The sequence below is a fragment of the Lissotriton vulgaris genome, unplaced genomic scaffold (genome assembly GCF_964263255.1).
Source record: "Lissotriton vulgaris unplaced genomic scaffold, aLisVul1.2 SCAFFOLD_1314, whole genome shotgun sequence".
In the NCBI taxonomy this organism is placed as follows: Eukaryota; Metazoa; Chordata; class Amphibia; order Caudata; family Salamandridae; genus Lissotriton; species Lissotriton vulgaris.
The window spans coordinates 13,057-85,145 of record NW_028243448.1 but is presented as its reverse complement, the minus strand read 5'-3'; positions in this window follow the sequence as shown (position 1 = coordinate 85,145).

Sequence of the window (72,089 nt, the reverse complement as noted above, 5' to 3'; positions counted from 1 at the left end):
ATGTGATTATGAAACAGGCAGGGTGTTCACATTTTCCCGCAAATTTGATACAGTCAAATGAAAGGCCATGACACCACAAACAACAATACCTCCAAGAGGTAACAATGACAATATTGATGGTTCCCACACTGCTCTCAGCTCAATTCCAAGCAGCTCAGATTCTGAAGAGAGTGGTCAAGCCAGTAGACAGACAAATGTACCAACCAATTATACACCTTCAGAAGAGCTAGGTTTTTTAGTAGAAGACTCCCGCCTGACATTGCTGCCAAGAGCAGTGCAGACAAAACCAAAGCAAGGAGAAACCAACGGCACAGGGAAAGGCGAACACTCAGGAGGCAACAAGAGAGGCAGAAGGGGCAAAACCTTCTACAAGAAAAAAAAAGTGGTACTTTAACACCACAGGTTGCGGATAATACTGTCATCAATTCATCAGAAATCAATCTAGACAAGGCGGAACTTCAACTATTATCATTGGGTCTCTCATACTGCCCGAGCAACAACTTCAAATATGGCCAAACGAGTACTGATGTTTTTAAGTGTATCCACAAATTAAAATGAATGAAACATTTCAAGTTGAACAATGCTGCGGACACTGCTGCAAGAATTGATACTGCCAATCAGCCTAATACTATATTTCAAGTATCGGATATTCCCATCTTAAGAACTGTACATTCGCTGAGTTCTGAATCAGAAGAAACCATCCAAGACACACAAACGGATCTCCAACAGATGGCATCTCATGCACTGGAGTCATAAGTAGTCCATTTCTACCATCATCTACCTTTGTCCCACTTATGCTGAAAGATTGCATTGACACCTTTCATGATGTCGTAACCAATGAATTTAAAATTCTCAACAGGAATATCTTGAGTAAAAATAAACAGAAAAAATATTCGGAAATGCGCTATTTCAACCTAATGCGCAAACTCAAGCATGCAGATAACGTCTTCATAAACAAAGCGGACAAGGAAGGAAATATTGTCTTATGCCCCAGAGGTATGTATATGGCGGAAGCGGAGATTCACCTTTCAGATGGCACTTGTTACACCAAAGTAACTCAGCAAACCATCATCAAAACTAAAGAATTAGTACACAGCTGTTTATCACAGTGGAAACGTGAAGGATTGCTCAGCAAAAATGACCACAAGTTTTTGAAAAATGACCATCCCATTATCCCGGTGTTCTACCTCATTCCCAAAATCCACAAAAATGAGATTCCAGTATCAGGATGCCCTATTGTCTCTGCCCAAAACAGCTTACTAGAGGTGAACTCAAAATATGTAGATTTCTTTTTGCAGTTACCATCTTATATTAAGAACACCAGTCATTTTCTCACGAAGTTGAAAATTGTGACTCGGAAAAAGAATTACTTGTTAATTGTGATGGACATTTGTTCACTTTATTCCAGCATCCTACACCATGATGGTTTATCAGCTGTTAAATATTTTCTTGATTCTAAAGGTGTACAATATTACAAACATAACGCCATGCTACTCAAAATGATTGAGTTATGTTTAGAGAACAATATTTTTCTCTTCAATAAGGAGGTGTACCACCAGCGGCGGGGTGGCTGTGGGGCATGCTTCTCCCCCAGCTACGCATGTTTACATGTGGGCTGGTGGGAAGAACATCTCCTCAGGCGCACTCACGGGTAGCAGTTTGGAGCACAAATTAATGAATGGTGGAGATTCATTGACGATATCTGTGTCACATGGGATGGTAATTTTCAGTCTGCTGAGCACTTTGTGAATGCGATTAACACAAATGAGTCTAAACTACAGTTCACAGCCCATATTAGCGACCATAAGGTGCCATTTTTAGATGTGGAAATTTACATTAAAGATGATACAATTCAAACTAAGTTACATTGAAAGGCTACTGCAGGTAATTCTACCCTTCATGCCCACAGTGCTCACCCACAACATCTCATTAGGAGCATTCCCTATGGGGAATTTCTTAGGATCAATAGAATATGCAACACTATATCTGACAGACAAACTTGCCAGACAGAGACCTTTGACAGATTTTTACTCCGTGGCTACAATAAAAAAGAATTAGAGGCATCATTGATGAAGGCTAAATCCAATTTGAGATCAGGGACTTTGAATACCATGTAGAGACAGAAACTACAAAGGAGAATTTAGCCGATTCCAATACTGTAAGACTTATAACTACTTATAGTAATCAGCAGCATAAAGTGAGAAATATTATCCTCAAGAATTGGCATATTGTTAAAACAGATTTGACTCTCTGTCAGATACTCCCTGAATCCCCCTCAATCACGTTCACAAGGGCTCCTTCAATGCGAGACAGTCTGGTGAGAACCTGCCCGGAAGTTATGAAGGTTCCCACTTCCTGGCTTTCCCCTAGAAATGGTTTCTACAAATGCAACAGTTGCAGGGCTTACACATTTGGTATAAATAAAACTTAATATACCAATGCATTTGATTCTACACCTATCCAGCTTAAGGGTTGTTACTCATACCGCACTGATTGTGCGGTCTACATACTAGAATGTACTTGCCATCTCAAGTATGTAGGTAGTACGAAGCTCCAGGTATTCAACTGCATCTTACAACATTTGCGTGCCATAGTAAACACAGATCATAACTATCCAGTGACTCCCCATTTCAATTTAGTTCACGAAAACAAACTGAAAGATCTGACGTATTTCGTAATAGATGCGGTTCCTAAACGTCTGAGAGGGGGCAATAGAGATAAACAGCTACAACAACTAGAGTCTGAATACATCTTGACTCTAGATATAAAAATGCTGAACGGATTGAATACAGGTGAAGATTTGCATAATTTCCTGTAACTGTATTCTTTTCAATAGCAAGTTGCCCTGTATTATTATCTATGTTGCATTCTTAATCAGTAGCCAGTATGATTTCTTTCTGTTATAATGGTGCAGGATGTACAGTATTGTTGGGTTTTATCTCACTGTTAAAATGTACAGATAATTTATGTAGTTTTTCTAAGGATTTTCTATTATTCCATATTTATGACCCTGTTTTCTATCCCCATATTTACACAGTTTCAGCCAATATGGGTTGGTTTTTAATTGCAGTAAAGGGTGTATTTTAGAGAAATTGGGTTTCTACGTGGCATTTTAGATATTCGGTCCAAGTAACTACTTGATGAACTAATACATTTGAACTCAGATTAGTTTCATTCGGATTATGTGTAATTTGATTGTCGATCAGAGATATACACACAATAATTCCCGGACAGATTTTTCTATCCACCATAGACAGCAACAGGTTTTAATCACATTAATCATTTCTGTTACCATGGTTCTGGTACTCTTATGTTGGCGAGATTGGACATGTTTTGAACACAGTGGATTTTTCCACTTCTAACTATTTGCTGCTTATAAATTGTTTACATTAGTTTATGAATCGTGACAGATATGATTTTCTGAACACTTGTTCTATTACAATGTCTCCTATTGTGTAAGGGACCTTTTGCATTGTTTACACATATTGGACAGTATAACAGACATCCAATGGCACTGGAATATATTTCACTATATTTCACTATATACACATGTATCTGACTTGGCTTAGTGAGGTACACTTTGTGGATTTCTGATTAAGAAAAATTCCATTGCTGTTTTGTATATAGACATATATTGGTTTGCTGATTTGCACATATTTATATCCTGCGGCTGCAGACATCTTTTATTATTGGGTATTTGCACCCAGAGACAATTTTGGTTCAAGCACTATATATCCCCTAAAATCCCTGTTGTATAGATTTATTATATGTGTCACGTAATTCACTCTTTTATTTTGCAGTTGCACTTTTTGGCATTTCTTACCTCCAAAGTACATTAACTACAAAAGGATTTCATCATTTGGGTACAGGGGCATTTTTTTTCATATATACAGCTTTTAACTTTCAACCTCATTATTTGGCCACTAGGCTGAACTATATTGTCATATTGTACATGACTAGTTCCATTGTGTATTGGGTGATGTTTGAAAGTTTTTTAACATGCTGAGTATTACTCCCCCTTTTTTTCTGTAGTGGGCTTATGCTGATAGTATGTTGTTTATGTTTACTTGACTGGTAGGAGTGGCACTTTGTAAATCACTATTTATTGACATGCCTGTTTTTAGCATGTCATGTGATCAAGACCGGGGAGACCCGGTCAAAACGCGTCATGCTGTGTTGGTGATTCTGGAAATAAACGCACCTTATTCTACAAAGCTACTGTGGTCCGTATCTGTTTATTCCCATGCCCCCGGTGGGCTATTGGAGGGCGTCGACAGGAGTTGCTTTATTTATTTTTTATATATATATATATATATATTACCTACTGGCGGTCGCCAGTAGGTAGTTATAGTTAGGACCTAGTTTCCATAGGAAATGCTCAACATTCTATTTGGAATAACTTTGGCCCCGGTTGAAGAATCAAAGAAGATGGCTCAGTCCGCTGCGCTCCTTCCCTAAAAGTTTGGGGGGGGATTGGTCAAGTGGGGGCTGAGATAAAAGGGGGGTCCCAAAACGTGTTTTCTCCATGTTATTTTCCATAGGACCTTTAGACTCGGCTACAGGTCGAACGGGTGAATGGATTTATAAGAAATTTGGCAAAACTGTACAGTCCGGCACGCAGATTACGCTTTTTTTGGAATGGTGTAAATCCGTTTAGTAGTTGTTGAGAAAATTAAAGTTAAAGTCAATTATATATCTATAGGCGCGCATGCGTACGCGCACCCAAGTGGCTGCGCGTGAGTGGAATTTTTTTTTGCTGCGTGACGTCTGTTAACGTTCGATTCGAAGGAAATCAGGAAGTGTTGACCGCCATTTTGTCACTGCGAGTAAATATATTGTCATTTCAAAGCGTTGGAACATGGAAAGGGGAGAAGGTAGAGATTGTTTTGCTGCGTAGGTTTTCTCAGGGTGTGCAGTAAGGTCCTTAAAAGCGAAAATATATATATTTTTTTCTCGAAAAAGTTGCGTGGTGCGCGCACTCGGGCGCGCACACCTATTTACAAAAGTGTGAAAATGGAGATAAATCAGAAGTTTGAGTGCTTTGATATAAGGTGGCTCTGAAAAGAGCCCTTGTGTTAATTGAGTTGTTTCTGCATTTATAAGTAAGTACCGATGCAGAGTTTGATATAATATTGTTGGCAGCATTTTGAAAGGAAAGACAGGGGCCCATTTTCTGGTTAACAGGTGACCAGGCCAACTTTTCACGCCAGGCCCATTCCTGCAAAGTCGACCGCCATTTTTAGGAGATCTGCAACCACCGGCAGTCACTGAGTTGCAGGAGCAGATGGACTCAAGCCTGTCGGGCGAAGCATCGTTGCACCGCCACAGTGGACGAGACCCTGCTGGGTGAGTGGAGCGTCGCTGTACCGCAACAGTGGGCGAGTCCTTTGCTGGGCTCGTGGAGCGTCCCTATACCGCCACAGTATGCAAACGCTTTGCTGGGCTCGTGGAGTGTCCCTATATCGCCACAGAGTACGAACCCTTTGCCGGGTGCATGGATCGTTGGGGGTGCAGCTGAGGGGCCTCCATCTGGGGAGGCTCGTCATCGCCGCCTCTCCCTCCCAGTGGACCCCACGGCGTCTTGCTGACATTTGTTATGGCCGGACCAGGCGATGAAGAGAGGGGGAGGTCGGATATATATGAGTTATACTATTAGGTATGTCACATCCCCCCTGTGGCCTGCAAGGCACCGAAAAAAGAAGAGAATGGGAAGACAACTACATCTCGGGTCGGGCCCATGCCTTCTCTGGCCGATGGCGGCCGGCTGCTCTTTGCCACGGCCCCAGGAACGGATCCCTTGGTTCATCCTGGGGACAGGCCTTGGCGTGTGGTGTCTCCTCCGGACTATTCGCGTAATGGTTCTCCACCCCAGGCCGTTGCCGACGGCTTTTGTAGACTTTCTGACGCTCAAAAACCCTACTAGAAAGCAGCCCAAAAGTAGCCCAACATTGCTACTTTGGGGAAGGAGGGGCTGCGCGCGAGCAGAATTTTTTTTTGCTGCGTGACGTCTGTTAACGTTCGATTCGAAGGAAATCAGGAAGTGTTGACCGCCATTTTGTCACTGCGAGTAAATATATTGTCATTTCAAAGCGTTGGAACAAGGAAAGGGGAGAAGGTAGAGATTGTTTTGCTGCGTAGGTTTTCTCAGGGTGTGCAGTAAGGTCCTTAAAAGCGAAAATATATATATTTTTTTCTCGAAAAAGTTGCGTGGTGTGCGCACTCGGGCGCGCACACCTATTTACAAAAGTGTGAAAATGGAGATAAATCAGAAGTTTGAGTGCTTTGATATAAGGTGGCTCTGAAAAGAGCCGTTGTGTTAATTGAGTTGTTTCTGCATTTATAAGTAAGTACCGATGCAGAGTTTGATATAATATTGTTGGCAGCATTTTGAAAGGAAAGACAGGGGCCCATTTTCTGGTTAACAGGTGACCAGGCCAACTTTTCACGCCAGGCCCATTCCTGCAAAGTCGACCGCCATTTTTAGGAGATCTGCAACCACCGGCAGTCACTGGGTTGCAGGAGCAGATGGACTCAAGCATGTCGGGCGAAGCATTGTTGCACCGCCACAGTGGACGAGACCCTGCTGGGTGAGTGGAGCGTCGCTGTACCGCAACAGTGGGAGAGTCCTTTGCTGGGCTCGTGGAGCGTCCCTATACCGCCAGAGTATGCGAACGCTTTGCTGGGCTCGTGGAGTGTCCCTATATCGCCACAGAGTACGAACCCTTTGCCGGGTGCATGGATCGTTGGGGGTGCAGCTGAGGGGCCTCCATCTGGGGAGGCTCGTCCGCGCCGCCTCTACCTCCCAGTGGACCCCACGGCGTCTTGCTGACATTTGTTATGGCCGGACCAGGCGATGAAGAGAGGGGGAGGTCGGATATATATGAGTTATACTATTAGGTATGTCACATCCCCCTTGTGGCCTGCAAGGCACCGAAAAAAGAAGAGAATGGGAAGACAACTACATCTCGGGTCGGGCCCATGCCTTCTCTGGCCGATGGCGGCCGGCCGCTCTTAGCCACGGCCCCAGGAACGGATCCCTTGGTTCATCCTGGGGACAGGCCTTGGCGTGTGGTGTCTCCTCCGGACTATTCGCGTAATGGTTCTCCACCCCAGGCCGTTGCCGACGGCTTTTGTAGACTTTCTGACGCTCAAAAACCCTACTAGAAAGCAGCCCAAAAGTAGCCCAACATTGCTACTTTGGGGAAGGAGGGGCTGCGCACGAGCGGAATTTTTTTTTGCTGCGTGACGTCTGTTAACGTTCGATTCGAAGGAAATCAGGAAGTGTTGACCATCATTTTGTCACTGCGAGTAAATGGTGCTCCACATTGTAAATGCGGCACACCATGGGTGGCAGAGAAGCGGTGCACATTAACTGGTGCATCTCTGGGGATGCGCCAGTTAACATAAATCTGCTCCTTTACATTTAAGTATGAGCAGGGGACACAGAGTTGGTGAAGCTTATCGAAGGTTAAAAAGAGATGAGTCCTGTTCACTGAAAACTTGGACATAGGACTCACCTCCTCAGCATCGCTGGACATGGCTAAATAATAGCTGCAAAATGTTACTGTTGTTAAACAATTTTACTATTATAGTGTCTGAGATTTGTCTCTTACTCTGCAACATCTCATTGTTGTTCTCTCTCTTTAAAGATAAGGACATTAACCATGAGTGATAATGAGCAATCCGTTGGTCTCGATCTTATTGTTGAACATGTCATTGAAACGTCAGTGGAAGTGGAACCCTTAGATGATTTAAATCCTGAGGATGATGAAGAACATGATGAGGATGCCGATTTGTCAGAATTGTATGACATAGGGTGGGAAGATGACGTGCTTCAGCATATGGAACTATAAACATTTATTTTTCAAATTTACTGGAAATAAAAAGTGAAAATGTAAACCGTTTCATTTAAAATTAAACATAACTTGAAAAACAGGTTATGTGTAGTGTCTTTAATAAAATAGTCAAATATGCTCATAAAAATATTTCTAAACCAATGAAAAGCCTTAACAAGTCACATGACCTGTTATGCTTACGTTACGCGCTCCGCGCCGCGCCCCGGATTGTTGGTCATTCAAACTGAGGCTGGCGTCAGCATGAGAGCGCCAACGTCTCGTGGCTACGCCATTCAGAAAATATTGTTGGTAGCATTTTGAAAGGAAAGATCTGCAACCACCGGCAGTCACTGGGTTGCAGGAGCTGATGGACTCAAGCCTGTCGGGCGAAGCATCGTTGCACCGCCACAGTGGACGAGTCCTTTGCCAGGTGCATGGAGCGTCGCTGCACCGCAAGAGTGGAAGAGTCCTTTGAGGGGTGCGTGGAGCGTTGGGGGTGCAGGTGAGGGGCCTGCACGTGGGGAGGCGGGAGAGGCTCGTCCGCGCCGCCTGTCCCTCCCAGTGCACCCCACGGCGTCTTGCTGACATTTGTTATGGCCGGACAAGGCGATGAAGAGAGGGGGGCGGTCGGAGGCATATGCAAGACATCCCCCCTCGTGGCCTGCGAGGCGCCGAAAGATTATCGTCCGCGCCGTCCCTCCCTCCCAGTGTACCCCACGGCGTTTTGCTGACATTTGTTATGGCCGGACCAGGCGATGAAGAGAGGGGGGGGGGGGTCGGAGGCATATGCAAGACATCCCCCCCTCGTGGCCTGCAAGGCGCCGAAAGAGGAAGAGAATGGGAAGACAACTACATCTCGGGTCGGGCCCATGCCTTCTCTGGCCGATGGCGACCGGCTGCTCTTTGCCACGGTCCCAAGAACGGATTCCTTGGTTCATCCTGGGGACAGGCCTTGGCGCATGGTGTCGCCTCCGGACTATTCGCATAATGGTTCTCCATAGTTGTTTTAATATATTTTTGTTCAAGCATAAAAACGTTTTAATCTGTTATTTTGCTGTCGTGTGGTATATTTCTAATATTTGTCGCTCTGATGTCGTTTCCCCTCCCAAATGGAACATGTGATTGTAATCTACAGCCGGACATTCCGACAGGACATGAGAGCAAAAGGGAGGGGGTCAGATCTGAAGTTGGGCAGGCGATAAGATCACGTTTTGCTATGTAGGGCTATCTATGTTCGTGATGGGGCCTAAAAGGGGGCAAGATGGCGTCGAGCTCGGTTTCTCTCACTAGTTTCACTAGTTTCATATTTCTGATGAGGGGTTGTTCCTAATGTTTCTATTTTAGCAAGGTCAAAAAGAGATCCTATCAGTGGCCTATTGATTTTGTTCGATTCCTTTTGTTTTCTCTAACGAGTTTTAAGTTAAAGTTTGCTAGTACGATACAGCGGCTAGTGCGCATTTTATATATATGTCTTTTTTATTAGGGGTGTTTTCCGGTGGAGTCGGACGATCTACCTCTAATAAACGGTAAGTGTTCCTCTGAAGGAATGCGTCTTGAAAGTGGCTGACTGTAATGTATGATATTCCACTCAGTGACTTTCAGGCCCATGCTGTTTCAAAACTGTGCATGTGTTTGAAGCAGGCGTAGGTATTGACGCAGCATAGAAACTACTAGGAACCAATTGGAAGTGTTGTTTTCAAGTCACATGACTTCACATGCGCGTCTCAGGACGTGTACGCGGTGATAGTATCTGGTTGGAAGTAGCGGTCCAATTTCAAAACGTGAAAAGGAGTAAATCGAAACATATCCGGATTTAATATATCTTCTGAGTAGTATAAGTTCTATGGTGGGTGTATGAAGAAATTTAATAAGTTGCAATCGCGAACTTTTCCCGAAATATATATATAGGCGGTTGCGCGCACACGGTCGCGCATGATCGAAAGCCGATAAACGCCCTTTATAATATGCTCCTGGAGCTGTTTTTGGAAAGTTCAAATTGCAAAGTTTTCACGAAATATATAGGCAGGTGCGCGCACTCGGTCGCGCACGAAAGCCTGGAAATGCGATATCCATTTTATTGACAACTGTTGCCGAGAGTGCGCACACCGGGTCGCGCACGAAAGTTTAGTAAGGCTATTTTTATTTACAGACAAATTTTAATGTGTTTAAAAAAAGGCAAGGTACAGACTTTCAAATTCTGTATCGCTTTACAAGGAGTCTCTATGCAACTTGAACAGTGAAGAAAACGGCTTGTTTTCGAAAAAAATATTGCCAGAACTTTATTGCCAAAAGTATAGGTTGCATACACGACATTTTTCTGAATTAGCATTTTAAAAACCAATGAAATTCACAGAAAAAACCATAGGTTTTACACACGTTATAGTTAGGAAGTAGCATTTAAAAAACCTATGAAATTCACTGAAATAACCATAGGTTTGACACATGTTATAGTTAGCTGGAAATTTTACTGACATAAAACCAATGAAATTCCACGTTATAGTTAGTTGGACTCACTATAACTTGCACGTGCAATGCACTGCTGATGACGTCACATATTACATCACTCATGACATGGTCAGTGACATCACTCATGACATCACTGATGACACCATCCAGTGAATATGTGTCTTTCTGAAAAATAAATATTAGTGAGTTATGTTTAAATATTTAAATATATATATTAGTGTTTCACTTTGTGTATAAGTGGCTACATGTGTTGGTAAGTAGCTACATGCGTATGTATATGGGTTATTAGATATTTTTATTAGTATCAGTATGAGTGTCTATATGGTTTGGTGGGGGTATTACTTAGCACATAGATGCATGAGTGACTGACTCTCTGTTTGTATGTGTTTTGAAGACAGCATATGTACAGGACTGTATGGGTGGATGAGTGTCTATATGTGTTTGTTAGTGAGTGAATGACTGTCTCACTAGTGTCTTTATCAGTAACTACATATGTTTTAATCTAGTATATATGAATATTGATGTATATAAGTGAGTATATGTGAGAGTAAGAGATTGTAAGAGTTCCTGTTTAAATAAGTATGTGTTTCTATAAGTGATTGTTTAAGAGAATAAATATGTGTAATTTTCAATAGAAGTAAGGTGGAAGTGTGTGTATAACTCTATATTCAAATAAATGGATGTTCAATAGTTTATTTGCACGTGTGAATATGTGTGTGAGTAACTTTTGGATGACTGTCGGTGTGTAACAGGATGTATAGGTGTATCACTTCATATGATGAGTGAGTATATGTATGAGTGACTATATAGAACTGTTGGTGAATGAGTGGATGTGTATATAGATAGTGGAATTACTGAATTGCTTGTTGTAACTGATATAGGTATCTCCATTTTTTTTTAAATTTCAGTTTCTATTTTTGAATATGTGTCTCAAGGGTTACATTACAGTGAAAGGAGGTCTGTCACTATGTCACAAGGATGGTGTCATCAGTGATGTCACTGACCATGTCATGAGTGATGTAATATGTGACGTCATCAGCAGTGCATTGCACGCGCAAGTTATAGTGAGTCCAACTAACTATAACGTGGAATTTCATTGGTTTTATGTCAGTAAAATTTCCAGCTAACTATAACATGTGTCAAACCTATGGTTTTTTCAGTGAATATATATATAGATATATATATAACATCGTCATGTGATCAAGGCAGGGATCTGCCGAAACGCGTCGTGAGGATCTTGGTGGCGTTTAAGAAATAAAATCAAAGCACCTAACTGGGTCTGTCTTGTTTTCTATGTGAATCCGGCTGGAAGTTGCAATTGGAGTCTTGTCGAAATATATATATATATATATATATATATATATATATATATATATATATATATATATATATATATATATATATATATATATATATATATATATATATATATATATATATATATATATCCATCACACAAGGTTTGCCTGGAATGAGGGAGCCACAAACAGGAAAATTCGATTTTGCCTTTTAATGATGATGCAAACAGCGCAGAAACAGCTTGCTGCCTCACAAGAATAATGTCCAGCCCTGACGCGTTTCGTGCTCTCTGCCGCACTTCTTCAAAGGGTTGAAGACTTACTGTGAATGAAACCAGTCTTTTAATGCCTGCACCAGTCTTTGATAATCCCCACCTCAGTGGGTGTGGCCATAACCATGGCCTGATGGTTCTTGTAGTGCAGAAGTTTTTGCGTGTTTCATTCACGGTGCAAAATTGAAATAAAATCCCCCAGTGGGTTGTGGGGTCAGTGTCACAGTTCAAACACCCCATTAATCACATCACCGGCTTTTCCCTGCTCCTCTCACTGACTCATCGCTTGATGCTTCAGCTCGGACTGCAGACTGCAGCTGGGTTCACCTCGTGGCTCAGGCAACAAGCTACCTTAAATCCATCACACAAGGTTTGCCTGGAATGAGGGAGCCACATACAGGAAAATTTGATTTTGCCTTTTAATGATGATGCAAACAGCGCAGGAACAGCTTGCTGCCTCACAAGAATAATGTCCAGCCCTGACGCGTATATATATATATATACACATATATAAATATACACACACGCACACACACATGTATACTCACTAAAAAAAACAAAGGTTGCAGGGACATTATGGTGAGGATTTAGCATTTAAAAATCCTTAGAAATTCACTGACAATAACAAAGGTTACAGAGGTGTTATAGTTAAGAAATAGAATTAAAACAACCTTAGAAATTCAGTGAAAAAAACAAAGGTTACAGTGACGGTATAGTTAGGCTGATATAACTCGTGCTCCCACAATTCAATGCTTGTAAACTCACATATTACATCACTCATTACATGGTCAGTGACATTACTGATGACATCACTAATGACATATATATATATATATATATATATATATATATATATATATATATTACCTACTGGCGTTCGCCAGTAGGTATATATAGTTAGGATAAATTCCCTATGGGACTTTTGAAAATTCTATGTCTAATAACTTTGGCGTTTGTGGATGGAATCGGCTGAAATTTTCAGGAAAATGGCACATTTTGTTTCTGAGCAGCTCCTGAAAATTTGGTGGGGTTTCGTCAAGGGGGGGCTGAGAAAAAAGGGGGGTCCCAAAACGCGTTTTTTGCATTGAGTTTTCCATAGGGCGGTTGGACTCACTTTTAGCTCGAACGGCTGAATGGATTTGCACGAAACTTGGCAAAATTGTAGGGACTGTTAGCCCGATGTGCCTTTGCTAGGTCTCAATATATGTGCTCCAGTAGTTTTTGAGAAATTAACGTTCAAACCAAGATATATATCTGTAACAGCGCTCTGGGCAGCGATCCGGTCCGCTTACTTTTCGCTTATCGGAACTTTGCGCGCAGAAAGCTGATTGGCTCTCCGGTGTCTGTCAACATTCTAAACAGTCCGGAGCGGACGCCATCTTGTCTCTCGGTAGGATCGAGAGAGAAGAAGAGGTGGAAAACGAAGGGGGAATTTAATGAAAGGGGGCAAGGTATCCCCCTCTTGACCTCCTAGGAATGTTGTTGGGGTTATTAAAGGGTCCCGTGGGGAAAATAAAAAAAAAATGATTTTTCACGGTAGAAGCGCGGCCGCGAACTGGTAGCGAAACGGGAATTCGCCATTTTGTGCTTCGTAAATTAAATTACTAGTTATAAGTGGGTACGGGAGACGTATCCTAATCCCCTATGTTTCCTGAGGGTGGGTGAGGAGGCTGATATATGTTGATACATCTCTTCCAGCGGCTGTGCGTGAGCTTTTTTTTTTTTTTTGCTGCGTGACAGTCCGGAGCGGCCGCCATCTTGTCTCTCGGTAGGATCGAGAGAGAAGAAAAGGTGAAAAACTAAGGGGGAATTTAATGAAAGGGGGCAAGGTATCCCCCTCTTGACCCCCTAGGAATGTTGTTGGGGTTATTAAAGGGTCCCGTGGGGAAAATAAAAAAAAAATGATTTTTCACGGTAGAAGCGCTTCACGGGCCGCGAACTGGGCCGCAAACTGGTAGCGAAACGGGAATTCGCCATTTTGTGCTTCGTTAATTAAAGTACTAGGTATAAGGGGGTGCGGGAGACATATCCTAATCCCCTATGTTTCCTGAGGGTGGCTGAGGAGGCTGATATATGTTGATATATCTCTTCCAGCGGCTGCGCCATCTTGCCTTTTTTCGAATGCCACAATTTTGTCGTGCACGGCAGCCATTTTAGATGCCAGGCTGGTCCCAGGCTATCACCTACCCCTGCGGATGTAGTTTATGGCCCCAGCTGTAGAGAATTCAGACATGCCAATTCTCCTGATTCAGGCGTGTAAGTACTGATTTCAGTGCTAGTCTCCCGCCTCCCGATTTCTGCCAGCAAAAACCCGGGGGCATATTACTAACAACTAGCGATAATTTTTGTCTATAACTTGTTTAGAGACAAAAATTATCGCCGCACATCGGCGATTTTTATCGCAGATAAACCTTGCTATTATCGCAGAAAAGTCAGCGATATTCATGTATTATCGACCTAATGCTCTTAGCCATGTTATCCACCTCCCATTGGATAACATGGCTAAGACCTGCTCAGGGCAGGTGTTAGCTTTTGGAGATATTCGCGCTTAGTGCGAATATCTCCAAAAGTTGGTAATAGAAGGTAGCGATGTTAGGGACTGTTTCCAGTCGCTAACATCTTGGCACGCCACTTTGCATGTCATTAGTGATAAGTATCACTGACATGCAAAGCCGGGCCCAAGATGGTCGCTATCTCCTTTTAGGTGTCACTAACTGGTGTTAGCGACAGCTTGATAATAGGGAAATAATTTTATCTCCGCTTTCATGGTTTTTAAAGCCAAAAAAGCGGAGATAAACCCCCTTGCTAATATGCCCCACGATTCCTTGGGGGTTTCAGCTGATAGGGCTTGGTATTGTGTTACATGGTAATTTTTCCATGAAACGTCAGAGGGTCGATGTAGGGGTTCTAGAAGAGGTGATAAACCATTTAAGCCTCATGAACAAGCGCATGGTCTTTTAAAGATTTCTGAAGTACTCGGGGCGGCGGTGTGTGTGTGCCCTCTTTCAGGAGCGGGCGGGGGGGCACTGCCAGCAACTTGCCAGGTCAGGTAGTGTTCAACACGTGCATCACCCTTTCTCTGCTTGCTATTGCGCTCCATGCTTCGGAAAGGTAAGAAAAAGAACGTGCATTTGAGTTTGAAATGTCCGATCCTGCAGCAGCACACTTCCAAAGCCCACACATGACAATAACCCGATTCAAGGCCCCATTCACCCGTTTTTCAAAAAATAGATAACAGTCCAACAAAGTAAGGTTATAAAACTTTATTAACTTTTAACGATAATGAACAGAACAAAAACTAAAAACATTTAAACATTTATTAACACAAAAAGCAACAATGGTTAGAAGCTGTCTTTTGTGCGAATAGTCCCAAGGCAGCACAACGTGCAGAGTTCTGGACGGCACCCAGGTGATGTCGCCTGGGTGCCGCACTGGTTTAGGGATCCTACAATGCTGCTCCGAAAATTGGCGTGGGGCGTCCCGGGTGGGGCGGGGGGAGGCCTCGTCAGTAGCGGTCTGCTGTGCGAATAGTCCCAAGGCAGCACAACGTGCAGAGTTCTGGACGGCACCCAGGTGATGTCGCCTGGGTGCCGCACTGGTTTAGGGATCCTACAATGCAGCACAGAAAAACAGCGTGGGGCGTCCCGGGTGGTGCGGGGGGAGGCCTCGTCAGTAGCGGTCTGTGTCCAGTGTCACATGGCTGACACAACATGTACGACAGGCACCCAGGTGATGTCCAGTAAACTGCCGCACTGGTTTTGGTATCCTACAATGCTGCTCCGAAAATTGGCGTGCGGCGGCCCGGGGGGGGGGGGGGGGAGGCGGCGTGAACGGGCCTCCCCAGGTGGCGGCCATCTAGCTGAGTTGCGTCTCGCTCACCATGTTGTGGAGTTGCTCCCACTCTTGCAGTGCAGCGATAGGCGGCTGCCACATGGCTGTCAAAATGGCGGACGGCTCTTCGGTTTTGGGCCTGGTCCACTGAAATGGCCCTGGGACACCTTGGAAGTCGGACGCTTGCCTGCTAGGGCTTGGGCTCCATTCTCGAAAAGCGTCCCCTCAGCCGTGAAGATTGTATAAAAGTCTTGGGGGCCCCCGACTCCCGCAGGCTTCCGGTGGGGAGCGGCTGCCATGATTGCTCGCGGAATGACCACGACGGAGCCACGAGATGGTGGTGCTCTCATGCTGACGCCAGCTTCAGTCTGAATGATCCAGAAACAAGGTGGGGCTTTCATCGGTTGGGAAAAAAAATGTTCTAAACCAATGAAAAGTGTTATTTTTAGGTCATATGACCAAGCCTTCCATCTTTAGGAAACCAAAAGTAAAATGAACCAATGAAAAGTTTTATAAACAAGTCACATGACCTGTTCTGCGGCATAGGGCTACAAAAAGCGTAGAAAATCCGTTGGCACGTGAGGCGGCGTCAGTAGCGGACCGATGTGCGAATAGGCCGAAGGCAGCACAACGCGTCGAGATCCGGATGGCACCGAGGTGGTGTCCAGCAAATTGCCGCACTGGTGTGGCCATCCTACAATGCTGCGCCGAAAGACGGCGTGTCCAGCAGAATTGCGGTCACTGTTGCGGTACAGTGACTCGAACGCGCCGAGATCCGGATGGCGCCGAGGTGGTGTCCAGCAAATTGCCGTACTGGTGTGGCCATCCTACAATGCTGCGCCGAAAGACGGCGTGTTCAGCTGAGTTCCGGTTAGTCTTCCGGCACAGTGACTCGAACGCGCTGAGATCCGGATGGCACCGAGGTGGTGTCCAGCAAGTGGCTGCACTGGTGTGGCCATCCTACAATGCTGCGCCGAAAGATGGCGTGGGGTGCCCCGTTGGCTTATGAGGTGATGTCAGTAGTGGACTGATGTGTGAATAGGTCGGAACCAGCACAAGGCGCCAAGATCCGAATGGCAAGTCCTGGATGTTGAGTGCCTCAGTTGAGATTTCTGAGCAGTGCTTGTAGAACTGTCTGAAGCTTATTTGCACCTGCTGCAGCTTCACTAGGTCCGGCGGAACTTGTTGCCTTTTCCTTTGTGCTTCTTTTCCTACAATGCGTTTCTTCTGAAGACACGACCAGGTCCCTGAATGTGTGCAGGGGGACGCTATTGAATGAATGAACGCGCCGAGATCTGGATGGTCAAGTTTCATCTGGCAGTTTTTCTCCATCCCTCCTGGATCAAAGAAGGTGAATGCTAAATATGCCACCTGCCTCATCTGAACATATGAAGTTAACTTGTATACACTGTGGTGCTATGCTGTCCTATGGCAACATGAGCATCAACCTGATGAATACGGCATTCGAAAATCATAAATGCCCTAATGCACCCAAGAAGTAATTTTTTTTTTCTCCAGTTGAGCCGTTTTCAATGTCTGTTTTTTGTTCTTTCCCCTCCATCAAAAACAAAACAAAAATACAAGGCGCTAAGATCCGAATGGCAAGTCCTGGATGTTGAGTGCCTCAGTTGAGAGTTCTGAGCAGTGCTTGTAAGACTGTCTGAAGCTTATTTGCACCTGCTGCAGCTTCACTAGGTCCGGCGGAACTTTTTTCCTTTTCCTTTCTGCTTCTTTTCCTACAATGCGTTTCATCTAAAGACACGACCAGGTCCCTGAATGTGTGCAGGGGGACGCTATTGATTGAATGAAAATGGCGGCTTGACACAAAGCTGACTCAAGCGTTACTGTTGGTGCTATACAGACAAAAATTGGTTTTCAGTTTGTACATTCTTCAGGTTTTTTTTTCCATCCAAGTCTGATTGAGAGTTTGTAGAAAAATGGCTTCAGATTTTCCACATACTACTCTTCAACATTCTTCCTAAATGTAACAATGTGAAATTCACTAGGAGAACGGCTGTTTCTGTTTCCTTTCAAAATGCTGCCACCAATATTTTCTGAATGGAAGACACCATCTTGTAGCATAAAGGGCCGAAAGGGGTTCTGGTCTGGCCGATGGTTGGTGGAGACATTTTGACTATATCTTGGACCTGCCCGGCCTCGCCCAAAATGGCGCCGGTATAAATGGGACTCGTAACTCTTTGCCCGCAAATGTATATCTAGAAAATGTTATTGTAAGTGGCCCTGTCGTATTTTAATTACAAAATGTACGTCCACCGATTCCGCAACTGTTAGACACCTTTGTTCTTGTCACCTAATGGCCCGCTCGTTACGTTCTTCTACAGTGTAAATGTCTCCTCATCATATACGATTTGAGTTTGCTCCGTGGCCGGCCCACGTGGTTATAGGCCCGTATTTGTATACTGACATTTTCACAATAAAGGTTTTTAAAACAAAACACGGTAGTAGTATTTTCATTTGTAAAGTTTTTACTTTTAGTGACTGTTTTCGAATCAGTAAAAGGCAAGTGAAATAAAGCAGTCCAATTACATGACGGATAAAAGGTATAATATGTAGGAACGCAGTAAAGATAAATGGTCAAGGGCAGTTGTGTTTTTCATGTCTGCAACATAAAGTGATCGATAAGAATCTGATAATCAGGCGTATCGGCGACTAAGACAGCAGGCCAAATCTCTTTTACTCAACGGCTCCGTCATGGAAGGAAGAAACGCCCTTTTTCTCGAAAAAGGAATATATTTTACTTGCCAGACAGTTGTAAATTTTCCGGGAAAGTACATTAGCTTGGAATATTATAACATATGTTTGAAAAAAAAATATTGTTCGAAAATAATAAAAAGCGTAATTTTTAGGTCATATGACCAAGCTTTTCATCATTAAATTAACAAAAGTAAAATGAACCAATGAAAAGTTTTATTAACAAGTCACATGACCTGTTATGCTTACGTTACGCGCTGCGCGCCGCGCCTCGGATCACTTCCGGGTGCGCTAACGCGGCGTGTCATAAAACGCATTACGCGACAACGTAGGTCAAGAATATAGTCTAAATGTCTCCACCAACCAGCGTTCAGAACACAACCCCTTTCAGCAGTCCAAAAAGTTCTGTTAAATGACAACAGAGGGGACAGGCAACAAGAACCATCAGTCAAAGAGGGGAGGGCAAGTTCTTCTCTTCCGGGTCATGTTGGGGCGCTACCGGAACTGATCGAATTGGTAGTCTACAGTGTTTCTGGATGTTTCAGACTAAAGCTGGCGTCAGCATGAGACCACTACCATTTCGTAGCTCCGTCGTGGCCATTCCACGAGCAATCATGGCAGCCGCTCCCCACCAGAAGCCTGCGGGAGTCGGAGGCCCCCAAGACTTTTGTAGAATCTTCACGGCTGAGGGGACGCTTTTCGAGAATGGGACCCAAGCCCTAGCAGACAAGCGTCCGAGTTCCAAGGTGTCCCAGGGCCATTTTAGTGGACCAGGCCCAAAACCGAAGAGACGGCCGCCATTTTGAGAGTCCTGTGGCAGCCGCCTATCGCTGCACCGCAAGAGCGGGCGCATCTCAACTACATGGTGAGCGAGACGCTGTAGTCGCAAGAGCGGGCGGAAAACAGCTGAATGGCGGAAGAGGCACAGTGTAGCAAAAGCGGGCGGAATGGCAACTAAAACGATAAAGGGGCGCCCCACTACAGCTTGTCTTCAGGTCAAACGGATTGTGGGACAAGGTCCAGAATTGAAGAGTCATCAAAAGGCAAAAAGTACCGCCGGACCCCGGGAGCCGGCCGCCTATGTCCGGGGCGATCTCAGGCTACACCAGTGCTATAAGACTTGGGGAGGGTGTCGGAGCCAAGCGTCTTCTCCGAGTCCATGGCCATCACAGCGCCCCTCAGGGGCCTCCGTCAAGCTGTTTAGGAAGGTAACATATGACATTGTTTTCTAATGCAGTCAGGTCCACAAACGACACTCACTTACTTTGAGAATAGTGAAGCTGCAGTAGGTGGAAATAAGCTTCAGACAGTGTTACAAGCGCTGCTCAGAACTCTTAACTATGGCACCCAACATCTAGAACTTATGCTATTTGAGAATGGTAGTGACATCGAAGCATCTCGGGGACCAAAACCATTAACGTACTTTCACGTATGAAAATCTTACTTGGGGAGGGGGCAGGAGCGAAGCGCCCCCTCCCAGTCAGCGCCACCACATCGTATGTTGAAAATCTGAAGCCATCGTTCTACAAAGTCAACCAAACTTGGATTGAAAAATCTAGAAAAATGTACAAACTGAAAACCAGTTTTGGTCTGCATCAGTAGCAACGCTTGAGTCAGCTTTGTGTCAAGCCGCCATTTTGATTCAACAAAGCACAGGCATTGAAAAAGGCTGAAATTCAGAACTCTAAACTATGGCACCCAACATCCAGGAGCTTGCTCTCCGGATCTTGGAGCCTTGTGCTGTTTTCGATCTATTCACACATCGGTCCACTACTGACATCATCTTATAAACCAACGTTATGTAAATAGTTTTTTAATAAAATGTTTTACCCTGTTTCTTTGCTGGTGTGTTGTCTATATTTTTAATATTTGCATAGGGTTTGTCATTATTTTGTGCGGGATGGGTGATAGAGCCGAGCTGTCTTGCAGCCCTCATGGTGTGGAGCTCAGTTCATCTCACTATTTTCGTATTTCTCAAGAAGGGTTGTTCCTAATATTTCTATTTTAGCGAGGTCAAAAAGAGATCCAATTAGTGGCCTACTGATTTTGCTCGATTACTTTTATTTTTTTACACGATTTTTCACTATCTGCAAAGACTAAACAGAGTATTGCGACTTTGTGCTTGTTTGTAAATAGAGAATGATCCAAAGAGAACCAATTCTAAAACAGTAAATGCTTGGACAACAATCAATCAAATGGAGAGACAAGGAGGTACGACGGATTACAACGGGGGTAAAGGCCTGCGTTAACTACCCTTCTGTATCTGCAAAGAGAGAGTACTAACAAAGGCAAAAGAGGGGAGGGGGGGGGGGGCAGCGTTCAAAGCACATCAGCGTGCATAAATACGAAAATGTTTTTATCTATCACGTACTTGACATTTTAAAGCTTTTCATATTTGCTATTAAAAAACCAATGAAATTCACAGAAAAAACCATAGGTTATAGTGGATATATAGTTAGGAATTTGCATTTACAAAACCTTGAAAATTCAATGAAAAAACCATAGGTTATAGGCCATATATAGTTAGGAATTAGCATTTACAAAACCTTATTTTACTCGCATAAAACCATTGAAATTCCATATATAGTTAGCTAACTATAAGCGCTAACTATATATCGCGCACCCGCAATCCACTGCTGATGATGTCACATATTACATCATTCATGACATGGTCAGTGACATCACTGATGACATCACTGATGACATCTCAAATGACATCACTGATGACAACTCAAATGATATCAATGATGACATCTCAAATGACATCACTGATGACAACTCAAATGACATCACTGATGACATCTCATTTGTCATCACTGATCACATCACTCATGTGATAATACAATGAACCTCTTCAGACTCTAATATAACCTTACATACACTCAGTATAAACAGACACTCACAGACTGTCACTCATCCATGGAGTTACTCACACACCTAGTCAGTCATGCAAAGAATCAATCACACCTCCATTTCCTCAACTATACAGTTATACACATCTTACTTATTCAAACATATAATAACACATATTTACTCTCTTATATAATCCCTGATACAAGCTCACAGTGATCGATACAGCCACTCACACATTCACTGGCTCTTATGTTCAGTTATTTATATATGTCAACTCTCACATGTATTGTGTTTTACATACGTACTTACTTGCACATGTAGCAATGAGAAATCCATTCACTCACCAACACACCCATGCACAGTCAACCGCCCATATAGCTGTTTCCACATGCACTCTTGAACTCATACTCCTAGTGAATCAACTGCTTACACATCTATGCACAGAGTCACGCACCTCCCAGCCACCCACACACACACTCAGCCTCCCATTCAAATACTTGGGCAACCAATCAATAACCCATATGGCCACTCTTATAGCTACTGATCAACACATGCAGCAGCTTACACAACAACAAACATACTGATGCACAAATTAAGACAGTTTAGTCACTAACCCATGCACTCAGTGAGACACATTTAATCACTCTTTCATACAGTCAGTCATGCACCTACTAAATTCTTCATCTAGACACTTATACATCCACTCATTCTTCAATATGTAAAACATATTTAAACTTTACAGACACATACAATCACTGGATGTTGTGATCAGTGATGTCATCAGTGATGTCATTTGAGATGTCATCAGTGATGTCATCAGTGATGTCACTGACCATGTCATGAATGATGTAATATGTGACATCATCAGCAGTGGATTGCGGGTGCGCGATATATAGTTAGCGCTTATAGTTAGCTAACTATATATGGAATTTCAATGGTTTTATGCGAGTAAAATAAGGTTTTGTAAATGCTAATTCCTAACTATATATGGCCTATAACCTATGGTTTTTTCATTGAATATATATATATATATATATATATATATATATAACAGAAAATCCTTCTAAGAAAATATAGGACACTTTTTCTTGACATTACTGATGACATCACTAATGACATATATATATATATATATATATATATATATATATATATATATATATATATATATATAACAGAAAATCCTTCTAAGAAAATATAGGACACTTTTTCTTGACTCTGGGAATTATTTCTCTCTGCAACCATCACAAATGTACAGTGATTTAACGCCAGTGATCAAGAGCAGGAAGCTGCTCAAAACACATATGGCCTTTTGGAATAGCAACAGGCATGCTGTGCGGTCTGCTGCCAGCGACAACGTGAGCGTATCCCCTCTGTGAGTGCCATCTTCATGGGACAACCTTTTGTGTGTGATATATATATATATATATATATATATATATATATATATATATATATATATATATATATATATATATATATATATATATATATATATATATATATATATATATATATAGGGAAGGTCTCATCTCGTCAGAGGGAAGGTCTCATCTCGTCAGAAGAGCACAAATACATGTATGTGAACTTTCCAATTTTACCCTCTCTTTATCTCATCCCTAAAGTGCACAAATCCATACAACCAATACCAGGCAGGCCAATAGTCTCAGCCATTGGAAGTGCGGGAGAGAAAGTGGGAGAGTACATTGATTACTTTTTACAAGACTTTGTGAGACAACTTCCCAGTTTCATCCGAGATACTAGTGACTTTTTATCTAAAATATCTACACTAGAATGGGAAAATGAAATGCTTTTAATTTCGCTTGATGTGGAATCGCTGTATACCAGCATAGATCATGACAAAGGGTTAGCAGCAGTACAACACTACCTTTCCAGTAGACCCATCCATTATTATGAGCACAATAAGATAATCATGGGCTTGATTAAATGGTGCCTCAACAACAATTTCTTTTCTTTTGGGAAAGAAATTTACAAGCAACAAAGGGGCGTGGCGATGGGGGCCTGCTTCTCTCCCAGCTATGCGTGCTTGCACGTTGGCTGGTGGGAGGAGCAGGTCCTCAAAGTGCGCCACAAGACATGGATGGAGCATCATGTTAGATACTTCTTAAGATACATAGATGATATCTTTATTATCTGGAAGGGTAGCAAACAGGAAGCTTTGCGTTTTATTGATGACATCAACGATAATTCGCTTAACCTTCATTTCACGGCCAACATCAGTGAAAATCGCATCCAATTTTTGGATGTGGAGGTGTATGTCTCCAATGGAATAGTCAACACCACCCTCCACAGAAAACAGACGGCTGGCAACGCCACATTGCATGCTTCCAGCATGCATCCCAGACACACAATCTCGGGAATCCCCTATGGGGAAATCCTGAGATTAAAAAGAATATGCAGCTCTCCCTCGGATTTTGATGCCTGCTTGGTAGAACTCATGGCCAGATTGAGGGCCAGGGGTTACTCTGAGCGGATATTAAATACTGCATTAAAAAAATCCTTGACTAGATCTAGGGAGAGTCTCTTCCCTGACTCATCTTTGGAAATCGAACCTCCTCCTACAACTACACCCCAACTGGAGTGCCCACGTCTGATCACGACTTTCAGTAGAGAAGACAGAAAAATTAGGTCAATTTTGAACAAACATTGGCCGATTGTTATGAGCGACCATATTCTTAACACCAGGTTGCCCTCTTCTCCCACAGTGACTTTCAGACGAGCTAGAACCATGGGCAGCCATTTAGATAAAGCAACACCGGAATTGAAATCCAAAATTCCATGGCTTCGCCCAACCAATGGTTTCTTTAAATGCTCCAGTTGTAGGGCTTGTAAGTTTGGGGTCACTACCACCCAGTACTACACCCCATTTAGTAAAGTTGCCAAAAACATCCATGGAAACTACAACTGCAAGACTGATCATGCTGTTTACGTTCTGACGTGCACCTGTGGGCTTAGATATGTTGGAAGCACTAAGCTCCAGGTGCACGCCCGAATTCTACAGCATCTCAGGGCCATTTTGCATAGTGACCCCGCGTACCCTGTCGCCCGTCACTTCAAACGAATGCACAACAAAGACCTTAGTTGTTTAAGCTATTTCGTGATAGGGGCAGTTCCTTTATCTAGAAGAGGAGGAGATCGTGAGGTCCAACTCAGAAAATTGGAGTCTAAATATATACTGGAGCTCGATAGCCGTTGGCCTAATGGGCTCAACAATATTGAGGAGATGCATCATTTTCTATAAATTCATTTGACCTTGCCAGCCTTTGATTCCACCTTCATCTCTGTTTTGATTCAGGGCTCTTCTAGTTAGGTTCCCTATTAGAAGTCCCATATATATGTCCCTTATTCTGCAATTACAACTGGTGAAACTCACATCAACCTTCACCCATAGGGACATCTATGCACTTTACTTGGCAACTTTTAGGCACTAGGCATCACTATATATATACAATTTTCATACATTCTTATTCACATATCACGTACTATATTTCGATAAAAATGTATTATCTTTTAATTGTACAGTGATTTTTACCATTTTGTGAGTACCATGTATAGAATTTTGATATTGATATTATTTTGATCTTGGGCTTAGGGTTGCACATGAAAGAGCGTATGTATATATCGAATGACACAGATAAGTACTTTGTAAATAACTATGAGAGGGCTCTTTAGTTGGGTGTGTATATAGTTTTCTAGTGGGGTGTGTATATATATACAGTTATTGCCATTTATGTTGCTTTATTTTGTTTTATACAAGCACATAGGATTCTAGTAATCCATTGAAATATTCACTTCTTATAAAATGGGCTAGGTTTGTGGGGTGGTGGGTATAAAGGTGGGGATGTGTATAGATATGTATATATATGAATTAGAAATCTCTTTATACATATTGTAATTTTTAGCTTCTTGATAGAATGGTCCGTCTTGTTCTATTTTGACCTTTCAAATAGAAATAATTAGTAACTAGGATGATGAATTTTTGTATTTAAACATTGAAAAACGATGCCTAATTATCAATAATTGTTTCAGTGGTAGTTCCATATGTTTCCCGCTAAAATCTTGCACTTTATTACAATTCTTTCATCACTTATGCACTTTTAGGCACATGCACTTTACTATTTTTGCTGCTAAAGGTATTAGATTGCTTATTTGCACATATGAAAGATATTTCTTTTCTTAAATGAAATTCAACAGGAAAGGATTGTACCTTGGTATATTTGCATATAATTGACTATATGTTGATGATTTACTGGATTTAACCAGTGATAATTTCTTGTATGTCTATTCAGCAATAGCAACCATATATCAGCGGTAGTGCATTTTCACTGTTTATTATTTACCACAAGATCATGGTGGGCGTCACCAGGGGGTGGCGCCCAACTCACTGCATACACCTATAAAAAGAGCATAATTGAATGTTAACATGTTGCAGCGTGACCAAGGGCTTTCCGCCCGAAACGCGTCGCTGGTTCTGTTTTAACCTGCAATAAAAATTACCATCTTGCTGAATTGCTGGTCCGTCCCTCTTCCTTGCTGGCGTGGAGGCAGTGTCTGCGAGCGCAGAGCAGGCTGGGGAGGAGCCTTTCTTCATATATATATATATATATATATATATATATATATATATATATATATATATATATTACCTACTGGCGGTCGCCAGTAGGTAGTTATAGTTAGGATTTTTTTCAATGTTAAATCTCAAAATTCTATTTGGAATAACTTTGGCGCCGGTTGACGAATCTGCCTGAAAATTTCCTCAAAATGGCCTCTTTGAGCTCCGGTTCTTCGCTGAAAGTTTGGGGGGGATTCGTCAAACGGGGGCTGAGATAAAATGGGGGTCCCAAAACGCGTTTTCCCCTTGTTAATTTTCATAGGGCGGTCGACCTCACTTTTAGCCCGAACGGCTGAATGGATTTCCACCAAACTTGGCAAAATTGTAGGGACTGGTAGCCCGATGTGCTTTTGCTATGTCTCAAGATATGTGCTCCAGTGGATTTTGAGTAATTTAGGTTCAAAAAAATATATATATCTATAGGCGCGCCCGGTACGCGAACCGGGGAGCGCACCGGGAGCGCCACGCGACTTGCGCACGGAAAGCTGATTGGCTCACGGGTGTCTGTAAACATTTGAAACAGTCCGGAGTGGCCACCATCTTGTGCCTCGGTAGGATCGAGACACAAGAGGTGACATAAAAAAAGGGAGAAATGACTATAAGGGGGCAGGGTAGACCCCCTCCTGACCCCCTAGGTTTGATGTGGGGGCTAAAATAGGGTCCCGCGGGGCATTTAAAAAAAAATTCGATTTGCGCAAGGGGGGAGCGCCCGGTACGCGCACCGGGAAGCGCACCGGGGAGTGAAGCATGGGGAAAATCCAGGGCCTTATTCATGAAGGCCTTGCGACAGTTTTGCGTCGCCTGTGCGTCACTTTTTGTGACGGACCAGCGGTGTAAAAAATGCGCCTTGTTGCGCTATATTTAAAAAGTGACGCATCGAGGGGCGTGGCCAAGATGGCGTCGGAGTAAGATGTGCTTTCGAGTCGCTCTGGCGCCCGACCTGCTAAGCATTGTACAGCAACTCCTGCGGGGCTTCTGTCCGCTCTGGAACGGCCGCAGACATCATCGGCTCTGTGCGGAGTGGTCTGGTACCATCGGTGTGTCCCGGAGTGGTTAAGCGACGCCGCCGGGAGCTCTTCAGCTTGAGGCCTACGGAGCACCGCCCTAGCGTGAACGTGAAGCCGCGGTGGGACGCAGCTGCACGGCATCGACTTGGTGGGGCCTCGCGGACCGGAGGGTGTCATCTGCCCTTCCCAGCCGTCAACCCCCCCTGCTGCAGCGAGTTGATTGTTTTGTGGCGTGTCCTGCGCGATTGGACGCCTTGTCGGCCGGCTGGCCACGTGCGCCTGGATGGTGGAACTCTAGCGGGCCCGGACGAACTGGGAGTGGTTCTGCCTGCCCCTTGCATCGGTGCCCTTGATGGCCTCTGCCCACCAGAGAGACGCCCCCACCGGTCCCCTCCAGTGTGAACATCGCTCGGCCTTGGGAGGCCCATCACTTGCGTTCCCTACAGCTTTCCTGCGGCTTGCGGTGGTGGACTTGTGAGATTCGCCTGCGACTGGACATGAGGTATGTAAGGTCTTTGCTCTGTCCCATGGACTGTTTTTCGGACTCACGCGGCCCAGGAGCGGTGCCTTCCGCCCGGCTTCCCCGGGTGTCCTCCCCCGGGGCCTGACCCCGTGCTGCGGAGAATTCGGCATCCTCGGCGGGAGGCCCTGTGCCGCCATTTTCTTGGGCGGCTGCCGCTGGTAGCGCGGGTGCCCCAGCACAGCCTGCATCCTAGGCGGCCCTGCCTCCGCTGCTCCGCCGTGATGTCGCAACAGCCGCGTAAGGGGAGGACGGTGAAGGAGGGGACCTCCAAAACATCGCAACCACCGAATTCCCCTGGGGCAAGTGGCTCGGCTAGACAATCGGACGAAGACGCACCGGCCACTAAGGCCTTCATGTCTGAACTCTTTGCCTCGATCAAGGAGGACATCTCCGAGCTCCGCGCTCAACTGGCCTCAGATCTACGTGAGGTCCGGAGGGACGTGGATGGCATCGGGGAACGGGTGGCCGTGCTGGAAGACCACGATTTAAGTATGGCCAATGACGTGCACCAGCTGCAGCAAGATGTTCTTCGCCTTACGGACCAGAACTTGAACCTGCAAGCGTATGCCGAGGACCTGGAAAACCGCTCCAGGAGAAATAACATTCGTATCAGAGCGGTCCCCTGGGACGGTGAGGCTGGAGATCTGAGGGGCTACGTACAGGCCCTCTTCATACAGGTTCTGGACGATGAAGACGTCCGGGAGATCAAACTGGACAGGGTGCACAGGGTGGGCCTACCCAGGCGAGGGGGTCCCCCTCCGGACATTCTTGCGTGTGTACACGACTTCCAGACTAAGGAACGCATTCTCCAGAAAGCCAGAACACTCTCCGACTTGGACTTTCGGGGCCATCGACCCCAGCTCTTCCAAGACTTGGCAGCGTCCGCGCTTCAAAAACGAAGGGAATTCCGGCCGGTAACTGCCTATCTGAGGGAGCACGGCATCTCCTACTCCTGGGGTCACCCCTTCCGGATTATTTTTCGCTGGCAGAACAGGTTGGTGCAGATCCGCTCTCTGAAGTCTGAGAGGGAGCTGTTGGGACTGGAGGAGGACCCATCATCGCAAGCGTCCCAGTCCTCACCTTCGCGGCCACGACGTCGCTCGTCATCTTGGCACCGAGTTGGGGCTTCCCCGGAGCGGCTGCGCCCGGACCACTCTGTGAGCTTGCAGGAAAGAGGATCGGCTGTGGCGTCGGTGGCCTCGGCCACCCTTGCGGATTCCCAGCAGACCTCTGGAGTGGCATGATCCCTGCTTTCTGTGATGGTTGGGCGCCGGGGCGCCTCTACTCCTGAGGCCCTGGGGTACTATGGTACTTTTGGAGAAGACACCCCGGGCCTTGGTCCTGGGGGCCCCTGATCTGGTGCCCCCACCCCATTTCCAGTCTGATGTGGACTGTGTGACCTATGGCCCATTGGAACTGTCGACTGTACATTACAGGTTGCGGGCCCTGTGCCCTGTTTTTTTTATTCTTGGGTTGTTGCGGGAGGGTGGGTTTGTTAACGCTCTTCGTGTGGATGTCATGACAGGGCGGTTTGGGTTGGGGATAGGGACTGGGGGGGTAGTGGCGGCGACCGTGTGTGCTGAATGCGTGCTGACAACAATTTTTTTGATGTTCACTCCTGTCTTTTGGACATCGCTCTGTGGTGTGACTCCTATGGCCCCCACGTGCTCTGACAGCGTGGATGCCTCTCGTGGATGGGGAGGTGAACTTGCGATCTCTTTGGGATGGTTGTGGCTGGGTTCTTCCCCTCGAATGCCTGTGCTTGCTCATCTACCTTGGATGTGGCTTCTGGTTCACATGCAAGACCGGTACGAGCACTGTGGCTGTTTGGAGGTATGCATGGCATGGTGTTTTAACTTTCCCTTATGCCTATCAGCGTAGGAACTTGGAATGTGAAGGGCCTTAACTCCCCGCAGAAAAGGCAGAAGCTCTGGAAGTATATTGTGGATCACCACCTAGATGTAGTCGCCCTCCAGGAGACCCACCTGGCTAGGAAGGACGAGTTGAGGCTTCGCCATAGACAGTTCCCTCTTATCTACAGGGCATCTGCGCCCACGAAACATAGGGGGGTGGCCCTGCTCTTCCGGGCTTCCCAGCATTTTCAGCCCCTGGGAGTGAGTGTGGATAAGGAAGGCCGTTGGCTACTGGTGAAAGGTTTGTTGCGTGGCCGCCTGTGTACTTTTGCTGTATTGTATGACCCAAATGCGGGTCAGAATGGCTTTTTGCAGGGTCTACTGGACAAAATGGGGGACTTTGTGGAGGGTCACTTACTCTTGCTGGGTGATTTCAATATGGTGTGGGACAGGGGTTTGGATAGTTCTGGGGCCCGCAGGGCGGACACTGGTGTCTTCTCAGATGAAACTAAACGTCAGTTGGGTGATATGGGACTAATCGACAGTTGGCGCTTTCTCCATGCACAAACTAGGGATTACACCTTTTTTTCCAACGTTCATAGATCATACTCCCGCATAGACTATATCTTGACTAGCCAGGCTCTTCGGGGGGACATTCAATTGGCTACTATTTTTCCACTCTCACTATCGGATCATAGCCTCGTGGTTCTGGGACTACATTGGGCCACTGGGGGGGATGGTTGGCGTAAGTGGTATTTCCCGGCAGCTCTGGTGCGGGATGAGGTGTCCTGTAAGGCCTTGCGCAAGGCTATTGATGAGTTTTTTCTCCTCAATCCCCCGGCGGACACATCGGTGTATACCACGTGGGACGCGTGCAAGGCCTCTTTGCGGGGCACGTGCCTCGCTCTCAACGCGAACTTGAATAAGCTAAGGCGCGAGGAGAGGGAGGCTCTTGAAAAGGAGCTGGCCTCTTTGGAACAGGCCCACAAGGCGAACCCCTCCAGGGTGACGCTGCGCCCCCTGACGGCGGTACGAGGGAAACTGAGGGCCCATTATAATAACAGGGCGGAGTTTACTCTTTTGCGCCTTCGGCGCACCTCCTACTCCCAGGGCAACAAGATCCGGCGCCATCTTGCCCGACAACTCCGGGACAAACGTGAGAAAGATTATATAGGGGGGATTCGCGACCGGGCGGGCTCTGTTCAGCATAAAGATGCGGACAAAGCAGCCATATTCAGGCGCTTTTACGCGGCGCTCTACTCGGGTGACGCTCTCGATCCGGAGGCTCAGTCCAGATTCCTGGAAGGCCTACCTCTCCCGAAAGTCTCTAACGAATGGAACGACTTACTGTCCTCCCCCATCACCCGGGAGGAGGTCCTAGATGCCATTAAAGCCCTGAAGTTGCACAAGGCCCCTGGGCCTGACGGCTATACGGCTCTCTTCTACAAAACGTTCGCCTCTAACATCTGTGACTACTTAGTCTCTCTCTTCAACGCGATGGCGGTGGATGGTAGGACCACGGACTCTATGGCCGAAGCATTGATCACCATTATCCCTAAGCCGGGGAAGGACCCCGCTTCTTGTACATCCTATCGCCCGATTGCGCTTCTCAATTTGGACGCCAAGCTGTACTCTTCTATACTGGCGGGTAGACTGCAGGATCTGATGCCTGCCTTGATCCATCCCGACCAATCCGGGTTCATTAAGGGCAGGCAGACTCATGATAACCTGCGCCGCGTCGTCCACCTCATCGAAAAGGCGGAACGATTTCGCATACCTGCGGTGCTAGTGGGGCTTGACGCGGAGAATGCTTTCGACTGCGTCGACTGGGGGATTTTACATCAGACGTTGGTGGCCTTCGGATTCTCGCCCCTTTTCGTAAGGATGATTGAAGCCAATTACAGTAGCCCTACCTCTCGTGTGCTGGTCAACGGCCATAGATCGGAGAGTTTTCGTCATTCTCGAGGGACGCGCCAGGGGTGTCCCCTCTCGCCACTACTTTTCGCCCTTAGTATAGAACCATTGGCGTTGGCGGTGCGGGAGGACGAGCGGATTCTAGGCCTTCCTTTTACAGGCGAACAGCATAAGATTTCGCTCTTTGCTGACGACGTCCTGTTGTCCATCAGAGACCCAGCCTTGTCGCTACCCCATGTCCACTCGGTACTCTCTGCCTACGAGGAGGTGGCGGGCTTCAAATTTAATTTCGATAAATCCTACATCCTAAATCTGACCCTGTCGGCGGGGGAGGTGCAACTAACCCGGCTGCTTACTCCGCTCGCATGGGCATCAGCGTCCTTGCTCTACTTGGGCGTACGGTTGACTTCCACCGTGGGTGCTCTGTTCCACGCTAACTTCCCCCCGATGTTATCTTCCGTTAAGACTGAACTGGAACGGTGGAAGCCTAAATTCATTTCGTGGCTAGGCAGGGTACACGCCCTTAAAATGGTGCTCCTTCCCAAACTGTTATACCTGTTTCAGGCTTTGCCTATTCCGATCGGGCTCGACTATTTTCGCCGATTGAAGACCGTGATGCTGCGATATGTCTGGCAGGGGGGCCGAGCACGGCTTCCGTTTGCGGTTCTGCGGCGCCCACGCTTGGAGGGGGGGGTTGGCTTTCCGGACATGCATTTGTACTACAAAGCTGCCCAGCTGAGAGTCATCGTGGAGTGGTCCCAACAGATGTCGGAGAAGCATTGGCTCCACATGGATCGGAGCGTGGCAGGCCGCTCCATTTGGGATCTGGCCTGGAAACCTAAGGCAGACCGGCCCAAAAACGCTTACATTAGCACTCCCACGAGCACAGTGCTGAAGGTCTGGGACACGGTGAGCGGCGACGACCCCTGGACCACCTTCCCGTCCCCGTTCACCCCGATTTATTTCAACCCGGCCTTCCCCCCTGCTCAGACAGAAGGTCCCTTTGACGCTTGGAGGGAGGGGGGCTGTAGAGCCCTCACCCACTTGTTCCATGGCGTCGAACCCCTCACTTTCCACAACTGCATGCAGGATTATGGTGTTCTTCCAACGGAACGCTTCAGACATCTCCAGCTTCTGCATTGGGCGACGTCGCCTGCGGTGGTCAATGCAGCCACCAGACCCTTATCGAAATTTGAATCCTTCCTCCTCCGCACCTCCACCATGAAGGGAGCGATTTCCTTCCTTTACAAATTGTTGCTGGACTCTGCCGTGTCGCCACGACCGCGATACCAAGACCATTGGGAGGCCACATTGGGGAGGGACATCTCTACTAGTGAGTGGCAGGGCCTATGGAGGGACGTGACGGCACATAATCACTCTTCTGACCTCAGGGAGGCACATATGAAACTCATCTTTGATTGGTACCTATATCCCTCTAAATTGCACTGCATCTTCCCCACTGCTTCTGATAAATGTTGGAGGGGCTGTTGGGAGACTTTAGTCATATATGGTGGGAGTGCCCCACCATCAAGCCATTCTGGGCTGAGATCCTATCCCATATAAAGGACATTTTGGGTTACCCGATCCCGGACTCCATGGCCTTTGTCTTATTAGGGCTTAGAGACTCGCTGCTCGAGCACCAGACTAGGGCGGATAAGCGTGTTATGTGGCTGTGTCTGGGTGCGGCTAAGATGACTCTGGCAGCTGCGTGGAAGTCACCATCTGCCCCCGCTATTTCCTTGTGGCATGCCTGATTGTGGCGTCTGTTGAGCATGGAATGCCTCTCTGACATTTTCCTAGGGAATTTTAAGAACTTTATGTGCCACTGGGGCCCGCTTGTGAGGTTTCTGTCCCGGGGTCTGCCTTCAGCAGTGTGTCCATCAGCGCTGCGGTCCCTTCATCTCTTCCAAATTTGATTTCAAGAGTGTCTGTAGTGCTTTGTATGCTTGCTGGTTGCCGCCACTGGGGGGAGGGCGATGTTGGGGAGGGATGAGGGAGGGGGGTCGTTGGGGAAATTGTTTCTTTCTTCCTTGTTCTTTCTTTGGGTGCGACTAGCTCTGATTGGGGATGGCCACTGGCTTTGGGTGGAGTCCGGGCTGCTCTTTCTATCCGAGGATGCCGCGTCCACTGTTGGGATATCTGTCCTGAACAAGGGCCTGAACTGAGCGGACGCTCCCCCGTTGCTTTTTTTGGACTATTGCCAGCTCTTATGTGGACTTTGGAGCCTTGCTGCCCTTCTTTTGCGAATGATTCCCTCCCTATTTTTGCGCCCCCTGTGTGGGGTTTTGTGGAGGTATGTCGCCTATCCTTCTCACTTTCTTTCCTGATTCCCTTCTTACTGTTTCCCTACCCCCTTACTGTTTTATCTGATATACTGCAAAATAAAAGTTTTACAAAAAAAAAGTGACGCATCTAGGTAGATGGGTCACTTTTTAAAACCCTGCGCCACATTATACCTGCATCAGGTATAATGTGTGCAGAGGGGGCGTTCCCCCGCAAAAAACCTCGTAATAGTGAAGCAGTGAAATCTATGAGATTTCACTGCGTCACTTTTAGGATGCTGTTGGGTCAAAATCTTGCGCCTGCCTCACAACAGGCGTAAGACTGACGCAAGACCTTTCACATGGGGCTTTCCCCATGTGAAAGGACGCATTACTGGAGTTGCGTCACTTTTGTGACACACTCCAGCAATACGTCACTTTTGTGCTTACAGATACGTCAGAAATACTGACGTATCTGTAACTCCTTGCGACATGATTCATCATACATTAAATATGACACATCTGGAATGTCGTAAGGAGTGAGCACAGAAAAGTGACGCATCGCTGTTTTCACGCAGCGATGCGTCACTTTTCAGAAATGAGGCCCCCAGTTTATTCACTGTGTCACCGCTACGACCCTTTCTTGCGTCAATACGTCCCTTTTGCATACATTACACCTGAGGTAGGAATAATGTGGCGCAGGGGCTTACAAAGTGACGTAACTACCTAGCTGCGTCACTTTGTAAATATGACTGAATAAGGTGCATTTTTTACAGCACTGTTGCGTCACAAAAAGTGACGCATCGGTGGCGTTAAAGTGACGCATGGCCTCATAAATGAGTCCTTCAGTCTTCTACTCATGCGTCATATTAAATTTATGACGTATTATGTTGGAAGTTCTTTTAGATACGTTAGTATTTTAGACGTATCTGTAAGCGCAAAAGTGATGCATTGCTGGAGTGTGTCTCAAAAATGAAGCAACTCCAGCAATGTATCCTTTCACATGGGGCCAAGCCCCATGTGAAAGGGCCTGCACGCCTGCTGTGAAACAGGCGTAATATTTGGAAGCAACAGCGTCATAAAAGTGACGCGGTGATATGTCATAGATTTCACTGCGTCACTTCTACGACCCTTTCTTTCGTCAATACGTCCCTTTTGCGTACATTACACCTGACGTAGGAATAATGTGGCGCAGGGGCTTACAAAGTGACTCAACTACCTAGATGCGTCACTTTGTAAATATGACTGAAAAAGGTGCATTTTTTACAGCACTGGTGTGTCACAAAAAGTGACGCTCTGGTGGTGTTAAAGTGACGCATGGCCTCATAAATGAGTCCTTCAGTCTTCTACTCATGCGTCATATTAATTTTATGACGTATTATGTTGGAAGTTCTTACAGATACATCAGTATTTTAGACGTATCTGTTAGCGCAAAAGTGATGCATTGCTGGAGTGTGTCTCAAAAATGAAGCAACTCCAGCAATGTATACTTTCACATGGGGCCAAGCCCCATGTGAAAGGGCCTGCATGCCTGCTGTGAAACAGGCGTAAGATTTGGACGCAACAGCGTCATAAAAGTGACGCAGTGAAATCTCATAGATTTCACGGCGTCACCTCTACGACCCTTTCTTGCATAAATACGTCCCTTTTGCATACATTACACCTGACGTCGGAATAATGTGGCGCAGGGGTTTACAAAGTGACGCATTTACCTAGATGCGCCACTTTGTAAATATGAATAAATAAGGTGCATTTTTTACTGGACTGATGGGTCACAAAAAGTGACGCTCTGGTGGTGTTAAGGTGACACATGGCTTCATAAATGAGGCCTTCAGCCTTCAACTCCAGCAATGCATCTTTTCTTACCCTTCCACACCCCCGTTCCTTTTCAACATTTTCTTTGAATATCAACATTCCCCATATTCACTCTTCTTCTCCTTACTTTCCTTCCCTACACTCACCTTCTTTCAGTCCCCCTACTTCACTTCCTTTCTCCTCTCATACCTTTCTGTTCTTTCTTACTCATTTTCCTTTCAATTATCAATGCACTCCATTTCACTTACTCTTTTTCATTATTTTAAAGAATATAGCTCTTTGATGAGAATTGGAGGTAGTTCTGAAAAGAAGTTTTTGTTTTCTTCTTTTTTCAAAACAGGAACAAAAACAGGGAATGGAAACTGCTCAACAGGAGCAAAAAAAAAACAATAAAAAGTAGGGGTGGAAAGGGCAGTGATGGTTTTCCAATGCTCGAACCATGAGCTGGACACTTTGCTCCCCAAAGGTAAGGAGTTGATTGCAGTATCTGCATCTCAGGACACCATGGTTAAAAGCAGGTTGAATATTTGGCACGAGCTCCTGCGATTGCCCCCTCCCTCCGGTGGATGTAGAGGCCCCATCACTGGGAACCTCTTGTGCCAGAGCCCTGACACTTTCCCGGGCAAAATTCTGGGGGTGCCTCCTCTCCACATGCCGGATCATCGTAAAGTTCCCAAATGAGTATTTTTTTTTTGGGGTCACCCCGTGACAGGACTTGTTTGCAAATCCTGCACTCCACTTTTGGAGCATTCACCTTTGTTTGGTTAGGTGGTATTTTAAAAATTTCCAAATAAAATGTTCCTTCACCTTTGGTTGAGGAGGCTCTTCATTGATGAATTCAGGTTCTTCATCACTGCTGGATTCTCTGGCAGCCATGGTAAACCAAGAAAGATCCAGGAGCAAAAAAGAGGTCTTTCAGTCACAAAAGTGAAAGAAGAAGTGAAGGAAATGGCTGGGGATTTCATTCTTTGTAAAAAAAAATGTAAGCAACCAATGAAAAGTCTTATTTTAAGGTCACATGACTTGACGCACTGAAGCTGCGCGCACCGGAGCGCTTCCGGGTGCGCACACGCGGCGCGAACGTAGGCGCTTCCAGGGCGCATACGCGGCGCGAATGTAGGCGTTCCGGGGCGCATATGCGGCGCAAACGTAGGCGCTTTTGGGACGCATACGCGGCGCAAACGTAGGCGCTTCCGGGGCGCTTACGCGGCGCGAACATAGGCGCTTCCGGGGGCGCTTACGTTGCGCGCCGAAGTGACGTCTTCATAGTTTTACGGAAATGCAAAATCATTTTCATTTCCTTATAAAAAAAACTGCTTTTATTTGTATGGTACGAAATGTTTTGCGTTATTATTAACTTTTCATTCATATTTTTTTCACGAACGAAAGTAGCGCTCTGGGTGCGCTTTCCGGAGAGCTTACCGGAGCGCGCACCCAGAGCGCCCCAGGAAAAAATGATAAAAAAATTAAAAATCAATACTTACACAAAACAGCAAATTGTAAAAAAAAAACATAGGTTAGAACCTCGATATAGAAAGGAATTAGCATTTAAAAAACCTATGAAATTCACTGAAAAAACCATAGGTTTCACACCAGTTATAGTTAGGAATTAGCATTTAAAAAACCTACTAAATTCACTGAAAAAAACATAGGTTTCACACCAGTTATAGTTACCTGGAAATTTTACTGACATAAAACCATTGAAATTCCCACGTTATAGTTAGTTGGACTCACTATAACTTGCGCGCCTGCAATGCACTGCTGATGACGTCACATATTACATCACTCATGACATGGTCAGTGACATCACTCATGACATCACTGATGACACCATCCTTGTGACAGAGTGAGAGACCTCCTTTCAGTGTAATGTAAGCCTTGAAACACATATTCAAAAATAGTATTTAACATTTTCAAAAAAATGGAGATACCCATACCAGTTACAACAAACAATTAAGTAATTCCACCATCTATATACACATCCACTCATTCACCAACAGTTCTATATAGTCACTCATACATATACTCACTCATTATATGTAGTGATACACCTATACATCCTGTTACACTTCGACAGTCATCCAAAAGTTACTCACACACATATTCACACATGCAAAAAAACTATTGAACATCCATTTATTTGCATATACAGCAATACACACACTACCACTTTACTTCTAAGAAAACTTACACATACTTACTCTCTTAAACAATCACTTATAGAAACACATACTTATTTAAACAGGAACTCTTACAATCTCTCACTCTCACATATACTCACTTTTATAAATCAATACTCACATATACTAGATTAAAACATATGTCGTTACTGAAAAAGACAATAGTAAGACAGTCGTTTACTCACTAACATACACATATACACACTCATCCATCCATACAGTTTTGTACATATGCTGTCTTCAAAACACATACAAACAGTGAGTCAGTCACCAACCCATACAGCCACTTATACACAAAGTGAAACAATGATACATACATTTCAATATTTAAAATTTACTTGCTAATATATGTATTCACTAGAATACACTTAATAAGGCAGTTAACCAATCAATTCTTATATTAACAAACATCTATTTACACACTTATTTAACCATTTATTCTTTCATCGTCCTTTACAAATACATATATAAAACATATATGTTTTTCAGAAAGACACACATTCACTGGATGGTGTCATCAGTGATGTCATGCGTGATGTCACTGACCATGTCATGAGTGATGTAATATGTGATGTCATCAGCAGTGCATTGCAGGCGCGCAAGTTATAGTGAGTCCAACTAACTATAACGTGGGAATTTCAATGGTTTTATGTCAGTAAAATTTCCAGGTAACTATAACTGGTGTGAAACCAATGGTTTTTTCAGTGAATATATATATATATATTCCACCCTTTGGTTCTCTGTGTCCGGGAAATGCAGCGCTCAGCGTTGGGTTTGTGATCCCTGCGGCAGAACCACGCCGCTTCCAATTTGCACACAAACCTCCTTGACAGGAGGATTAACGGGACGAACTCTCGTATTTAAGATGTTTTACTCTTTTTATTCAATTTTTAGCCTTCAGATAGCGTTATGCAGTAAAAGACAGACACTGATCAATGCGTTTCGGGAGCACCTCTCCCTTGCTCAGGATCACCTGATCACAGGAAGTCAGTTCTTTTAAAGTTACATTGTAACATTTCCTGTTTGGTGTGCACATTGTCTCTAAGCATTCTGGAGGTTGAAATGTATTGAACAGTGTCTGTCTTTTACTGCATAACGCTATCTGAAGGCTAAAAATTGCAGGCGGGGTCCGAGATAAAAGGGGGCCCCAAAACTTGTTTTCCCCATGTTAATTTCCATGGGGCGGTCGAACTCACTTTTAGCCCGAACGGCTGAATGGATTTCCACCAAACTTGGAAAAATTGTAGGGACTGGTAGCCCGATGTGCCTTTGCTATGTCTCAAGATATGTGCTCCAGTGGATTTTGAGTAATTTATGTTAAAAAAATATATATATCTATGGCAGCCCCCCGGTATGCGCACCGGGGCGTGTACCGGGCGTGCTACGCGGCTTGCGTGCGGAAAGGTGATTGGTTCTCGGGTGTCTGTAAACATTTGAAACAGTCCGGAGCGGCTGCCATCTTGTGTCTCGGTAGTATAAAGACACAAGAGGTGGCTAAAACAAAGGGGGAAATGACCATAAGGGGGCAGGTTAGACCCCCCTGACCCCTAGGTTTGATGTGGGGGCTATAAAAGGGCCCCGCTGGGGGGAGCACCCGGTACGCGCACCGGGGAGCGTACCAAAAAGCATACTATGGGGAAAAAAGAATGACAGTTTAAAAAAATGTAGCTGTTTTTAAAAAAAAATCTTTTTTTTTTTTTTATTGATTTAAGTACCTACATGTAGGTAGCAATGTAGAGAGTTAGGGGCACATTTACAAGCCCCTTGCGCCACTTTTGTGTCACTTTTCCCATGTTAAACGTGACGCAAAGGTGGCGCAAGTGGCTTGTAAATTTGTCCCTTAAATTTAATGTACACCTTCTCCTCTGTAGATATCTTGCATGTTGTTACAGAAGTTATTGTGGTATATGGAATCCATACCATAGTCTGTCAAGAAAGCAGAAACAGATACTTTAAGCACTTCCTGAGAAGGCCTAGTGGATGATGGGTAGTGTATCCTGCTGCCTTATGATGAAAAAGAGATGTATATTACACATTGTGGATAATATAGTGGGAGAAAGGAAGTAACTATGAGCAAACTTACTATGTAACACAAAAAAGTTGCACAGTATACTATAAGTCTCACTTTATATTATAATTATTTTGTTAGTAGTTCATTAATTACATATAAAAATGAATAATGTGTCAAACTATTTTTAATTATTAAATATAAATTTATTGTTCTGATTTTTCAAAATGTAAAAGAACTTCTAACATTAGATCATCTGGAATGTCCTCATTTTGAATGAATGATTCTATTTTTTTCACACTGTCAAGAAATTGTTGGTCCAGAGTCTGATCCATAAAGTTCAAGTCATCCATATCTTCCTCATGATTGGTTTCTTCAACAACTTCGAAAGAAATATTAATGTTGTCTTGTTTTCCTTCCATTTTGTTGCTGTAAATTGCATAAAAATAACTATATCAGTAGAGTTAGGGTACTTTGGGGTTTAAGTTCAAACAGGTACTTCTGAGTTTTTTACAGTGAAGTAATTTTTGGGTAGTGTATGGTTTCAGGCAGGAAGTAGAACTATTAAAAAGTGCATGTGATGAAGCATAAGTAAATTCATAATTATACCAGAGAAGCTTAACCAAATTCATAAGTATAACAGAGAAGCCTATCTCAATCTATAACTATTACAGAGGGACTGTATATAACTATAAGAAAACGTTTTGTCAAATTAACTTAACGTGCACAACATAGTTCCCCTTCAAAAATATTAACTCACCTTTTTAAAAGCAGTTGAAGTTTCCTGTGAAAATTCTTTTGAAATGTCCCTCAGGTACTATTAGTCAAAATGGCTGTGTTTCCCTCTCATTTTTCATATATATTGATGTTACATAACCAATCAAATGTCAGTATATAAAAGTACAAAATGTAAGTAACATTTTAATTGGTTGAACATTCTAACCCTTTCATATGTGTTTTTGTCATGTAATTTACCTCAGGATTTAGACAGGGCTACAGTCTAAATGGCTCAATGGAATACCACCACATTTGGGAAAATGGTAGGGACTGGTATGTAGTAGGGTCTATTCTATATTTGGTGAAAGTCTGTCCAGTGGTTTTTATGTAATTTCGTTTCCCACCTTTTTTTTGGGAGCGCGCCCCGGTACGCGTACCGGTAAGCGCTACGAGAGTCCGCCATTTTGTGTTTCGGTCGAATTGAGATACAAGATGTAGGAAAAACAATGTTGGGAATGGGTAAAAGGGGGCACGGTAGACACCCCTTGACCCTCTAGGTTTTCTGAGGGGCGTTTAGGAGGGTCATATATGCCCCAAAAAAAAATATATATTTTTTAAATTTCGCGGGGAGAGCGCCCGGTACGCGCACCGGGGAGCGTACCGGGGGAGCGTACTCTGGTGAAAAATAGTGAAAAAAATTAGAGAAAGATAATCATTTTGAGTGATCAGAGGTAGGGTAGCTCTGAAAAAAGCTGTTGAGTTCTGTGGCTGATTTAGGTACCTACAAGTAGGTTCCAATGCACAGTCTTAAATTCAGGAGGAATATTCTATTCCCCTCATATGAGAAGTGCACACCATCTCCTCTGTAGATGTCTTGCATGTTGTAACGCAAGTTATTGTTGTATATTGAACCCATTCCACAGTCTCTCATGTAAGCAGAAACAGATTTATTCACATGTTTCCGTGCTTTCTCAAATTGTGGACAAAATTGGTTGGTCCAGTTCCATTTCTGTCTTTGGCATATATTGGAATATACCAAGGCAATTTGTGGAAAAAGTGTCATCAATTGATCAAAGGTGTCCTTTAAAAGCATTTCCAGACCTACCCCAGTCAAAGTGCCCAAGTAATTTCCTCCACAGTGCACTATTAAGAGGTCAGGGTTTGGCAGATGCAAAAAGGTTTTCACCAATGGTAACAATTGGTGACATCTCAATCCTCTCTGGCCAATCCACTTGATTTCCACATTTGATAAATCAAGGTTGTGAAAAGTTCTGCTAGCTGCATACCTTTGAGCCCAGTGGATGTAGCTATGTCCAATAATCCACACAGAATACATGCTGAAAGAAGGTTCTGGTGCAGTCAGAAGAAGTGTGGGAATGAAATGGCAGTTGGAACAGTAGGAGTTTACCCCCAAAACAATTGTGGAGTTTCCCTGCTCTTGAATCACAAGCAATGATTGGTGGATTCAGATAGTTGAAAACTGAAAGTTAGGGTGCATGGTTGTGTTGTGTGAAAGAAGCAATTTGAATGGTTAAGAAACAGTCAATTAAAGCAATAATGTCCTGGATAAGCTGGTGTTTTGAGAGCTCAAACATCCTTGCTGACTTAATTTGCAACATTGTAGAATAAACTTTTGAACCTGAGAGTTCAGTTAGGAGGGAGTTGCTATGGTAACAGGTAGAAAGGTCTCAGAGGGGGAAGGGTGTTGGTTTGAAACTAGTGAGGGAAGAGTTTTGATTGGTTGAAATGAGGCATATGTGTGTTGAGCTTTTCTGTGCCAGTCTTGGTTTCAGTGTATTGAATGCATACCTTTTGCTCTGCTAAAGAAAAATTGGTGTGTGTGTCTGACACTGTTCTCAATCTCCAAAAGCATTTGAAAAGGTAAGTAATTATTTATTTAATTCAGATAGAGACTTATTTGCTTTATGGAGAAGATTTGGAAGTAGATAGTGAAGTTTCAGTAGTAAAATTGAATGCTTGTACATGGGACTTGTGCTGTGTTTGTAAAAAGTTATTTAAAAAACGATTTTGGGGTAAAAGAATGGCTTTTATTTTTTTGAGAAGCAATTAATAGTGTCTGCCTCGGTAAAGAAATATATTTGAATGTTTTAGAATTAAGTCACCTGTTAACTCAAATTAGGAAGCAGATTGAGATTCTTTCTTGTTGGTTTGTGGTATGTTTTTTGGAAATGCTTGATATTAAAATCTGCAAGATAGAGGATTTGTCTTTTGTAAAACAGTGAGGTTTCAGTAGTGAAATTGAATGCTTGTACATAGGACCTGCGCTGTGTTGGTAAAATGTTATTCAAAAAATGATTTTGGGGGCAAATCAATGGTATTTACATATGGGCCTTATTTTTGATTGGCTAGTGCCGTAGGTGCGTCACTTTTAACATGGGAAAAAAATGACGCACCGGTGGCGCAAGGCTTTCATAAATAAGGCCCTGAGTTTCTTTGCTGTTGGTTTGTGTGTTGCTTTTTGATAATTCTTGCTATTAACATTTGCAAGATAGAGGATTTGTATTTTGTGAAACAGGGAGGTTTCAGTAGTGAAATTGAATGCTTGTACATAGGACCTGCGCTGTGTTGGTAAAATGTTATTCAAAAAACGATTTTGGGGGCAAATCAATGGTATTTACATTTGGGCCTTATTTTTGATTGCCTTGTGCCGCAGGTGCGTCACTTTTAACATGGGAAAAAAATTACGCAACGGTGGCGCAAGGCTATCATAAATAAGGCCCTGAGTTTCTTTGCTGTTGGTTTGTGTGTTGCTTTTTGAAAATTCTTGCTATTAACATTTGCAAGATAGAGTATTTGTATTTTGTGAAACAGTGAGGTTTCAGTAGTGAAATTGAATGCTTGTACATAGGACCTGCGCTGTGTTGGTAAAATGTTATTCAAAAAACGATTTTGGGGGAAATCAATGGTATTTACATTTGGGCCTTATTTTTGATTGGCTTGTGCCGCAGGTGCGTCACTTTTAACATGGAAAAAAATGACACACCAGTGGTGCAAGGGCTTTATAAATAAGGCCCTGAATTTCTTTGGTGTTGGTTTGTGTGTTGCTTTTTGATAATTCTTGCTATTAACATTTGCAAGATAGAGGTTTTGTATTTTGTGAAACAGTGAGGTTTCACTAGTGAAATTGAATGCTTGTACATAGGACCTGCGCTGTGTTGGTAAAATGTTATTCAAAAAACGATTTTGGGGGCAAATCAATGGTATTTATATTTGGGCAATTTTGGGTGCAAATCAATGGTATTTACATTTGGGCCTTATTTTGATTGCCTTGTGCTGCAGGTGCGTCACTTTTAACATGGGAAAAAAATGACGTACCGGTGGTGCAAGGCTTTCATAAATAAGGCCTTGAGTTTCTTTGTTGTTGGTTTGTGTGTTGCTTTTTGATAATGCTTGCTATCAACATTTGCAAGATAGAGGATTTGTATTTTGTGAAACAGTGAGGTTTCAGTAGTGAAATTGAATGCTTGTACATAGGACCTGCGCTGTGTTGGTAAAATGTTATTCAAAAAACGATTTTGGGGGCAAATCAATGGTATTTGCATTTGGGCCTTATTTTTGATTGCCTTGTGCCACAGGTGCGTCACTTTTAACATGGGAGAAAAGTGATGCACCGGTGGCGCAAGGCTTTCATAAATAAGACCCTGAGTTTCTTTGCTGTTGGTTTGTGTCTTGCTTTTTGATAGTTGTTGCTATTAACATTTGCAAGATAGAGGATTTGTATTTAGTGAAACAGTGAGGTTTCAGTAGTGAAGTTGAATGCTTGTACATAGGACCTGCGCTGTGTTGGTAAAATGTTATTCAAAAAACGAATTTGGGGGCAAATCAATGGTATTTGCATTTGGGCCTTATTTTTGATTGCCTTGTGCCACAGGTGCGTCACTTTTAACATGGGAAAAAAGTGATGCACCGGTGGCGCAAGGCTTTCATAAATAAGGCCCTGACTTTCTTTGCTGTTGGTTTGTATCTTGCTTTTTGATAATGCTTGCTAACAACATTTGCAAGATAGAGGATTTGTATTTTGTGAAACACTAAGGTTTCACTAGTGAAATTGAATGCTTGTACATAGGACCTGCGCTGTGTTGGTAAAATGTTATTCAAAAAACGATTTTGGGGGCAAATCAATGGTACTGTCTAATCCTTGTCAATGATGTACAACCAATTCATGTGCTCAAAATATTTTTTTAGAATAACATTTAAAAAACAGAGATAAGGTTATATGTATAAGTATTATAGTGTTTATATTGTTTACTTATTGTCATTGCTTTGTTGTTTGATAATAGTGGTCTATAATGTGTTTTTTTTTTACCACAGATTTAAATCAACATTTCAATATTAAGGCAAAATGCCCACAAGCCAGAGGAAAAGGAAAGATGCTATGCGAAAAAAACTAAAAAGAGCAACGCAATTAAAGCAGTGTCCTACAACAAATACTACAAAAAATGCCAAAAAAGCTTCTGGTAAGACAACGAAGTCCTTTCTTCAGAATATTTATAGATAAAAAAAAATGTAAATATACATGTGAATTTACAGAAGGAGACAGCAAATTTGAAGAGAAAGGAGAGGTCTCCCCAAAATCTTACTACTGCAGCAGGAGACAATAATATTTATAAGAATCAAAGACAAAATGAATTTAGGGACATAGTAAACGAATGTTTCGCAATAGGGTAGTTTTAAATTTATTAAAAAACATCAAGAAAGGTACACAGAGAGCTGTTTTTTTAAGAACAAGAAAAATGTAAAGAAGGTTGTTGATCAAGCTTTTGAAGTTAAGAACAAATTATTTATTTTAGTAATCAATAGAATTAGGACACTTAACAAGACAATTGATGTTTTCAAATCAAACAGTAGATTCAAAAGAGTAATTAATCAAACTAATTGTTGTAAAGTTTTTTCTGGAGAATGGATGCATAGTTCAAGTTGTGAACCATTTTTTAATGAGGAGAGTTACTTCCAGGAGAATGATTTAGTGCATGCAGTTGACACCAGTGGTCGAACATATAAGGTGAAAGATGGTTGTCCGATTGAAAAAGAGAAACTTGTGTCTAGAGATGTAGAAGATGTATTAAGTGAGGAAATTTTAGGAAGACGTACTAAGGGTCCAGTGTACAATTGGAAATGTAGTAGTATTTGTAGTGTGCGACATGATTCTATTGATGTGCTTCGTAATTACTTACGTACATATAGTAAGAAAAGTCTAAAACAAATAATGAAGATATTGCAAGACTTAGATCCTTGCAGAGTGAGAGAAAACACAGGTTTGCATTGACATTTATTAGCTTGTCTTTCTAGAAAAGTATGTCAGAGTGTTTTTCATCATTTTAGGATGTTAGCAGTGCATCATAACAAAATGAGGAAATTAGTGAGAAGGTTGTATTTTGCAAAAAGTCCAGCACTTAAGCTTAAACAGTTAAACAGTGCTCTTTTGCATGGAACTGAATTAAATGTGTAGAAGATTTGTGAAGAAATTGAGATTTGTTATTTTTGTGAAAAAGAGGACAGTTTAGAAATTGACACAGTAATACAAGATAATGTGGAAGACAATGTACAGATTTCAAGTACAGAAAAGTTTGACCAGGAAATTAGCAAGTTTCAGTTGAAATCAAGTGAAATGCCTAATTTTACTTGTGTGTTTTGTCGACGGACTCATTATAAGATTCAGACTAGGTTAGTTGATTTATATGCAAAAAGTGAAATGGAAAATAATAGTGAATGGAGGAATTTTGCAACTTATTTGTGGGTGGAGAATTCTTTTGATTTGAGTTTTGATCAGCAAATTTGTAAATATTGTTATAATAAATTAAATGAAAACAGAATGCCTGCTAGAGCTGTTTATAATAATCTGGAGTTGGTAGACATTCCCTCTGAATTGATGGATTTAAATACATATGAATCTATTTTAATTCAATGTGTCCATCCTTTTCAGGCAATTGTTCGCATGGAGCCTAAGACAGGGGAATTGCCTCCTTCAGATTTACAGAGAGGATTAAATTGAAGAGTTGTTTATTTGCCTCTAGATTTCAAGAAAAATATTGATATAATTGGGGTAGAAAAAGTGGAAGAGGAACCTTTAGTTATTCTAGTTAATGGGGTTCCGACAAAGAGTAAGAAAATCTGGCAAGATTTAGTGGATGTTATGAAAGTCAAAAAGGCAACGTTGTATTTGGTCAAAAACAATGAGTACTGCAAACATGTATGTGTTGAATCAGAGGAAATTGTTGCAGAAGAAGACAGTGATTGTTCAGTTGGCCAAATTGAAAAAGTTGATGTGTCTAGAGGTAAAGAAATATATGAACATTATGCTGTTCATCCTTTGCATTCCAAAGAAGTAATGCGGAATGCAATTGACTTGTTTCAAATGAAAGCAGCAAAAGGAAGTCCCATTAGTGTATGAGAAGAAAGTTTGGAAGCTTGTTGTTTTCCACAGCTATTTCCAACAGGTCGATGTGGACGATATGACGATCGACTAGTTCAAATTCCTGCTTCTGAATACCGGACTTTAAGATTATATCCTGAAGATTCAAGGTTTCTTCAATGCATTCCTAATTTGTTTCATCTACTGTATGAAAGTGACTTGTCTGGACTTTCATATGCAGTAATTCATATACTGAAAAGTGGAGCACATCTGCAAAATATTTCGGCAAGCAACTTTATGGAAAAAGTCAATCTGCAAGATAATATTTTGGAATCTCATGGCATGTCAGCGTGGTACAAACTTGTAAACTTGTAAACTTGCAGATTTATAGAGCGCAAATTGTTGCCCGGAGGCGTCCAAGCGCTAGGATAGCCAGAGCCTACTGATGAGCAAAGGAGGAAAGGCAGGCAGTTAGTAGGAGGATGCAAACAAAAAGGTCTTTAATTGCTTGCGGAACTCAGTGAGGTTAGGGTTAGCTCTGAGGTAGAGTGGCAGAGTGTTCCAGGTCTTGGAGGCGTTGTATGCGAACGTCCTTCCGCCAGATCTGGATCTTTTTATTCTTGGCACCACTGCCGAGAAGGTCTGGCCTGAACAAAGACTTCGGTTTGGGGTGTAATGGGTAACCAGGTCGCGTGTGATGCTGGGTCCTATGTCCCAGAAGGCTTGATGGGCTATGCATAATGCCTTGAACAAAACTCTCTGCCGGATCGGAAGCCAGTGAAGGCTAATCAGTCCGTCCCTCACTGAGTGTCTGCGGGGGATTTTGAGCAGTAGGCGCGCTGCGCAGTTCTGTACAATCTGCAGCCTGTGTAGGGTATATTCTGGTGCACCGAGATAGAGTGCATTATTAAAATCAAGGCGTGATTGAATAAGACCTTGAATGGCTACCTGTTTGGCTTCCATGGGAAGGAGGGGAAATATTTTATTTAACACCCTCATGATGCCAAAACAGGTGGCTGAAAGTTTTGTGGCTTGGACATTGAAAGATAGCGAACTGTCCAGCCACACTCTGAGGCTTTTGATGTTATTTTTGGGAGTTGGGGGAGGGCCTAGACAGGGGGGCCACAGAGAGGGAGGAAGGGCCAGATCTGATGGGCCTAGGAGCATCAGCTCTGTTTTGTCCTGGTTCAACTTCAGGGATGATGACGACATCCAGTTCCTCACTTCCTCCAGGCATTCTCTAAGCCCACCTGGCGCAGTTCGGTTTGCCTCCTGCGCCAGTGAGACCACGAGCTGCGTGTCGTCCGCATAGGAGATGATCTTAACTCCAAATGGGCGGACGACATCGGCCAGCGGTCTCATATATAGATTGAAAAGTGCGGGGCTTAGAGAGGAGCCCTGAGGAACACCGCACTTTAGGGGTTTGCTGGAGGACATGGATTCGCCATCAAAAACCCTAAAGGATCTGTTCTCCAAAAAAGATTTGAACCATGCCCAGGCTTTATCTTTAATCCCCGCACAGGACAGGCGGTTCAGTAAGGTGTCATGGCTGACCATGTCAAATGCCGCGCTTAGATCAAGGAGGATCACTGCCACTGATCCTTCTTGATCCAGGATTTTTCTAGTTTCCTCGGTAACCATGAGGAGGGCGGTCTCAGTCCCGTGTTTTGGTCTGAAGCCCGTCTGAGTGGGATCTAGTATGTGATGATCTTCCAAAAATTTCACCAACTGTTGGTTAATATATTTTTCAAGGACCTTGCTCACCCATGGGAGCAGGGAGATGGGGCGATAGTTGGCTAAGTCAGACGGGTCCAAATTGGGCTTCCTAATTAATGACCTGACCATGGCTTGCTTCCAGACAGTTGGCACAGTGCTGGAGGAGATGGATGCGTTTAATACCTCCCTAAAGACGGGCAGGGTGATCCGGGATGCTGCCATTAGGATGTCAGAAGGGGCAGGGTCGTCCGGCAAGCCTGATTTGACACTGAGAGCTAGTGATTTAAGGGTGGGGAGATTCAGTGGGGGAAAATTGGTTAGGCTGTGTCGAGCGGGGGGAGGGGACAGGGTTGGGGAGATGTTTGGTTGGATTGATGAATTCATTTTTGGGGAAGGAAATGCTGAATAAATCTTGTTTACTTTCTGAAAGAAAAACTCAGCAAAATTATTGCACTGTGTGACAGATTTCTCGACGTGCAACGCAGAGGGGGGGTTTGTTAACTTTTTAATGATCTGGAAGATCTCTCCAGGTTTAGATTTGGCCTGCAGAATTTTATCAGCGAAGTATGTGGACTGGGCTGCTTTTATTTGGATTTTATACTCGCTAATAGTTTCACGGTAGCGGGTTTTGTTGTCTGCTGAGTTATCTAGACGCCAGCGTCTTTCCGCCCTTCTACAAAGACGCTTCTTGTCCCTAAGAGACTGCGAATACCAAGGGGCAGTTTTATGGGGCCGCTTCAGTACAGTCTTGCTCATAGGGAGAGTGGTGTCAAGGGTATGATTGATCCAATTGACATAGGCCTGGTTTGCTAGGTCAGGATCCTCCTGTTTCTTGGGTTGTGAGCTAGCAAGTTTGATGGACCAGTTGTCAACCTCGAGGCACGACCAGGCTCGCCTGAGCCTTGTGGTGGGGGCGGGTGGTGGAGTACAAACGAGTATTGGTACTGTTGTCATGGGGAATTGAAATGTATGCTAAGAAACTTAGGAACTCCTACATGGTTCCTCACTCTTAGCTGTGCTGAGCATGCATGGGACGACTTACTTGAATTTCTACGTGAGGAAAATGCTAATATAAAAAATATAGAATTGAAAAAAACCAGGAGAACTGTGTTCTTTGGGTCCAGTGAATGTATGCAGATATTTCAATCATAGATTTGAAGCTATGATGTCTGTTATTACCAATAAAAAAAATCCTCCTCTTGGAGAGGTTTTGGATTTCTTTTGGAGAAAGGAGTATCAAGCGAGAGGTGCTCCTCATATACATATGTTGTTGTGGATTAAAGATGCACCCAAATTTGGATCGGATTCGGATGAAACAGTGATGAGTTTCATTGAAGAGTATTCAACATGTGCTGTTCCTAAAAGTACTGAAGAAAACAATTTAAGGCAACAAGTTTTACGCTTCCAATCCCATCATTGTGGGAAGTACTGTTGTCGAAAATTCAAAAACAAGGAAAAGTTCTACATAAAATGTCGTTTTGCGTTTCCACAACCAGTGATTTCTAAGGGAAGAGTAAATAATTTGATGTCATCTCTACGACATACTGTGACGAGGAAATCACCCAAAAATACATACAATTTAAAAAGAAACGAAGAGTCCAAGTACATCAACGACTACAACCCAGTGATTTTGTCCATGTGGAATGCTAACATGGATATTCAGTTCGTTGCTGACAACTCTATTGCTGTGGCTCGATATGTGACATCTTACATCACAAAAAAAGAAAAGACAGAACGAAAGGAAATGTGGGAGGACATTTCACATGAAAAGAGTCTAAGCAAGAAATTATATAGTTACAGTCTGAAGATGTTGTCGCATCGAGAAATTGGAGCATATGAATGTTCTGATCGGTTATCATCAGCAAGTCTCTATGCCAAATCTAGAACAATCATTTGGGTGAGTCTAGGTATTGCTGCAACACGAAACCGAGTTTTGAAATCTGTACAAGAAATTGAGTATTTGGCGGAGAATGAACCAAATAGTACAGATATTTTGAAGACAAACATGTTGGATACATACTATCCAAATAGAAGTAGTCACCTTGAGAACGCTTGTTTGTATGAAGTTCTGCAAAACTATAGTTATAAAAGGAACATCACAGAAGATATCAATAATGGAAAATATGCTGTGGAAATGAAGGATGTCTAGTGAAGAAGAAAAAAGGCCATTTGATTAATCATCGAAAATTGAGTTGTGAATCTCCAGACAAATGAGAATTTTACTATATAGCTCTTTTGCAACTCTTTAAGCCATGGCGTATAGAAGAGGAACTACTTGGAGATTTTCTCTGTTACGAAGATTCTTTTAATGCAACAAAGGATACCTTAGAATTTCCTGTTTTTCCAAATTTTCTGCAAATGTTGAATGAAGAAATAGAGCAAGAAGCCACAATTGCTGACGAGATTGCCAGAAACAGTCCTCAAGATAGTCAGAGTTCTACTTCATTGAGTCAGGATCCACTAGGAGGACCAATCATCCAAAATGAAGCTGCCACTGCCATGGATGAGGTGGAAAGAGATATGGAACAAGCTCAAGAGGATGTAGTTAACTTAGATGATTTGGTAAAGCAACTAAACGTTGAGCAGAAAAAGATATATGATGAAGTCACAGAACAGATTGAACATGGATTCAGACATGAGAAAAAAGAGTGCTCATGTACATCATTTGAGCCTGTCCGACTGTACGTAAGTGGAGAAGAGGGGAGAGGAAAAAGTTTTCTAATTAAAGCCATTGCAACTTATCTGCAGAAAAGGACTGATTCACCGCTGTCTTGTGTTGTAACTGCTCCAACTGGACTGGCAGCACATAACATTAAAGGGATTACTCTACATCGTTTACTGATGCTGCCAGTTGAGCATGATAATAAATTGCATTACAACAAGTTATCTGGAGATGCATGTTCTGAAGTTTCCAGAGTCCTGAAGAAAATGAAACTTCTTATCATTGATGAAGTAAGCATGGTCTCAAATCTAATGCTTACTTTTGTGCATTTGAGAATGCAAGAAATTCTTAGAACAGAGTTTGATGTGTTATTTGGAGGAAAACACATTATTGTTTTTGGAGATCTATTGCAGTTGACTCCAGTAAAAGGACAAGCAGTGTTTAAAATGCTCACGCATGAAGATACCAGGAAATCCCTTGGAAGCATTGGAAACGTTAATATATGGCTAAATTTCAAATATGCAGAACTGTTTCAAAATATGCGACAGGCAAAGGATGAAGATTATAAAAAAATTCTACAAGAGTAAGAATCGGAAAAGTAAGCGAGCATGCGAAAGAAGCTTTACATGCACGATTAATTTCAAATTTGTATCCTAATGAAAACATTCTTCCAGAGAATATTTACTGAGAACAAATCTGGAATATGTTTGATGCTAACTCTGCAAGAATGTTCCATCTTCAACAACAAAATGTTAGAGTTAGAATATGAAGAGATTGTAAAACTAGAAACAATAGATAAAATTGAGCATATGGGAGCAACAATTATTTTGTCAGAAAATTTGAAAACAAAATTGGATTCATTAGAGAGGAGTATATCTAAAACAGCTGGTTTTGAAAAGACTCTGAATGTGTGTTTTAATTGACGTATCATTTTGAGAAGGAATTTAAATGTTGAAAGAGGTCTGGTAAATGGAGCAATGGGTCATGTTGTTGATTTTATGAATTATAGAAATACAAATTAAATTTGATGGCATTGAGCAAGTTCAACAAATCAGTCGTTGTTCTGCTAGGTTTTTGCTTGTAAAAGACTTATATGTTCACCAAAAACAGTTTCCTGTTTGTTTGGCATATGCGGTGACAATTCATAAATCTCAAGGTTTAAGTGTAGATAGTGCTTTGGTGAACATTGGAAGTTCTGTGTTTAAAGAGGGTATGGCATATGTGGCATTATCACGAGACAGAACTTTATCTGGATTGTATTTGATTAAGTGTGATGACACAAAGATTTGTGCAGATCTAGATTGCGTTAAATAATACAATAGAATAAGAAGAGAGTATGCTCCACATTTGCCACAATATCCTCTGATTGAAAAACGTGTGGTAGGCCGAAAAAGAAGAAATAAGAGTAATTGTAGTGAGGTAGTAACAAAAAGTAGATGAAAGTAGATGAAAATGTAATTGTAAGCAGAAAGAAAAAGGGTTCTGTTCAAGATGTGGTTGGATTTCAATTTGAAAACAGTTCTGGTGTCAACTGCTATGCTAATGTAGTGGTTAATGTTGTTTTTTTTTTTAAAACTTTACAAGAACAGATTGTTGAAAATCGGGATCAAAGATTGTGCGGTTTATTGAATTCTGTGTTTGAGAAATGTAGCAGTGATAGAGCAAAAATAGAAAGTGTAACAGAAATTCGAAATATTTTAGATATGTGTTCTGGTGAAGAAAAATTTTCACGGAACATTCAGCATGATTGTCAGGAATTTTTAATGTATATATTTGGTGTTTTGGAAGATGAAGGTGTAGATGTAGAAAATCTTTTTAGCCTTTCTTATCAATGGCAGCATGACTGCGAGAATTGTAGTTTATCAAGTACTACTAGAATAGACACTGAAAAATTTATATATTTAACTTTACCAGACTGCAAATCAGTGCCATTTAATAATCTAGTTAAAGCAGCTGATCATAATATGATTTGTTCCCAATGTAAGTTTCCAATGCTGTCCACATTATTTATACAAAGTTATGGTCAGTATGTGATTTTAGTTTTCCAACGATGTAGACCTGATGGAACTAAATTGACAACTTGTATCAACAATTTTGTGGCTTCTCAGTTATCAATTGCAGGAAAACTTTTACAAGCGTAGCTATTATTTATCATGATGGTCCTTCAACAACATCAGGACATTATACATGCTACTTAAAATGTCAAAAAGGTTGGAGTTACTGCAGTGATTCTCATTTGACTTATAAACAATGTTTGTCTTTTGACTTAAAAAATTCTTACCTAGTGTTTTTAAAACCAAAATTTTAGTAAAGGTAATTGGTCTATGAAGACGGGTGCAGTTAATAAAAGTTAGTTGCTTAGTTAGTCTAATGTTTAAAATTATTTATGTCAAATAGGTACTGTAAGTGGATCTCATAGTAAGTGATATCAGTATTATAGGAAATGTTCAACATGAGTGAACAAAAAAGGGAATATGAATTTTAAAAGATTGTGAAAATGTTATATGTGCTTTTCTTTGAAAACTTCGGGTAAACGGTAATTTCAGAGTTTAATTAGAGAAATTTCAAAATATACTCATATATCTAACACTATTTGGCCATAAGGATAGTTGAAGGTATGAGCAATAAGTTTTAAGTTAACACAAGGAGGAAAATGAAAACGTTGACAATTATTTCAGATGTTCTTAAAGCTTTTTTTATAGAAAGTCGATGAAATGAAAGTTTAAGAGAACAGCAGAGTATTTTCCTACGAAAAGGACCTTCATTATCTACTATTTGGACTCATGGAAAAGTAAGTGAATCAAAGATTAGTGTACATATGGGTTTTTTAAAACACAATCTTTTAGATTGTGTTTTTTTTCCCGCTGTTATATGATGAAGAGTTTGAACTCACTGTTTTTAGTGAAATTCAATATATTCTGAGAACAGCAAAAATAAACTATCTAACATGTTCTATAAGTTAATCTATAGTTTGCATTGTGTAAATTTTATTGTATTCCCATTGTCTCACACTCATTTTCCATTTTTCCACCCACTTTCAGCTCTCTTTACTCACTTACTCTGCCTTTTTTTCACTTTGTTTATTCACTGTTTCTTTACTCCACTTCTTTCACAACCCCTCAATCCAATTTCAACTGTCTGCATTTCCTCTGTCCCTTGCACCACTTTTCAGCTTTCTCACATTCTCTCAGTACCACTGCTTTAGTTCTCTTCCCCTCTCTATCCTTGTTTTGCTCCTTTACTCTTTTTCCTTTCTTCACTCCTTGTACTGCACTTCATTCAGTCCTTCCCTTAGTCTTTCTGTGTAGTTACTTTCTCACTCCTTTTTCCACTATCGTTCTATATTAACCTCATTCCCTTCATCCCTTCACTCTGTGACTCCCCTTCAGTCACTCTCAGTCATCTTCCATTCCTGTTTCTTGTAAATAGATCCTCATTTAGACTCCTTTCCCTTTCACTCATTCTCCTTTTACTTACTTCTCTTTCCTGATTTCGTTTTGGTATCTTACTTACCTTCAGTAATTTGCTCTCCTTCTATTTCTTTTTCCCTTTTCTTGTCCTTGTACATTACTTTATTTTCGTTTCTGTATCCTTCACTCTTGCTTTATTTCTTAGTACATTTTTTTTTAAATTTTTAACCTCTTGACCCATTTCTTCTTTTTTAAAATATATATTTTACTAATTATAACTTTTTTTTCTTTTGTCTTTCACAGATTTAAAGTGTAGTTTAAACATAAAAGTAAGTTTTCATTAATTAAATGGTAAGTGTGACTATTTCTCATCACCTTTTGTTTTAACCTCACTACTTTTCTCTCACCCTACCTCACCCTTGTTTCCTTAGTCTGCTTCTCTCAGTTACTCTTTTCCATACTTTTCTACCACATTCAACTTCTTTTAGTGCCACTGCTCACCCACACTCCCTCACTTACCTTTTTTTTCTGGTTCACTTAGTGCCTTTCTGTCACTCCTTCCTTTACTCTCTCTGTTCTTTTTCTCTGTCACTCCCAATGTCTTACACTTTTTTCAACCCTCTTTCACCCCTCTTTACTTTCACTCACTGCTCTTTTCTTTCCCTCCGTCACGGCTGTTCCTTTTCTCTAGTTCCGTCACTACCTGTCATTCTGCATCCATTACGTTCCTTCCTTTCACTTTCATCACCCATTCACATTCTCCCAGAACCTCTGCTTTATTCTTCTTCCTCTTTCTTCTCTTCTATTGCTCCCTTATTCATTTTCCTTTTCTCAGTTACTTCCTCTTACACCTTTTCTCTGTCTTACTATCTATTACACAGTCCCTGTGTGTTCCTACCTCTAACTCTCTTTCTCTTTACACCACTCTCTCTGTCCCCTTTCCTTAGCTCACTCCTTCATTTTTTTTTTTTTGGGGTGCGCTAACAGGACGCGACCCGGTACGCGCACTGGGGCGCGCCCAAAAGTATGCACTTACAGGTGCGCACACCGGTACGCGTACCGGGAGCGCTCAAAGGCAAAAAGAAAAAAAAAAACATGAACAATATATATTAAAAAAAAGTATTACATACATATACAATATAGGATTCATTTTAGAAAATATTACATTTCATAGCTATAGAAATTTGCTATTAAAAAACCTATGAAATTCACTGAAAAAACCATAGGTTTCACACTAGTTATAGTTAGGAATTAGCATTTAAAAAACCTATTAAATTCACAGAAAAAAACATAGGTTTCACACCAGTTATAGTTAGGAATTAGAATTTTAAAAAACCTATTAAATTCACTGAAAAAACCATAGGTGTCAAACCAGTTATAGTTAGCTGGAAATTTTACTGACATAAAACCAATGAAATTCCACGTTATAGTTAGTTGGACTCACTATAACTTGCGCGTGTAATGCACTGCACTGCTGATGACGTCACATATTACATCACTCATGACATGGTCAGTGACATCACTCATGACATCACTGATGACACCATCCTTGTGACACAGTAACAGACCTACTTTCACTGTGAAGTAACCCTTGAAACATACAATCAAAAATAGAAACTAACATTTAAAAAAAAGTGGATATACCCATACCAGTTACAACAACCAATTCAGTAATTCCACCATCTATATACACATCCACTCATTTACCAACAGTTCTATATAGTCACTCATACATATACTCACTCATCATATGTAGTGATACACCTATACATCCTGTTACGCACCGACAGTCATCAAAAGGTTACTCACACACATATTCACACATGCAAATAAACTAATAAACATCCATTTATTTACATACACAGATATACACACACTACCACCTTACTTCTAAGAAAACTTACACATACTTACTCTCTTAAACAATCACTTATAGAAACACATACTTATTGAAACAGGAACTGTTTCAATCTCTCACTCTCGCATATACTGACTTATATATGTCAATACTCACATAAACTAGATTAAAACATATGTAGTTACTGATAAAGACACTAGTGAGGCAGTCATTCATTCACTAACACACACATATACACACTCATCCACCCATACAGTCCTGCACATATGCTGTCTTCAAAAAACATATAAACAGTGAGTCAGTCATTGATGCATCTATATGCTAAGTAACACCCCCACCAAACCATACAGACACTCATACTGGTACTAAAAAAAATCTAATAACCCATATACACACACATGTAGCTACTCACCAACCTATGTAGCCATTTATACACAAAGTGAAACACTGATACAAACATTTAAATATTTAAACATTACTCGCTAATATATGTATTCACTAAGATACACTTAATAAGGCAGTTATCCAAAAATTTTCTTTTAAAAAAAACATTCATTAAGACAATAATTTAAACATTTATTTTTCCATCGACCTTTACATATACATATATAAAACATATTTATTTTTCAGAAAGACACACATTCACTGGATGGTGTCTTCAGTGATGTCATGAGTGATGTCACTGACCATGTCATGAGTGATGTAATATGTGATGTCATCAGCAGTGCATTACACGCGCAAGTTATAGTGAGTCCAACTAACTATAACGTGGAATTTCATTGGTTATATGTATATCCAACAAGAGTTGCCTGCTGTTAAGAAAGCCCATCACAGGTAAGTTCTGTTTTTGCCATCTTTTATTCTTAGGAGAACATGGAGTGTTCAAGCAGCTGTCAGCGCCTCGCACAAATGAATTGTCCTGCCCAACGCGTTTCGTGATTTCTCCTCACTTTATCAAGGGCTGCTGTTCAATCTGCAAAGGAGAGAGCACACATTATATTTACTTCTCCCGCCCAGATGGGCGTGGCCACACTGTGGCCTGCTGGTCTTTGGAGTTCATTGATATTTCTCACAGTGGAGCGTTGTGCTCTCTCTTCAAATAAAGTACTTAAAATCCCAAGTGGGTTGCTAAGCACTGGAGATGCTTGTCATGCCTTCCACAGTCCTCCAAGGCCAAACCTGTTCCTCGTGCCCCAGCGTTGTTTGGCGCTGAAGTGGAGATGCACAGAGTGCAGCGGGGCATTTCTCGTGGCTCAGGCGAGGCCGCAAATCCCTCCAACAAGAGTTGCCTGCTGTTAAGAAAGCCATCACAGGTAAGTTCTGTTTTTGCCATCTATTATTCTTAGGAGAACATGCAGTGTTCAAGCAGCTATCAGCGCCTCGCACAAATGAATTGTCCTGCCCCATGCGTTTCGTGATTTATCCTCACTTTATCAAGGGCTGCTGGTCCATCTGCAAAGGAAAGAGCACACATTATATTTACTTCTCCCGCCCAGATGGGCATGTCCACACTGTGGCCTGCTGGTCTTTGGAGTTCATTGATATTTCTCACAGTGGAGCATTGTGCTCTCTCTTCAAATAAAGTACTTAAAATCCCAAATGAGTTGCTACGCACTGGAGATGCTTGTCATGCCTTTCACAGTCCTCCAAGGCCAAACCTGTTCCTTGTGCCCCAGCGTTGTTTGGCGTCGAAGTGGAGCTGCACAGAGTGCAGCGGGGCAATTCTCGTGCTCAGGCGAGGCCGCAAATCCATCCAACAAGATTTGCCTGCTGTTAAGAAAGCCCATCACAGGTAAGTTCCGTTTTTGCCATCTTTGATTCTTAGGAGAACATGCAGTGTTCAAGCAGCTGTCAGCGCCTCGCACAAATGAATTGTCCTGCCCAAGGTGTTTCGTGATTTCTCCTCACTTTATCAAGGGCTGCTGGTCAATCTGCAAAGAACAGAGCACACATTATATTTACTTCTCCCGCCCAGATGGGCATGGCCACACTGTGGCCTGCTGGTCTTTGGAGTTCATTGATATTTCACACAGTGGAGCGTTGTGCTCTCTCTTCAAATAAAGTACTTAAAATCCCAAGTGGGTTGCTATGCACTGGAGATGCTTGTCATGCCTTTCCCAGTCCTCCAAGGCCAAACTTGTTCCTCGTGCCCCAGCGTCGTTTGGCGCCAAAGTGGAGCTGCACAGAGTGCAGCGGGGTATTTCTCCCGGCTCAGGCGAGGCCGCAAATCCATCCAACAAGATTTGCCTGCTGTTAAGAAAGCCCATCACAGGTAAGTTCTGTTTTTGCCATCTATTATTCTTAGGAGAACATGCAGTGTTCAAGCAGCTGTCAGCTCCTCGCACAAATGAATTGTCCTGTCCCACACGTTTCGTGATTTCTCCTCACTTGATCAAGGGCTGCTGGGCAATCTGCAAAGGAGAGAGCACACATTATATTTACTCCTCCCGCCCAGATGGGCGTGGCCACACTGTGGCCTGCTAGTCTTTGGAGTTCAATAATATTTCTCACAGTGGAGCGTTGTGCTCTCTCTTCAAATAAAGTACTTAAAATCCCAAGTGGGTTGCTACGCACTGGAGATGCTTGTCATGCCTTCCACAGTCCTCCAAGGCCAAACCTGTTCCTCGTGCCCCAGCGTCGTTTGGCGCCGAAGTGGAGCTGCACAGAGTGCAGCGGGGCATTTCTCGCAGCTCAGGCGAGGCCGCAAATCCATCCAACAAGAGTTGCCTGCTGTTAAGAAAGCCCATTACAGGCAAGTTCCGTTTTTTCCATCTTTTATTCTTAGGAGAACTTGCAGTGTTCAAGCAGCTATCAGCGCCTCGGACAAATGAATTGTCCTGCCCAACGCGATTCGTGATTTCTCCTCACTTTATCAAGGGCTGCTGGTCAATCTGCAAAGGAGAGAGCACACATTATATTTACTTCTCCCGCCCAGATGGGCGTGGCCACACTGTGGCCTGCTGGTCTTTGGAGTTCATTGATATTCCTCACAGTGGAGCTTTGTGCTCTCTCTTCAAATAAAGTACTTAAAATCCCAATTTGGTTGCTACGCATTGGAGATGCTTGTCATGCCTTTCACAGTCCTCCAAGGCCAAACCTGTTTCTCGTGCCCCAGCGTCGTTTGGCGCTGAAGTGGAGATGCACAGAGTGGAGTGGGGCGTTTCTCGCGGCTCAGGCGAGGCCACAAATCCATCCAACAAGAGTTGCCTGCTGTTAAGAAAGCCCATCACAGGTAAGTTCCGTTTTTGCCATCTTTGATTCTTAGGAGAACATGCAGTGTTCAAGCAGCTGTCAGCGCCTCGCCCAAATGAATTGTCCTGCCCAACGCGTTTTGTGATTTCTCCTCACTTTATCAAGGGCTGCTGGTCAATCTGCAAAGGAGAGAGCACCCATATTTATTTCTCCCGCCCAGATGGGCGTGGCCACACTTTGGCCTGCTGGTCTTTGGAGTTCATTGATATTTCACACAGTGGAGCGTTGTGCTCTCTCTTCAAATAAAGTACTTAAAATCCAAAGTGGGTTGCTACGCACTGGAGATGCTTGTCATGCCTTTCACAGTCCTCCAAGGCCAAACCTGTTCCTCGTGCACCAGTGTCGTTTGGCGCCGAAGTGGAGCTGCATAGAGAAGAGAGAGCACAACGAAAATAAAAGTTTCAATATCTGGGCGGAGCTTAGCTGCGTGCGCGAGCTTTACTGTGATTGGCTGCCAACACACCAAACCAGGAAGTGTTGGCAGCCATCTTGTCACTCGGTAGAAGCAAGTCACTAGAAAACAGAGAAACAAAGGTAGAAAACCAGAGAAAGGAGCAGAGTAGAAACACCCTGACCTCCTAGGCCTGGTCTGGGGGTCCTAGAAGGACCCCCAGGGCCCCAAAATGTAAAAAAAAAACCAAAAAGGTGTAATTCGCGCTGTGGTCGTGAGTTCTCGTGTTTTATTTTAATGAAAAAACCTGGGGTGGGTAGGTCCTTGGGGCATGTCTTAAAAAATAATATCGGGGGCTCACTGGGGCTGCGGGTGCCTGCTGTGGTCCCCGCAGTCTCAGGGCTTCACTCATGTTGGGAGGAGGGGCGCGGCCCCCCTCCTGGAGCTCTCCTTCTGCTTATAACTTTGGCGTCGTTTGACGATTGTTTACAACATTTTTCAAAAAGTTTCTCATTTGTGATCAGCTTCTATCATGAAAGTTTAGGGGTGATTGGTCAAGGGGGGCTGAGAAAAAGGGGGTGTGAAAACTTGTTTTCTCAATGAATTTTTCATAGGAAACTTTAGACAAGGCTAAAGGTTAAATGGCTGAACGGAATTACGCCAACTTTGGCAGGTAGAAAGGTCTTGGTCTAGAAAGCGCGGTTTTGTTGAAATGGTGTAAATCCGTTCAGTATTTTTTGAGATATTAAAGGGAAAATATATATATATGGTCGGTGCCTTATTCCCGAGCACCAGCTTGCCTCTGATTGGCTGCTCTTCAAAGTAGGACATGTCCTCTGATTGGCTACTAACACTTGAAACCAGGAAGTGTTAGCAGCCAACTTGTGCCTGCATTGAGTGAAAATCTAATAAAAAGGTTCCGGAGGAATATAGCGGAGCTCTGTGTAATCATGATTTGGACGCTGTGAAGGTTTAAGATTTATTAACAATAAAGGAGATACAGGTGAGCACCAGACAGCACAACTTCAACTCCAGGACACTAGTAGGAAGATAACACTTTCACTCTACCTGTACCCAACATCTCCACTTCGGAGGTATGCCTTTAGAAGCCAGTCCGTCGGCTCGCAGCTGTTTACCTTTGCGAGTTAGTACGGTGCTGTGCCTGTATCTCTGTGAGCTTCTTCGCTGCTGTTCCTTTGGGAGCGGGTGGCCCGTAGATCTGCTTCTGTGAGTTGAGCAGACGGGCCGCAGTTGTCCCTCTGCGAGCCAGGGTACGATGAGTATTGAAAAGTCATTTTGTGATTCACTCTTCAGCTGGCATCTGTCCGAGGTATTTTTAAACATGCCTGAGTTCTGTCTGTGAGAGATACCCCATTCAGGCTGCCTCTCCCCACATCAGCAGGTAACGCACCCTGATCCCACATCACCACCATACCGTCAATAACCTTCTTAGGCCGGCAAGTCTCACTCTGCAAACCACTAGTGGGCTTGCAGCTGTTCCCGTGCGACTTCTCGGGCCCGCACTTTTACGAGCAGCCCGCCGGCTTGCAGATCTCTGAGAAGAGATGCAATGGAGGCAACGGTGATGCAGGTTAGACACCCAACACTATTCCAAATCCCCCAGCAGCAGCTCCTTGTCCGCCATCCTCGCTCACCCCCCACAAACATATGTGACAGCGATGTTTTTAAACGTGAAACCTAAAAAATCGGCTGGTGTTGCAGTTTCAATAAAAGATATGCTTGTGAGTTTCGACAAATAAGAATCTTAGTCATGTATGGGTTTACATATAAAACATTTTATTGAAACAAAACAACAACAAATAAAACTATGTATAGCCATGGCGTGTCATTCCCCTACAATTTGTGAATCACAGCCTGCAAGACAAAAAGAAAAATAGGATGGAGCGTTATGCGTCTAGCACAGGAGTGAGAGGAAGAGGAAGAGTTAGATACAAGAAAGATATAAAGAGAAACAGTGTGAGAGAGAGGAAGAGAAAGAACGAGTGACAGAGAGCGAAAGAGAAATAAATAGGAAGACAGAGAGGAAGCCAGAGAAAGAGTGACAGAGAGAAAGAGAGAGATACAAGGAAGAGAGAAACCCTGTGAAAGAGAAAGAGGAAGAGAGAGAGAGGAAGTGTGAGAGAGAGAGTGAAACAGTGTGAGAGAGAGGAAGAGAGTGGGAGAAAGAGTAAGGGAGAGGAAGAGAGAGAAGCAAAGAGAGAAATAGGAAGAGAAAAAGATTAAGAAAGAAAGAAAGAGTGAGATACAAAGAAGAGAGACAAACAGTGAGAGAGAGAGGAAGAGAGAGAGAGAGAAAGTGAGAGAAATAATGGGAGAGAGGAAGAGGCAGAGAAATAAAGAAAGTGTGAGAGAGAAAGGAAGAGATGGAGAGGGAGTGTTGACACAGGAGAAAATCTTCGCAGCTCACCTTTGTATCCCTGGTCTGTCTCCAACCACATGCTGGGACATGCTGCACCCTCAAGTTTAGTGATCTGAAAGTTAGTATAGAATTAGTAACTGCAGACTATATACAACTGCACACGCGTAATTCACTGTTTCTGCTTTGGGCACCCAGGCTGCTGCATCCCATCCACTTCCACTTCCCTGTGGTGTCTAACAGCCGCTGCGCACCCAGGGCCATATTATAAAGAACTGCGATAACACTATCTCCACTTTAGTGGCAGGAGACTGCCGCTAAAGTGGCGATCAGGGGCTTGATAATATGCCCTTGAGAATTCCCATAGAAGCCCAGGTTTGATGTCCTTCACACTAGAACCTGGGTTTCTATGAAAATTTTCAAGGGCATATTAGCAAGCCACTTATCGACGCTTTATTGGCAGGTACCTCCCGCTAAAGCTGTGATAATGTTATCGCCGTTCTTGATATTACGGTCTCCAGTCTGATGTAGCCCATACACTTGCACTGCCCAGAGGTGTATAACAGTCGCTGCGCACCCAGGCTGCTACACCCCATGCCCTCTCACTGTCTGGAGCGGATTGCCTGCCGCTGCGCATTCAGGCTGCTGCACCCCATCCACTCCCACTGGCTGGAGGTGAGTGCCCGCTGTTATGCAAACAAGCCTCTCTGCTCACCTTCCGCCACTAGCATGTGTCGAAGAGAGTCCACCACGTGCCGAAGGAACCTCCCCAGCCTCAGTACACATGGTGAACAGAGCTCACAATTCAGAGTAGGTGTTGATTTCTAGGATGGCCATGCATCATCACAGGCTCTACACGTGTTCAGCTCTAGTGGTGTTTGGGGGGGGGGGGATGTCAATTTGTGAATCAGAGCCTGTTAGATGAAAAGCAAGATAAGGTTGTGCGTCATGCATCCATCAAAGGAGTCACTGGTGTGTCTCCAACCATGTGCCGGGATATAGTGCACACTCAAGCTCCCACATCTGAAAGTTAGTACAGAAATTGTAATTGTAGGACAGACCAGTATGCATGAATCAAAATACAGAGGCGGTAATCATTTTGATGTGGTTTAATCCTCAGAACATGTTTTGTAAGCAGCAAGTATAAAGCAAGAATGACTGAACTTCCGTTAACTTCTACCTCTGAACCTTCTCACATTCAAAACATAAAATTCCCAAAGCTACGAGAGGCAGCCAGCAGCTGTAAGAGGAATCTCACGCTCGTGTCTTCATACTTTGATACTCTCAACACACCTTACCTCTTAAAAAAATCATAGAAAGGAAAGTTCGTCAAAATTTGATGGTAAATTTAAGGGTACAAAGTATGAAAAAAGAAATACTAAACTACTTTGCGACAGATATGGGAGCGACTGACATTAGGTTGACTGTAAAAACTGTCCTGCTATTGGAAAACCTATTCAAAATGCAATAAGAAAGGGTAATGACAGGGTATATACGACTGCGTATGCCTAAATCGCTGTACAGCCTTTCTGCATCCAGGCTGTTGCAACCCATCTACTCCCGTCGCCCAGAGGTATCTGCCCGCCGCTGCGCACCCAGGCCTCACTGTTCACCTTTTCGCCGTCACGGCACCCTCCACATCATGCAGCTCCGTTCTGGAAGGTAATAGGTCTCACGTTGGGTACTGAGTCTTGATATGGCCATGGCAGAGGACATACTAGTGCACTTATCATCATCGCAGGTTGTACACCCGCTCAGTGCTTGCGGTGCTACTAACTCAGTGAGAAATGAGGCCACGTACTCTAAACTCTAAAATGGCATAGTGCACGTGCGCGTCTTTTATATTAGCAGGGTCATGTGTCCTGTGACGCCTGTGCTGGATGGGTGTGGTGTGGATGTAAACCAACCATGAGGGAGTGGCTGTGGTGTCAGTGTTGCCAGATTGGGCTAGATTACGCACAATTGGGCTATATTTTTCTGGTTATGTGGTAAAATTTGCCAGATTATATATATACATACAACGCTCCAGCCCAGTAATATGTTAAAGCGCTTTATTAGACAAATATTTACTTGGCATACTGCTGCAACATCAATTCCAATGCATTCACCACCTGACGCTGTCCCCGCCCCTCCTTCCCTAAGGTAGCAATATTGGGCTAGTTTGGGCTACTTCTTATTTGGCTTTGGCATATAGAGAGCTTAAAAAATCTGAGAACACTGGATGGGGGTGTTCGTGTTGGAGTGCTGCTGTCACCCGGGTTGCAAAAGCCAAAGTGTCACTGTGAGCCAAGTCCCACAATATGGCCAACATGGAAGGTACGGGGAATTACTGACCCTATATTCATCATTAGTTCCACACAAGAAAGATGGTGGACATGAGATATCTATGTAGTTAGGAATTTTTATTGCACATTCAGTAGAGCGTTGCAGCTGTAGCAGTACAGGGCCGTGGAAAATTGAAGTTTCAGTTTTTGGCACATGGAGGGCAGTCAATTAGAGACAAGGTCGTTGTCAGAGTTAGGCTGCGCCAACATATGTACTTATACAATCACTCCGACTCTCACACACTTATAAATTCAGTATACACTCTCCTTGCAGTACTCTAATGATGCATTGTACAAGTACGTACAATAACCAAGACAAAGTTACATAACTAGTAAAAGTTTTTCCCCACTGTCAAAGGTAAGATGGTTGCATAAACTGTGCAGAGCACTATGTAATGTGGTAGGGCCTAGGGGCAGCATGTTGCATACATAATGAACACATGGACACAGATAGTGGAACTGGGTAAGGGCACGTGCGCTCAACTCCCTTTTATTACCAGGGTCACATGTCCAGTGACGTCTGTAGTGGATGCGTGTGGGGTGATTGTTAGCCAATCCACTGTGAATGGTTGGTGGTGGCTACAAGTACAACAGTAATCATTGGATCAGATACAGAGATTTAATCATAAAGGGTCAAAAATGTGTGCTGCACTAAGGTACGGGTAGCGGTTATGAAATCATACAGAAAAGATTCTATCGTACAGGGTTCATGACTTGTGATACACTGAGGTAGGACAGCAAATGTGAAATTGTACACAAAAAATATTCTATCAGAGTTTTGCTTCACTGAGGTAGGGACATCAGAAGCAACCAGCATGTGCACAGTCAGCGATGATGCATGGTCCAGGGGGGCGCACTGGGAGCAATGTCTCTTGCCTATTCGACTGTGCCTTCTGCTATTCCGACTCAATGTGAATTGTGAGTTCTGCTGTTCGCAGTGTAGGTGGATGGAACAAAAGATGAAACATTTATGAAATACAATATCGAAATATGTAGGTTTCAGTGACGTTATAGTTCAAAATGTGAGCTCTGCTGTCTGCAGTGTAGACTGCCATTCAGTGTTCGTTTGGACATGCAAGATGAATATGGTGATTATAGTAAAGCTATAAGTGACATAAAACAAGTTCTTGAAGCAATGATACTAAAAGGATATTGTGTAGATTTGAGGGATGTTATACTTAGTTGGGATTTTCACCAGAAACTACTTTAAACTTTGTTATTTCTTTTTGAAACTTTACATCACTATTATCTTCCATCTCTTCTTCAGGGTACACTTATCAAACTGTTATTTTCTGTACATGTATCTTGACTACCAAAGAAAGGTAACTCTATATCACAAACTTGTTTTATATCATTTATATTAAAACTCGATTTTGTGCCACAGCAAGACCTAGACTTATCCAGATGATTCCTCTTGACTTTTAATCTAAACTTGCAGATGTCTATCGATCCGAACATTCGTACAATCAAATTTGTCGACGTGAAAGTATCTTCACGCTGAAGCTGTACAATGTTTTGCAAAATGTCTTCTCCTGTGAAATTTCTTCACACATTACTTTCAATTCTGTCTTCTCAAACTTGTATATGACGTGACATAGTGAGAAACAGCTATTCAGTTATCTGCAACATATTGTTTGTCCATATTTGCATTCCACATCTTCAAAATCATTGGATTGTAATCATTAATGTATTTAGATTATTCTGTTCTTTTTATATTATAAGTATTTTTGGGTGACTTTCGAGTGACCGTATGCCTCACTGCTGACATAAAACTGTTCACCGTTCCTTGCGATGACTTATGGTGCACTGCATGTACGTACCCTGCGATGATGCATGGTCCAGGGAGGGGCCACGCTCGAACAAATGTCTTTTGTCTATTCTGCCTTAATAAGGCAACATGGCGATGAGTTATGGTGCACTGAGTTAGTGGCACCTGATGTACTTAGCGTGTGCGCACCATGTGATGATGCATGGTCTGAGAGGGCCGCACTGGGAGCAATGTATCTTGCGTACTGCACTGTGTCATCTGCAATCGCTACTCCATGTGAATTGTGAGCCCTGCTGTCCGCAGTGTAGATCAAAGGCAGTAGTCTGTACAGACATAAGTCTGCGGTGCTGTGCCGCTGGGTTCGCAGGGGGCCTGTGTTGAGGAGGCCCGGGGTCATGGTGGCAACTACGTGGCAGGGTGAGGCTCGTCGCTCTGGCTGACGCGTTTGCCTTTACAGTTCACAAGTGAACCACGCCCACAGCTCCCGCTTATTTATTTATACTCCTACTCTGGATTGGCGTAAGTTGGACGAGCCCACTGCGCTTCCGCTTCCAGGGAAGGACAACACACTCTAATGTCCGAGATCTTCCCCACTGCCTGAGGTAACATGGTTGTGTCTATTGTGCACAACACTACAAGCACCAGTAGTATAAATACAGATGGAGAGGTTTATGATCTGTATAGTAAGGTTTGTCCTGCACATCACCGCTACACATGGTATTGTCTGCATTATTATTATTGATGAGTGAGTTGCGTCCTTCACACATACTTGGTTACCATATCTGGCAACATTCAAGTATTGTGTGGCTCAGGGACCATGCCATTTTTGGAAGGTCCGCTGTTCTGTTCTGCGCTACCTCGGTGGTAGTATGGAAGGGTGCTCCGAGAGGGACATCCTGAGGCTCAAGAGGGGGGGCCATGCGGCCCCCTACAATTTTTTTTATAAAAAAATAAGGGGTCAGGCCCTGGGGGATGGGGTCCCCAGGGCCGATTAAAAAGGAAAAGAAGTGGGGCCTCACAGCCCCCTTTAAAAAAAAATATATATATTAAAAAGATCAGCATCACGCCGGAGGCCATGCCCCCTCCCTGCTGAACTCTGCGAACGCGCCCCTAGGTGAGTTGTAAGTTGGGAAATTAATTCCCCTTCAATACTGAGGGTCCTTGAGGGCCAACTAGCACACCAGGTGCCTCCAGTATGTGCTAGAGAGCTGTGTTGCAGAGAGGTGTTCAGAAGCCACACCCCTTTTTACACCTCTCAGCAACACAGCTCTCTGGCGCTTACCTGAAGTACCTAGTGGGCTACTTGGACCCTAGGGACCCTCAGGATTCAAGGGGGCTTAATCTCCCAACTTAAAACGGCTACAGGACGTGTTTACACAGTGGGGAAGGGAGGGATGGGGCCTGAGGTGACGTGTGCAAACACGCCCTGTGGCGCGTTTTAAGTTGGGGAAATAATTCCCCTTCAATCCTGAGGGCCCCTGGGAGCCAACTTGCCCACCAGGTGCTTCCAGTAAGCGCCACTGCGCTGCATTGCAGAGAGGTGGTCCAGGCCATGCCCCTTTTTACACCTCTCTGCAACATCGCTTACTGGAGGTACCTAGTGGGCCAGTTTGACCCTAGGGACCCTCAGGATTCAAGGGGACTTAATCTCCCAACTTAAAATGGTCACAGGGCGTGTTTACACAGTGGGGAAGGGAGGGGACGGGGCCCGAGGTGACATGTGCAAACATGCCCTGTGGCGCGTTTTAAGTTTGGGAAATAATTCTGCTTCAATCCTGAGGGCCCTTAGGGGCTAACTAGTCCACCAGGTGCTTCCAGCAAGTGCCACTGTGCTGCGTTGCAGAGAGGTGGTCCAGGCCATGCCCCTTTGTACACCTCCCCGCAACGCAGCTCTGTGGCGCTAATTGGAGATGCCTGGTAGGCTAGCTGGACCCAAGGGACTCTCAGGATTCAAGGGGACTTCATCCCCACAGTTAAAACGGCACACATGTCACCTCAGCCCCCCCCTTATCTTTAGCAGTGTGTAAATGCAGGTATAATGTGGCGCAGGGGTTTACAAAGTGACGCATTTTCCTAGATGCGTCAATTTGTAAATATGACTCAACAAGGTGCATTTTTTACACCACTGGTGCATCACAAAAAGTGACACACTGGTGGCGTAAAAGTGACGCATGGCCTCATAAATGAGGCCTTCAGTCTTCCACTCATGCGTCATATTTAATGTATGACACATTATGTCGCAAGGAGTTACAGATACGTCAGTATTTCTGACGTATCTGTAGGCGCAAAAGTGATGCATTGCTGGAGTGTGTCACAATAGTGACGCAACTCCTGCAATGCATCCTTTCTCATGGGGCCAGCCCCATGTGAAAGGGCTTGCGTCAGTCTTATGCCTGCTGTGAGGCAGGCGCAAGATTTTGACGCAACGGTGTACAAAAAGTGACGTAGTGAAATCTCATAGATTTCACTGCATCACTTCTATGACCCTTTCTTGCGTCAATACGCCCCCTTTGCATGCATTACACCTGGCGCAGGTATAATGTGACGCAGGGGTTTACAAAGTGACGCATTTACCTAGATGCGTCACTTTGTAAATATGACTCAACAAGGTGCATTTTTTACACCACTGGTGCATCACAAAAAGTGACGCACCTTTGGCGTAAAAGTGACGGATGGCCTCATAAATGAGGCCTTCAGTCTTCTACTCATGCTTCATATTTAATGTTCGACGCATTATGTCGCAAGGAGTTACAGATATGTCAGTATTTCTGACGTATCTGTAAGCGCAAAAGTGATGCAACTCCAGCAATGCATTCTTTCACATGGGGCCAGCCCCATGTGAAAGGGCTTGCGTCAGTCTTCATGCCTGCTGTGAGGCAGGCGCAAGATTTTGACGCAACGGTATCCTAAAAGTGACGCAGTGAAATCTCATAGATTTCACTGCGTCACTTCTACGACCCTTTCCTGCGTCAATACGCCCCCTTTGCATACATTACACCTGGCGCAGGTATAATGTGGCGCATGGATTTACAAAGTGACGCATTTTCGTAGATGCGTCACTTTGTAAATATGACTCAACAAGGTTTTGTACTCATGCGTCATATTTAATGTATGACGCATTATGTCGCAAGGAGTTACAGATACGTCAGTATTTCTGACGTATCTGTAAGCGCAAAAGTGATGCATTGCTTGAGTGTGTCAGAAAAGTGACGCGACTCCAGCAATGCATTCTTTCACATGGGGCCAGCCCCATGTGAAAGGGCCTGTGTCAGTCTTACGCCTGCTGTGAGGCAGGTGCAAGATTTTGACGCAACGGTGTCCTAAAAGTGACGCAGTGAAATCTCATAGATTTCACTGCGTCACTTCTACAACCCTTTCTTGTGTCAATACGCCCCCTTTGCATACATTACACCTGGCGCAGGTATAATGTGGTGTGGGGGTTTACAAAGTGACGCATCTACCTAGATGCGTCACTTTGTAAATATGACTCAACAAGGTGCATTTTTTACACCACTGGAACGTCACAAAAAGTGACGCACCGGCAGCGTAAAAGTGACGCATGGCCTCATAAATGTGGCCTTCAGTCTTCTACTCTAACTTTTTCTTTCACTTTCTCTGTTTCTTCACTGCCTTACTCACCTTGTCTCACACTCAATTGTCTTTATCCAGTCTGTATCTCCACTCTTTCCTAAAAATCACTGCTCTTTTCTTACCCTTCCACACCACCGTTCTTTTACTACATTTTCTTCACTTATCCACATTCCCCATGATCACTCTCCTTCTCCTCACTCTCGTTCCCCACACTCACCTTCTTTCAGTCCCCCTACTTCACTTCCCTTCCCCTCTCGTCCCTTTCTTTGCTTTCTCACTCATTTTCCTCTCTTCTCTCACTGCACTCCACTTCAGTTACTGTTTTTCATTTTTTTAAGAATTCATCTCTTTGATGAGAATTGGAGGTAGTTCTGAAAAGAACTTTTTTTCTTCTTTTTTCCCTTTTATTCAACAGAAACAAAAACAGGGAATGGGAAACTGCTCAACAGGAGCAAAAAAAAATAATCAAAATTAGGACTGGGGTTGGCAGCGGTGGTTGTCTGTTGCTCGAACCATGAGCATAACACTTTGTTCCCCATAACAAAGTAGCTGATCACATTTTTTGCATTTAATTACGGCTTCATTAGAAATCTGTCGGCAAGATGGCGATCTGGCCGTAGATCGCGTTAGCAGCGTTTACCTGAGCTCCGTGAAACGTAATTGCAAGGAGCAGTTAAAAATGGAGAAAGCGAAATCGAACGAGCGAAAATAAGAAAGAGACTAAATGCGGAAATATAAAACCGCTAGAACATAGATTTCTGTCCGCTTTAAAAGAAAAAAGAAAAAATATTAAGAGGAAAGATTATCGAGCGGATCTGAATCGAAAGGAAATCGAAAGGAAAGTGAGAGGTCGGAACTGGTTACAGAGGAAAAGCTAAAAATATTATGGGCTCGCGCACAACTATTTTACCTTCTTCCCTCGAGTTTGGAAGTGAATCACCGGCGCTTGATGAGACGACCCGCAGAGAGCTGCTGATCCTTCTGGGCTGGGCTGCCACAAAGGTAACGCCGTAAATCTATTGACAGCTGAGGCTATGCTTGAGGGAGCGGTTGTATTGGCAGGCTGACTCCGCTGACTCTGCAGAGCACAGGGCGGAGCTCACAGCGGAGCCCACAGCAGACATCTCAACGGAGCAAAACGGAGCGGAACGAGAGGGGGAATGGGAGACCTGTATCGAAGGCACATTGAAGATACCAGCACTGCATAGCAAGTATTTAGAGCGTGTAGATCAGCACAAGGTCAGTTTTGGCTGTAATAACAAGGAATCTTGTATTAATAATCTCTGCTTACAGCTGGGTGAGCTAATTGCAGAGCTAGCAGAAGTGACCTCCCTGTTATTGACTGATCGCTGTTTTCAATTGAGCTCTGCCGGACAAATGCCTTCTAAATCAGCTTCATCAGCGGCAGCAAGGGCAAGACTTGCGAAAGCAGCGAGAGCACTACGAGAGGCGGAGCTGGAGGAGCAGCAGCTACAACAGTCTGTCAGCAGTCTGAGTGGTGAAATATCCATGGCACCTAAAAACAGTTTTCGTACAAGAAAACAAAACCAGAAGACGCCAACTACATGTTTGCCACGCCAGGAGGTCGTAGCCACCAAACGGAGGATTAATAACACTCATGAGATGGCGAGCCCAGGCAATACAGTTATCGACCTGCTTAGAAGAAAACAAACAGCTTCAACAAACCTGGACACAGAGGACATCCAAGTGCAATCACTGTGCTCACCGGACACAAGGGGGGCCCCTGAGATAGTACCACCTTCACAGCAGCCTTCGCAGCAACCAGAGAGAAATGGTTCTACCTCTGCCCAGGGCACATCGAGTCTGGAGACTAGCCAGGAGGGGGAGAATGCAACTGTGAGTACTATAAGATTCACCAAAGAGGGTACTGATACTGGTACTAGTAATAGTAACTTTACAAATACTACTATCACCCTAACCACTTCTCCCTCCCCCAACAACTTACCTACTGTCTCTCCTAATTCACAAACAGATACAATTGATAAACCTTCAATGTCATTCTGTGGGTCTGGTGAAAACATAGTGGGGGTAGTTGAAGATACGCTACCTAAGAATCGTTTGACTGAAAGTCTCTCTTTGATAAACACGATGAACGTGATGGAAGAAATACCTCTAAGAGATCACATCTTAACTCATGGCCAAGTGAACGCTGACCCCCAGCCGTT